Raw genomic sequence first — 72089 nt, forward strand, 5'->3', positions numbered from 1 at the left:
ATGACTAGATAGTAGCGTTCCCTTTTATTTATCTACTTTCAAATTTTAATGAATACTTCTGGCTATAATTACCTAATTTCTATATTTAAAACGACTAGACAGGTACAGTTTGAAGCCGATTGTATCTCAATATGACGGTGTCATAGGGTATCAAATGCTGTGTAGGTGTGGAGTAATCAATAAGGGAATTCAGTTCTTATGAACTGCAGTTAGCTCTTTATATCAAAGGGACATTGACAAAAAGAGGAATAGGGTTTATTGCTACTTTCCTAGGACAAAAATCTACTATGAGTTGGTTCATTTCTCCTGTGGTTTCTTTATCATCCAGGGAAATGGCTTAATCCTGTTCAGAGTGGCCATTGCAAGCAGGCTCGCTCCTCTTTCAACAGATTTCGTCTTCTCTACACAGCGAATATTTAACGTGAGGAAAAATAATTTCTTAGTGCTCACTCAAGCCACTTAATTCTGGAAAGTTCACAGAAGATAAATACCAGGGGACACCACTTCTAACACTTGTGGAAAATAGGATCCTCCCCTCTCATGGGTGTGGGTTTCTAATAAGAGTGTGAACCTCAATTTCTAAAGTTACTGTGCTATTTAGTATGATGACAATAACTGTTGCTCTAGGTACTATTTTTAGGTGCTTCATCCACGTCCATTCTGACCCTCACAGCATTGCTGCAAGGTGTGGGCCAAGTACACGCATTCCGCACCAGCCTGAGGAAACTCAAGTTATGACAGATCACATCACTTGTGACAGTCTATAGCTAATCAAGACCCTAAGCCCCAAATATCTGATACTTAAGCTTATTTTTTCCCCCACTTTATTACACCACTTGTATAATTGTGTATTTATTTCTTTCCTTTTGGACTAGTTGCACCAAATCCTCTTCATGTTCTGTTAGAGGCAAAGCTCATTGGATTAAGAAAGGCAATTACTTGAACCTCTCCATCTATTGCTGGAGCTGAGAGCAAGGCACGCATGGACCTCTGGAGACCAAGAGGCCCAGGCACAGATGATAAGTGTCCAGGTGAGACCAGAAAGGGCAGAAAGTGAGGTGGCTAATGGAGTCCCACCATCCGCCCTCGGGGAACCCAAGGGGCCTGGAGGCTCGAAATTGTTAGCTAGGCTAAAAGAGCATTTTCAGTCATCCCAGGGGAGAGCCATTTAGCCAGGACAATTAGGCCATTTAAACTGACCATATGATGTGTTAAAACCAAGGGAATTCCTGGTTCAGCCTACTCGAGCTTTCTTCTCCTCCCTGGGTAAAAAAGCTGATGAGGGAACACAGGAGTCTTCACTTTGGCCGTGGTGATTAGAAAAGGTGCCTGTAGGGGTTCCCCAAGAGTACCGGGGAGGGTCTATATTCATAGGAGGAGGGGGGTGTGGGAAGGAGTGCACGGGGCAGGTAAAAGTCGCTGAATGCACAATGATAGTTTTAATAAAGTTGAAGAAGGAAAGAGGAGGGTCACAGGGTGAGAAAAAATCATCAACCACAGGATGATGTAAAGGTTGCTTTGATGAGGCAAGTTCAGGCCACTCGGGGTGACCCACCTGGCTGGGATGCCAAGGGGTTGGGTGAGGATGCTGGACCCTCACAGAGGCTGGAGGGGTACCAAGGAATTAGGGCAATGATGCCAGGGGAGAGTTTTCCAGGAAGAGGCATAAGTCCTGGTATGGCAATCTCTTTAAATTTAAATTCAAATTTAATTTAAAATTTGAATTTAAATTTAAAGAAGCATGCCTTTGTGCATTTTCAAGGTGACCTCTTTCCACCTTCCAATCTTCCCCATCCCTCCATTCCTCTAACATATCAAATTCAAGCTGCTGCAGTATATGACTTTCAAATCCCAACCAATCTTACTACTTGTTAGTATGTTAATCAGTCTCTCCGTAAAGACCTTTCCCCAATCCCCCAGTTCCCTCTGGGGTCTCATGCAGAAATGCCCTCTGCTATTCTCTCTGCCTGCCCTATGTACCCTTCATGACCCAGATAGAACCACACCTCCTCTAGGAAGTCTTCCTTCCTGTGTGATGTGTGATACTCCCACATCCCTCTCCTTTCCATCTCTCAGCATTCTCTGGACACTAAAAAAGTTATATTCTGATTTCCATCTAGACCCCCTTGTTTGATGTGAGTATGATAAACCCAGCTTCACTGTGAACTCTTGGGGGACAGCATTCTTGCTGTAGAATTCCTTTGGTTCTACAACAGAACCTGAACTCATTGTATCTGCTCATAACACTCACCAGCTACAGGTATGGTTCCTCGTGAACCACACATTCCTTTTTAGATTTCTGAAGGTAATCTGATTTGTTTACATAGCACTTATGAGTTAGTAGAAAACTTCTGGAGTCATTTTTGCTTTTTCCTTCATGACAGACTAGAGGTGTATTTTCTACCCATTTGACAGATGAAGAAGTTGAGGCATAAGAGAATGGCCAAGAGTGAGCTCAATGAGTCACAAGAAAATATGTGGACCTAAGCCTACCTAACATCAAATTTCAAGCTCATTTTGCATTAATACACAAGCCCTTATTTTGTCAAATTTTACTTTAAAAGTGCATACAACTGCATTTATCTAAGAACATTAACTGGAAACCCAGTGCAGTGTGGAAGGACAGGCAACCATTGGGGATGAGTGAGGGATGGAAATGATGTGTGGTCTTGGTGGAGTGAGGCAGAGATGCATTTCTCATCCTTTCTTTCCATTTAAGAAGTAAAATTGTGTAGCAAGTTATTGTGCTTCCCTCAAGTCAAGTTCAAGGCGTTGCAAAGAGCTATTCAGGAAAGAGCAGGGATTGTAGAGCTCCCAGTAATTTTTAAATCCAAAGGTGTTGGCTAAAACAAAAAACAACAAATGTTGGAGAGGATGTGGAGAAACAGGGACCCTCATACACAGCTGGTAGGAATGTAAACTGGTGAGGCCTCTATAGAAAACAGTATGGAGATTCCTCAAAAAATTAAAAATAGAAACATCCTATGATCCAGCCATCCCACTACTGGGAATCTATCCAACGAACCTGAAATCAACAATCCAAAGAGGCTTATGCACCCCTATGTTCATTGCAGCATTATTCGCTATGGACAAGAAGTGGAAGCAACACAAGTGTCCTTCGACTGATGATTGGATCAAGAAGATGTGGTATATATATACAATGGAATACTACTCAGCCATAAAAAAAGACAAAATCGTCCCATTTGCAACAACATGGATGGACCCAGAGGGTATTATGTTAAGTGAAATAAGCCAGAAAGAGAAAGACAAACACCATATGATCTCACTCATGTGTGGAATATAAACCGACACATGGACAGAGAAAACTGTATTGTGGTTATCAGGGGCAATGGGGGTAGGGGGTGGGCACAAGTGGTGAAGGGAGACATGTACATGGTGATCGACAAACAAAAATGTACAACCAAAATTTCACGATGTTATAAACTATTAAGACATCAATAAAAAATAATAAATAAATAAAAAGGTGTTGACTATAAAATGTTCAAATGTGAAGACCAAAATAATTGTTGGGAACACAATGCTTTCAAGTAAAGCAGAAACATGGCAAGAATACTCAAGAGGAGAGTGACCAACAGTTGGCGCTCAAGTTTCAATGTAATTTACCAGCTCAAAAGGACAATGGGATTTGAGTTGAACAGGCTGAGCTGGGGGTGACAGCATTTTTGGAGTTATTGTGCCTTTGTCAGGCAGGGAGAAAGGCTGTAAGTTCCTGAGCCGAAAGGGATCCTTTCTAGCTTTGTAGTTCTGTGGAGACTGCACCTGGATGAAGTTGTGCAGATTTGGGCTGAGTGGTATGAGAAGGATGCATGCAGATTGGAAGGCATTCAGCCAAAGGATCCAGAAATAATTAAAAGAAGAGTGAGAGTACCTTTCATGGATAGATACAAAGACCGACTGCATGTACTTACCCTAAATGACAACAGAAGGAGACCAGAAAGATAATTGAAGGATCGTGAAGATCAAAGGGCTAGAGGATTTGCTCTCTCTGGCACAACAGTTTAGAATTGCAAAAACCAGAACAAATGTAGGATGCTGAAAGGCAGGTTGCTTGGCAGAAACACTGTTTAAAAAAAATTTAAATGAACAGGGAAATTATTTTCCTAGGAAGAGCTCAGAGTTGGGGGATGATTTAAAAATCTACTCTTAGAAACTGTCAAAAATGCATTTGGAAAGGAGGAACCGTGTATGGTCAATGAAAGAATGGGTTAGAGGATCTGCTGGGATAGTTTGTCATTGCTTACTATGATAATGTAAGAGAAAATAAAAAGCTATATTTATGTTGATCAATCCTGTGTGCATTCTACAAGCAGAGCTTTGGGAATAGAAACAGGATCCCTAAGATTTTTACAGCCATGATAGGATATAGAATATCTCTTTGGAAGAAGTTCTGGCATAAGCCTCAAAGAGAACATGAGTACATTTCTGAAAGTAAGAACTCAGAGATATCTAAGGAAAGAGGCAAGAAATCAGATTGGTGGGGAAGAAGACTGTTTTTTGAATCAAAATCTTGCCAAGTTAATTCTGCAGTTGGTTGATCTCAAGAAAAAGGAGGGGCCAGCCCGGTGGTATAGTGGTTAAGCTTGTGCACTCCACTTTGGCAGCCCGGGGTTCACGGGTTCAGAACCTGGATGCGGACCTACACACTGCTCACTAAGCCATGCTACGGCAGCATCCCACATACAAAAAATAGAGGAAGATTGGCAATGGATGTTAGCTCAGGGCCAATCTTCCTTACCAAAAAAGAAAAAAGGAGACCATTAATAATTTGTGCAAAAATGCATATTTCCATTTATTTCACACATCTATATGTGGCACCGGAAATTTAATGGTGGACAAGGGAGAAGACTCTCTTTAAGAAGTAAACTGCATACTGACATCTGAAGGTTGACTAGGAGTTAAATAAGATTGGGAAGAGAGCAGCATATGAGAAGGCTGAGACCCAGCGAGAACAGAGCCCAGTGCAGGGATTAAGAGGAGTCCAACATGGCTGCAAGGCCCAGAGGTGCAAGACACGCAAACCCAGAGTTATTTAGAACCCAGGCCAAGATCTCTGTGAACCATCCAGAGTCCTTTGAACTTTACCCCAAACAACCAGCAAAGGAACCATTGGAAAATCTCAAATAGAAAAATGACATGATAAAATTTATGTTTTAGAGCCATCCTCCTGGCTATTGGGTGGAGAATGGATGGGAAGGATGAAATTTTGGAGGCATGGCGATGAATTAGGAGTTTGTTGCAGAAATTCAGAAAAGAGACAATGGTGGCCTAGACTAAAACAGTGATGAAGAATGGTGGTGGGTTGCAGAGACTGAACAAATTTGAAAACTATTGAAAAGGAAGCATCCAGAGTCCTTGTTGCTTAATTGAATAAGCAAGCTGATGTTCAGAGAGGGGTCAGTAAAGATGTCTAGGTTTCTCATTTGGACATTGAGCATGTGGTGATACCATTAATTAGAGAAAATCGAAATGGAATAAGGATTTGGGGGTGTGTTGCGAGATGAAAGTGAAATCAGTTCAAAGCTATTGTGTTTGAAGGCTCTGTGAAATAGCCAGGTCTCAAGACAACCATCGCATATATGAATGGAAAGATCTGGAGTGTAAGAAGCAGGACCAGAGATGCAGCTCTGGGAGGCAACAGCATATGAGCGGTTAGTGCAGTCCGGGGAGGAGATGGAGTACTAAGTCACAAGGAAAGAATTATTATCATGATATTTTTATTTTTATTATTATTATTATTATTATTTTAATTTTTTGTTTATTGCAGTAACATTGGTTTATAACACTGTAAAAGTTTCAGGTGATGGGTTGTAATTAGTATTTTGGTGGTGAACATGATGTAATCTATCATGATATTTTTAAATGACATATGGCCAACCTCAAGGATCATCAACAGCTAATGTCTGGTAGACGAAGACAATCCTGGAAAGGTGACTGAGAAGAATATTTGGAGAGGGAAGAAGGAAGAACATTTGGAGAGGGAAGAAGGAAACCAAGATCCAGGGGCGGAGGGTGTTAGGACTCTATCACAGATCAGGCTTCGTTGATACAGAGATGAATAAGACAAACGTGGCTTATTTAACTGCCCAGAGAAGTCAGGAAGACTTCTGTGAGAAAGCGACATTTGGGTTGTGTCTTGAAGGCTGAATAGGAATTTGCTGGGAAAGGAGAAGTCACAACATTCATGAGGGACTGAATGTGTAAAGTCAGAGAGTTGTGGCCCAGAATGACATGCTTAAAGAACGAGGAGCAATTGCATGATGCACGACCAAAGGATTTGTGGTGAAAAGATGCCTGAGAGGATACCGGACACATGGGGATTTGGAGCAGGAGCCTGTGCTACAGAGCTTTCATTTTTTCTTTCTAAAGGTGGGGACCTTTGGAGCCTTCTAAGAAGCTGAGGAACATGTGTCATCCTGGTTTAGAATCACATTAGTAACTGCCTTGAAGACGACAGAACTGTACGGAGAGGAAACTTATTTAGGAATGAGAATCAATAGGCTTTAGATGTTAATGTAGAAGATGCATTAATCCCAGGCAAGGGGCTTCCTGGAGCTGGGAATCACCAAGGATGTCTTGGTGCGTGTCTTGGGCATCTGGGTGGAGGATTCTGTTATTCTGGGCAGATAAGATGGGGACAGTTTTAGAAGTGGGCAGGAAATAGTTCAGTTAGGGCAGTTCTGACAATTGCCACCTATTTAGCTATTTCCATAAACAAACAAAAAATAAACTAATAAAAAACCACTGGGTGGTAGTTTTGGCTAGATGCCAGGAATTTAGAAGAGCTAGATAAAGGGCTAATCAAGTTCTGGTGATGACTTTCTATTTGATTCCCTGAAGTTGAGTCAGAGATCCTAGACCATGGCCCCACCTCCATCAGCGTCATCCGTCTTTCACGATCTTTGGAAGGGAAGGTGGTTGCCTTCTGCTGATCATCTCCTGTGTTTTAGGAGCTTTACCCATGTGATAAATCAATGTTAATGCCAACACAATGAAGTTACCCTCAGAAAGGTTAAGTAACTTGCCAGTGGTCAGAGTTTAAAAATGTCTGAGTTGAATTTCTAGCCCAACTTTATGGTTTCCAAGGGGCTTTTTCCTCCTTACATCAGCCCTCTCTTCACTCATTGATCACATTTAGAATTGAGAAAATTATCCTGGCAAAATAGTTGGCTGACCCTACTACTTCCTGACTTTTTAGCTTGCTGAATTGCTATGGACCAAAAGAGAGGGTATTCGTTAGCGGAGTGGGGCAGAGGGAATCACTATATGCATTACCAGTATGATGCTTCCTGTTGACATTGATGAAAACACTGTTTAGGTGGCTGGTGAGGCTACGCTCTAATCAACTTTTATTTTTATCAATAAATAAATGCTTCTCCTTCTAGAAGCCCCCATAAAAATCCAGGGGAGAGGTATCAGTTGGGATGATAGGCACTCCTCATCTCCCATCCCTCCATATTTATTGAGCAGCTCCTGAGTGACAGATGGCATATGGCATCCTTCTCTCCACTCTCAAGGTGACAAGGCAGTTATATCCCTGTTACAGATAAGTAAAATGAGGCTTAAAGACTTCACATTTTCCAAGGTCATATCTCAGTCTGGGTCTCCAGAGAAGCAGGCGTATACCTCTGAATAATCATTTACACATTTGTCTCCTCCACTATGCCCTGGACAATTGACAGGAGAAAGCTCAGTCTTCCATCTCTGGATCCCCAATGCTTAGTGGTGTTGGTGCAGTTTTTGGTTTCAATAATGATGTTTGTCATTTTTGTATAGTTTCCTCCCCCAGTTTTGTGTTGTATCCATTGTTTAATTTTAATCGTCTCTTCTTTGTGAAGAAGATGGTATTATCATGGCTATTTTTGCAAACGTAGAAACTAGGAATCTAAGACTTTAAAAGAACTGCCTCAGTTCACAACGCTTGTAAGTGGTAGACAGGGAATTAAACCCACAACTTCTGATCCTTAATCCTAAGTGACAGGCATATGTATCATGCTGCTACCAAGATGATTAGTACCCCATTTGTGCCCTCAGGAAGGTTCCAGTCTCAGATAAGTGATCTCAGAAAATAAACTGAGGGATCTGCACACCTTTTTCTGTTGCTGGGAGTGTATTTGTGGGTTCCAGTCAATGCATCTGCACTTTTGAATGGAACTAACTCCCTGCTTGGGGATGAAAAGCAAATAGAGAGGTCTGAGATACGGTTAAGTCATCAAGAGGCTGACTGCTTCTTTGACAGTCAATGGTTTCCAGTTTGTTTAATCTCTTTCCACCATGGAAGTAAAAAGAGGCTGCCAAGCCAACCAGAGATGGTCCAGGAGATCCTTGCACAGTGTGATGTCCTTGCCATAACACCACCAGGGAGTGAGCAGGAATTTAACAGTAAAAATGGATTATTGCCATAATTACTTTCTGGAAAACAGCAAATCTAATTCCCAGTAAAATGTCATTAGAATTTGCCAGGTCCTCTGACAGGGAAAATAAAATGCCCTTCCTAGAAATTTCTCATGCTCTGTGGTTACTAGAGAGCTTCCGACGTCTCTGAAGAGAAAGATAATGCAGTGATATGATTTTGGAACCTATGTTAATTTCCCTGTTCCATCAAACGTGGACTCAAACTGAAAATAAACTGCAAAGCCCAGGCTGATTTTATTTTTTTAATTTCTATGAGAATAATGGCTCTAGGGTCACTCAGCCTAGATTCAGTCCTCCCATTTACTTAAAGTCACAAAGCCCTGATATTGTTGTCTCCAAAATTGGGCTAATCCTAGGATTTTCCTCACACGTTAGTCACGAGCTTCATATAAGATACTCCAGGTTAAGCAGTTAGCCTTCTGCCTGGGACAAAAAATGTTAGTGATGATCCTAATTATAACATGTATACCACTTCTCTTCTTTGAGCTGATGTGTTGCAACTGAGCTGTTTTCCTTAAATGACTCTCTTTTCTTCTGTCATCAGTTCCTTACTGAATTGATTGACTCTCTGTGAGTTGAGAACACTCTCCAAAGGCGGTTTTGTTTACCCACAAAGCCCGACAATGGCTTGGGAATAATTTCTAGCGCTGGTTAAATGTCCATGGCCCTGAACTTTGTGGGGAGAAGATTGGTGAGTTGAACTATCGGATGCTGAAGTGTACAGCAAGAAGACTCAACTCCTTTCTTGTGATAATTGAAATCATTTCAATTCATTTCCTTCTTGTTTGGACAGAAACATGTTTTCAATTGTGAGCAAATCTTGAGGGAATCCATTGACCTGAGCAGTCATATAATGTGTGAAGTTAATGGACAAAAAATGATATTCATCTTCAGTTTATAATAGCATTTTCTTCTGCAGCACCTAAACTTAGGGGCGGCCAGGGACGCTATCAGAGCAACAACGGCACCACCGGCAGATGGGTGACCTTTGTTGTACCTAACAATTATTGGATCTATGGTGAAATAAAATAAAAACCAACACAAGTTTTGACACTAAGATAATAAATTATATATTATGGAAGTCTACGCCACTGAGGATCTTGTAAACAACAGGCTGGTCTCTTAGCAACAGACCAAGGAGAACAGGTTGTTGATAGGAATGGAGCAGACAGGATTGTTTTGCAATGATTACTATGGAGGACCAGGAACAACATTTTAACACCTGTCCGAGGCCCCTTCTCTACCCAGCCCTTCTTTCTCCAGTGGCCATCCCAGACCATGGGGCAAAAAGTTTCCTAGGGTTTAAGGGCCTCTTTACCACCAACCCAGGTGCCCAGGACCCATGGAGAGGACAAAAGAGATGGGCAATAGAAGTCAGCGTGTGGAGTGAGGATGCTCCACACGCAAGAGAGAAAATTAGGAAAGGAGAAGGGAAATAAATAAATACATTCTCATTTGACATAGTCTGAAATTATAACTCTAAACAGGGGACTCCTTTTTCCCCTGCCCCTCAACTCCCTTTGGCTTTTAAAATCTCACTTGGGTGGTTGTTATGAAGGAATTTAGACAAGACTTTGACAATGTGCCAAGATGGTTTATTTTTAAATGTTGTTCTTGAAAGCACCAGAATATTAAGTTGGAGCAAATGTTACTTGGAAGAGTGGAGGGGTTGTGGTCACGCAGACATTGGAGGAAGGGTGGTGGGGTTTAAGGTTTGTAGACTTTAATTAACAGAGGCAGTTGGGTTAGAGGATTCGGTCGCCTAGAAGCATTTTTAAAAGTGTGTGTGTGTGTGTGTGTGTGTGTGTGTGTTTCTCAATTGCAGGGCATTTTCAGGGTTGGGGTGGAGAGAGAGGTTTTCTTTAATTAATTAGATGTTTACCTTGAGCACCTCCCCTCAATGGTTAGACAATCACCTGGCACATGTTAGGAATGAGATTCGATACAGTCTCTTGGAGTGGAATCTTCCTAGAAAAATCCTAGTGTTCTTAGTAGCAAATGGCCTCTCTCTCTGTGATGGAAACAGCCAGTTCTGCATTCTCCAAACCACAAAGTGGGTGACGTGCCACACCGACTTAGGATAGTGAGAAAATATCAGCCTCCTAATTGTACAGGGGCCACATGACCTGAGTCCCCCTCCATCGTACTGACTTCCTGCATTTTATTGTTTCCTAATAAAAGTGGCTGGCTAAATTATGATGACTTTGGATTTATTTGGCGTGTCATTTTAAACTTTTCATATGTATAAATTTGCCATTCACAAAGGAAAAGAAAATTCTCTACCATTCCCCAGGGCCTCATTTCTTTTCAGGCTCCTCTGATATCACCATGAAAGGTGGCTTTGGTGACTTCCAAAGTGATTAACTCCCATCCAGAGGTTTTAGAATGTCTTTGTGCTTAGGAGCTGTCTGCTGGGATGAAATTCTATCTGGGATAGTGCCCTGGCCCCAGGGAGGGGGTGGGCGGGGGACTCTGGGTTTGTAAGTCACCTGTCGAGGCCCCCTGGGTATGAGTCCCTTCACACACTTTATCTGGAGTCCCCGCAGCAGCTCCTACAATGAAGGCACCATCACCCTATTCTGCAGATGGAGCCACAGAGGCCACCAATGTTAGCTGACGTTCCCAAGCTTAGTGCCACAGCCCAGATTCCATTCCAGGACTGAGTGACTTTAAACTCCATGCTCTGTCTACCACAGTGGCCTGTGCTGGGGACAGGTCATTAGCAGGCTTCCTACGTGCTATAGTTTTGCTTTTTGTTCCTTTTTTTTAATTATAAAAGAAATATATCATCATACATTATCATGAAAAGTCAACAATACGCAAGATAAAAAGTTAAAGGGCAAAATCTCCCCCATCCCCTATCCTAGCCCCGAAAAACGTATTACTCACCCCAAGTATCTTAGCAGATCTTTTTAGAGCTGAATTTCCACTCTCTGTGGGGGAGTGTTTCTGTATAGAAAGAATAAACTCCTTTACCTGTTTAGCTTGCTTATAACCGGCACATTTTGAAGAAATAAAAAGTCACCCATGTCTTTGCTGGGTTTTGGTTTCGCTGATCTTGTCAACATATTGTGGAAAAGGCTGAACTCTTTGCATTGCTCCCCCATCACGTTCTCTCTGACTCTGAATCACCCAGATGTACTTTTCCAGAACCCACCAACCTTAAATCCATGAAAGTTGGAGTCTGGATTCATAACTGAGCACGTAGGCAATTCTAATAAGTTCTGATCTTGGTGAAATGAATTCTGCCCTTTCCCTGCTGGATCAGAAGCCTGCATTTTCACAAAATTCCCCAAGTGATGTGTGTGCCCAATAGGGTGTGAGGACCCTTGCGCTGGACTCAGCTTCTTCAGAGAGAAGACTTGGAACCATTGACTCCTGGAACTCAACAGAAATGCACCACTAGACAGCTGTCAGCTCAGCCCTCAGCTGCTGAAAGAAAGTGGAGAACTGTGTCTCCTCCAAAGAGGCCCGATTTCAACTAATTTTTAGCAGAAGCTGTTGGGACCATTTCCTACCCAGCCCCTGAAGCCCTGACTACCTCCGAGATGGCCCAATTGATGCCGCCTTGCATTGGGAGAGAGCCCGGGCTCGGGCACAGCAGAGAGCAAGACAGAGCCGGTTTCCTCTCCAGCCTCCTTTGGAGCGACAGGGTCTCGGGTCCTGCTCACTGCCTTGCCCTGAGCAAGCTCATTTTAATGCAGTACCTCCAGGCTCCCTGGACCCACAATGCAGCGCTCTGGCTGGCAGCAGTTCAGCTGCTCACTAAACACTTGGCTCCTTTTCAACACGGCTGCCAAGATTTGGCAACCGGAGAGTTGCAGGGAAGCAGCAGGCTGCTAAACCCTTTCACATTTTTAATTAGATCCACACACCCATGTCTTTGAGCTATCATAAATATACAGATGACATAGAGAGTATTATTCGGGGTTAAAAAAAAAAAAAAACAAGCCAACTCTATACAATAGTATATCTTACCTTATTAAAATAAATTTACCTCTTGCTAGTTTAGGGGCTGAAGAGGAAAAGAGAGGGGAGAGATATTTGCTTAAGTAAAACTATGTCTGATAGAGAGTCTACCCAGGATCTGGGAAACACAAGTCTCAGGCCGCCTTGCTGTCATCCTGGGCTTCGAGAACATTACCAGAAGAGGGCATTCTTGGCAGCTGCTCAGCCTCGTGCAGCCCGGAGCTCGCAGGGCGGAGTGTCTTAGGAGCTGTTGTGAAAACCACCCTGTTTTCTTGATATTAGCCTTACCAGCCCACAGAGCCAGGAGGTTAGCTCCTCTGCCCTAAAAAGCTATCACTTTTACATTCAACATTGTTTTAGTATTTTTGTCACTTTATCTCCTCCCCTGTTTTGTCTTTGGGTATCCTTCATTGTAAAATAATTACTGCTGCTTCTTATTTCTTCTAAATCTGTTACCACAACCCAAACACTCAGCCTTCCACTCAGAATCATCCTTCCCCCAGTGCTCAGCTCCTGGGTGATTCTGCAGTGGAGGGGACGAGAAATTCAAATCTTGATCCAATTGTCCTGGGCTCCAACTCTGGCTCTGCCATGTGGCTTTGGACAGATGATGTCAAATATCTTGGTTTGGGTTCCTTCATCTGAAAGATTCTGAAACAGTTCTCATAGATTGTCTCTGGGGGCCAAATGACGTCATATATGCGAGGCTCCTAACACAGGCACCCCCAGCACTTAATTTTCATTATTATTGGGAATATGCAGGACAGCACATGTGCCTTTCAGAGGGTCAGCTGACCAACACCAACACAGCGACGATGGTCGGTTCTTCTTAGACTTCTTCGTTCCTGCTCTGTCTCTCGTCTCTTCTGTGACAAAGACCACCCGAGCTTCCCAGACAACCAACTCTAGCTAGATTAACTTGCTGTAAACTGAAGGTGAGCAGTGTTTGACTGGGGCCTCTGCATTGGTATGTAGGCCCTTAATTTTAAAGATATGTTCAGAAGGAAATGAAACACGTGAAATGCCAGGAAAGAGGTCTCTCTGGTTGTCCCATCTGAGAACACAAAGTTTATAAATAGAACCATCGTGAGCATCAAACACGTAAGACATCAAATGCACAGGCATATTTGCACCGTCTGTGTATCTCAAACTCTTTGCACACCATCCAGTCGCGCCTGGAGAAAACCAGAGCCAGTTGTGGATGCTCGACAGCATTTGGTCTTTTCTCTTGTCTTTCTTTGATTTAGCTTTTTCCATGCGGCTTGAAAATAGACTCTATTTACTGCAGCAACGTTGTCTTTGTACTTTTTCTGCTAACAGGACAGCGAGACAAACTGGGATGACCAGGTCCAGTGACGAGGGCTGGAGAGAATTTGCGGCCTAATGTGTGCCCCTTGGCGGATGCAAAGGCTGAGAACAGACAGAGGCTGAGGACTTGGCGTTCTCCTTTTTCTCCGTAATCCCTTGTACTCTCCCATTACCTCACCTCCTTGTCCCTCCACCCCGCCAGCTACAGGGAACTTCCTTTAATTAGGGGAAGAGAAAGGATACAAGCTGCTCACACACACACACACACACACACACACACACACACACGCACGCACGGACACACATAATGAAATCAGATCCACCGCATGAGGAATGTTTCACCTGGAAATGAAGAGAGGGGTGACGGCTGCCACAGCCTCAGAAGGCAGCACAATATGGATCCCAAGTTGAGTCTCAGGTATATCTCCAAGGTCCTAATCAGGCTCTGATGGGGAGAGTACCCTGCTGATTATTAGTTATTTATACAAAAAGAAGCAGCTAATAACCATGAGTGTAAACCACATAATCTTGATAATGCCTTTCCTGGAGCAAAAGGTGTCAGGCTGAAGTCAGTCCTGTTTTCCGAGATGTCACTGGCTGCCATTCACATGTTGCCCCCACTCTTGTATTGAGGGCACTGCAACACCCTGACCCCTCCTGTGCCCTTTGTGCAGTGGGAGAGGTGTGGCATATGAATGAATGCGTGCATTTAATGTTTGTAAGGCTGTTTTAGTCCGTTCGGGCTGCTGTAACAAAGTACCACAGACTGGGTCGCTCAGACAACAGACATTGGTTTTCTAACAGTTCTGGAGTCTAGAAGGCCAAGATCAAGGTTCTGGCTGATTTCTTTCCTGTTGAGAACTCCCTTCCTGGCTCATAGATGACCACTATCTTGCTATGTCCTTACATGGCCTATCCTTGGGTGTATGCACAAGGAGGGGGAGAGAGAGAGAGAGAGACTGACAGGGAGAGAGAACAAGCTCTCTGGAGTCTCCTCTTACAAGGACACTGATTCTATAGGATCACAGCCCCACCCTTATGGCCTTATTTAACCTTAATTATTTCCTTGGAGGCCCCATCTCAAATTATAGCCACAATGGGGGCTAGAGCTTCAACATATGAATTCTGGTGGGATACAACCAGCCCATAACAGGAAAGGAGAGGGAATTAGATTGGGATTCTACTCTCACTATGCTGCCTACCATCTGTGTGGCCTTGTGCAAACCAACTAACCTCTCTGAGCCTTGTTTTCCACATTTGAAAAATGGAGAGTAAAAAATCCTTCACCAGAGTGCGATTGTGAAGACTAGACAACATGACGCACACACAGTGCCTGGCCCAGGGACATACTCAAAAAACGGAAGCAGCTGAGGTGGTTACTGATATTCTTATTTATTTGATATTATTACTTATTAACATTACGCAACCAGCCTTGTCCAAAACACTTGCTTAGAGCTTGACATCACAAATGTTCTCTGTACCACCGTTTGCATCCCTCAGCCTTTATCACCAACGCTCACTGGAGTCACGGGGCAAATAGGAAGTGTAATAGTATGTAACAGTGTCTTCCATGGGGTCCAGAGGAAATAGGAGTGCTCAGTTCCGGGAAGTGACTATACATATCTACCGTCACTTTGTTATTAGAGCATTTTGCATTAGTTGTTGACACTCTTATGTATTAACAATCATTACCACCTTGTTTGAAACTCTCGCTTGAAGCAAGTGTTCTGCAGGAAAAAGGAAACGTAACCGTTTTCTAGAAGGGGCGTCTAAAGTTAAGGGATACAAGATCACACTGCCAAGATGTACAGAACCTGGGTTCAAACAAAGAACTATGCAATTCTAAAGGCCAGGCTCTAAATTTTACAGTCCTGCCTCAGTCAGCAATTGCAACCACAATGCTGGACACAAACCATCCCAGCTTAGTGCCTGCAACACTCAGTCTTTGTTCCCATGCTCACTGGTCTCCAGTTCACTGTGGTTCTGTTGAGCTAGACTTGGTTCATCAGGACAGCGCTGCTCCGTGCTGAGTGATGGCTGGATGTGGTTTTAGGCTGCAGTCTGGACTCATGTCCACCCAACGTGTGTCTGTTCTGGGTCCCAAACTAAAGGGGTGGTGTCCACCTCAGCCACGTTAGGACACAAATCCAGAGAAGAACAAGCATATCGAAGGCTTCTGATTGTATCACATCCACTGGCATTCCAGTGGCTAAGCCAGGTCATGGCCAAGCCCCATATCAGGGAGTGAGGAAGTAAGCTACCTGCACAGTGGTATGGGTGGGGTAGGGAGAGGGTGACATTTAGCTTAACAATAATCCAAACTATTTAGAGCAAACCATGACAAACAGAAAACCGGAATTGCAACAACTGCTACCCCTGTGTTATCAGCAGCATCGCACACCCCCTGTAAGGCCTTTCTAGTGGTTTACAGCCAGCATCCATTCCGACCACTTGAGTGTCAGCTCTGATTGATCAGTGCCCAAGCCTTATGGACTTCAAAATATTTTGAGTATCACCTTTGATTATTAGTATCCAAAGTGATACCAGAAAACACTAACTTCCTAGAGACTGTGACCACCAGCACCAGTGAACCTCCACTCTGAGCCCTCATGATTCTAAAAGTAGAGCCTAGCCCTGCTACAACTGTGAAGTGAGCACAGGTTTTAGAGTCAAGGAAATGAGGATGAGAATCATGGCTGTGACGCTTCCTACAGGTGCGACCTTGGGCAAGTGACACGACCTCTCCGAATCTCAGGTCTTTAGCAGAGATGCTTATGGGCTGTTGTGGAATAAAAACTAATTGATGAGTCTTAAGTCAGCTAGCACAGGGCCTAATTTAGAGTACATGCTCACTAAATGATTACTCTCTTCCTTTTGTTTTACTATCAGAATGAACTTTATGGAATTGTCAAAAATAATCAAATGTTGGCAATTTCACGTAGCTCAGCCTAATAGCTCATAAAACTGTTATGGGCAAAGTGATGTTTCCTTTAACTCTATCCCTGCCATCCTGAGAACTGAGTAAATGTTGAGGCTGTAGCAGAACACACATTCTCAGTCTTAGTTTCCTTCCAGCTGTCAGGTTGGAACGGTGGGATTGTAGGGAGGTGCAGACTGAGGGAGGGTAGACATATGAATCAACTATATACCTGCTTCCTTCCACCCATGACGGAAAGTGCCAGAGGGAAGCAATGGTGTAAGGATGGGATGGCATTCTGCAGAGAGGCATGGGGCTAGGGGCCACAGGAGAAAATCTGTGCCCATTTCATGGTGTGGGAAGAAGATCCTATGTTGTGAAATCAAGCAAATATGGAGATTTTAATCCCAGCTCTTCCAAAAACAAGTAGGAAATCTTGGGCAAGTCACTAATTTCTCTGAGCTTCTCATCTGTAAAAATGGGATAGTTCTTCTAGGAATATTGCAGACCTCATAGAGACTGTCTAGATAACAACATCTAATACAGAGCCCACATCCTAGGAGGGGCTCAGCCATCTCGGTGACCCATCATGGCTCTATTTTGGCCCAGGCCAATCTTGAGACTAGAACTGAGAAGAGAAAATACTAAGTGAATGCTGAGCAACAGAACTCCAGGATGTCTAGACCCTCCCAGTGCAGACTTTAAAACCGCACCAGAGGGATTTACCATGAAGCAAGCCTGCATTCCCAGAGCAAGCCGTTTCAACTCCCCACACTGGTGCAATAGCGGCCAGGAAGTTAGCTGCAGTCCTGCCCCTTGCGCACCACGTAAATAGCACAAGCAAGGTGTAAGCATGGGCAGTATCTGGGAAGATCCTGGAGAAAGTCAGATATCCAATGATGACTATTATTAGACGTGAAAGTTAATTTGTGTTTTTAATCAAAGAATGAAAGGTCTCCAACAAAACTCAGGATCAAAAATAGATCCTCTAACATAGGCAGAAGGTGGCAGGATTCTCATTATCTTCACCTTTAGACAGAACAAAGCCTTCAAAAAATATTTATTGAGACCTACTTGGTGCCAAGCAATAAGCCAAGCACAAGGGCCAACAAGGTGAAACAGGCGAGGTCTCTTCCTCCTAAGAGCTTTATTCATTGTCTGCTCCTGAACCAAGAGGAAGGAAGGACCGATTCTATTGGGGTATTGTCTTCACCTGAGGGCAAAGGCGGGATAGTGTGGTAAAGTAGGAATGCCGATGCCCAATGAAAATATGGCCAAAGCATGATGCCAACTAGGTGTCTGTTAAATGTTCAGCAATTAATAACGTTCATTAAACTTCTACTGTGAGCCCAGCATTGTTCTAGAAATTGCAGGCAGGAGAAAAAAAATATAAAGTCCTCCTCTCTCCAAAGTTTAGAGTCTAGCTCAAAAGAATGGATTAGCACATATGCAAAAACCACAAAGAACACAGGACAATATTGTCTTTATTTTCATTTTAAACATAACCCACCTCTATGGGCATCCATTGGGGAAAGAGTGAGCGGCTCTCATGCCATAAGTTAAACAGCGAATGGCCAAGAATGGAAGCTCAATATCTCAAAAGAAGGAGGGAACCCAGAGTCAGCTCAGCACCAGGGCTGATTATTCTCTTTATAGAATTACTCCACCTGAGCGCCAATTTGCCCCTGCGTTTCCTGGCAGGCAAGGTAAAGGGAAAATATGGTTGATTGTAAACTTGTGTTTTTATTTTCATTTTGTTTTTAAGAAAAGAGGGCACTCACCAAATCCTCTGGGGACAGCTAGTTAGCATCATGGACTAAGTCCAAAACACTAGTTTTGAGAATAAATGCATCCCGAATTTCATATGACTGTTTTCCATAATGACTCTCAATAAAACTCAAAGACATAACAAAACACAACTCAACGGAGGTGATTTGGCAAGGGGTTAGATAAAGTGGTCCAAGTCGATAGCTTTCCAGGGATCTAACTTGATGAAAGACCTTAACTCAACATAGCAACTTCTACAAGTGGATAAATAACATGTGCTTCACACAGCCTTCCTTAAGTATGGTTTCTCTAAGTATGGGTTTTAGTAAGAGTTGGACAGCAGACAATCTTGAGATTGTGCTCTCTTAGGAGGGCCTAGAGAAATGGCAAGCTGTGTTGCTAATTAATGGAAAGTCTACACAATTTGGAAAGCAGGTAAGTGGGTGGTGTCTGTAAAAGTATATTACAAACCAATAAATTAGGCAATCAATCAATTAGTTAACCCAATAGCTATTTACAGACTACCATCTTAGTCACTCCAATATTTAGGGCATGGCCCTTGGTTTTAGTAAGTGCTCAACAAGGCCTTTTGAAATAATTTTCTGTGAAAAGGGACATGCTCAGTAGGCAAACCCCTAAAGAACTTTACGTGCCTTTGGAGGCCTCTGGTGGCTGCCACTGGCCCCGCTTCACCCTCCTCAAGGCTGTCTCCCACAATTCTGGCTAGACTGTGGCACCTGGTTAGGGTGCTTAGGATGGGAGCAAGGATTTGACAGACCAAAGAAGTTCATGAGGGATAAGGAAGTTTCTTAGCGAAGAAACTTAGCGAAGAAAGCCTAGTGATGGAAGTCAGGTAAATCCTAGAAATTATTGGGCCGCTTGTAGCTCGAGTTGGGGAAAAAAAAAAGGCAGATCAATCTCCTCCTTTCTCTGTGCCATCCTGAGAGGTTTCTTTACATACTTACATCTTCTCTCTGAGGATGGCCCCTTTCCCTCACCGTCCCTACTTGCAAAGTCTCTAGAACTTTTGACCATTATGAGCTAGAGCAGGCAATGGCCAGCTGATTCCCTGAAGCTAGTTGGGCCGCGAAGGATTCTGTTTAAGCACCTTCTATATCTTGACAAGAAACCAACCGATCATGCCCTTTGTGCAATACTTTTTTGGGGCATCCGAACCTTCAGAATGTGGCTCTACGGTCACGTGACCTTTGCTCTCACTCTAACATAAGCTTTTTGCAAGGCTGAGCCCCTCTCCTCACCCTCCTACACACACCCTGGAATGTCCTGCTTACCCCACACCAGGCAGCCGGCTCACCCCGTGTCTGATCTGTTGCCCGACCCTGGACCAGGGCTCAGCATGGCCTTTCCAGGCCTCAAAAGAGCATCCCCTTGGTCTTCTTTCTCTATCCTTCTGATGAATACTCTAGTGGTGCTTTTAACATTGAAAGCTGACCGTGTTACTGCACCAGCACCCACTGATGGTCATCCAGTCAACTCTAAGGCAAAGATCTTCTGTAATCCGCCCCACTGACCTCTCTCTGCATGCCCTGGGAACTGTTACTTGTTTTGAATTGTTATTATGAATTTTGAATTGTTATACAATTTCACCTCTCCAAACAGACCTTTCCTGACCCCTTACCTAAAGCAGCAAACCACACTCCACCCCCCTTCACACATTTTATTTTTCTCCGTAGCTGTTGTCTTTACTTGAAATCACACCGTCTGTTTGTTAGTTGTCTGTCTTCTTTACTACGATGTGAGCTCCCAGGGGTCAGGCACTTTGTTTTGTCCTATCTCGTGTTCTCAGAGCCTAGGACCGGGCCTGGTACATTGTGAATTCCCAGTGAAACGTGTGAATGAATGAATGAACACGTCGCTACGTATGCTATGCTATATTTTGTCTCTTTGCTTTTGTTATTTGTTGTTGCTGCTGTTTTCTTGCTTTTGTTTAAGTCTTACACTCTGCAAGAAAAAGCTCCTTTCTACCACATCATTGAAACCATCTCATGTTAAATTTTTAGTTAGAGCTCAGGCACAGGCTCCTTCAGAAAGCTCTCCTAACCACCTGTCCAGGTGTCCCTTCTCTGGGAGTCCACAGTCCCCTGTGCTTATCTCTGTCAGTGACTTGCTCCATGGGGCTCTGACCACCCATCCGTATCATTATTCCTCTTAAGAGACATTCACTCCCTGAGGGCTTGTCTCTTTGGTCCTTGTGTGGAGTATAGCACCCACCACATTGGTTTCTCAAATTTTCCATAGATTATGTAGTCAATACCTCTGTGTCCAGATCTTGACAATCTATTATACATCATCCATTCAAACCACCATCATCACCTCCTGAGACCCAGAGATGAGAAATGGCTTGCTTGTCGCCATGGTGCTAAGTGTTGGTGGCTCATCCACTGGAATCCAGAGCACTAACCTCCCAGTCAAATATTCTCTCCCTGGTACCATATATGCCTTTGGTTATTCCCTAGTTGTTTGGCATTTAAATCCTATCACCCCCTCTGGAGAGTAAGCTCCTCAAAGACAGAGATTGTCTTTTACCTTTTTTGTATCCAGATAGGGAATAGATTAGTGCTTTATACATATTAAATACTTAATAAGTATATGTTGGCTGAATTATTAATTCAATAACAAACTGCCAGAGAGTTTTCCACTTGAATGTATGAACATAAATATACACACAGGAGTATATTTAGCCATTTCCTTGCCACTTTAATTTTATACACATTACATGTGTATTCCTACCAGCTTTACTGGCCTCCTCTTAGAGGGAGAAAGGGTAGAAATCAACCCATCTATCAATTAAATCAATCAAGTTATATTAATTACTATCCTTTATGATGGAAACTCTTTTTTGTTTTGTTTTTATTTTTTTCTTCCCAATACAGCAAAATAGCTCCTCCCCTCTGTTTTACAAATAAGAAAGGGAGATCCCTAAAATGTTGCCCACAAAGCTAGTCAACTGAAAAGGTAGGAGAATAATGGGTCACCAACATTGGTCCCAACAAGGAGCTTTGGGTTACCATCATTTTAAAGCTGAAACAAGATTCAGGATGATCTTCGTGAGAGGTCAGCAAACTTTTTCTTCTCGTGGGGCGGATAGTATTTTAGACTTTGTGGGCCACACGGTCTTCATCGCGACTACTCAGGCCTACTGTCCCAGAGTGTAAGCAGCCATAGACAACACACACGTGAGTGACCATACCTGTGTTCCAATAAAACTTTATTTATGGGCACTGGAATTTAAATTTCATATAATTTTCACCATATCTCATAAAATATCATTCTTCCTTTGATTTTTTTAAACATTTATGTAAAAAACATTGTCAGCTCACACATGTATGGGCCGGATTTGACCCACAGGCTGTAGTTTGCTGCTCACTGATCCAGGAGTACTCCCATCTCACCTCTAGACAACTGAGGAAATGGAGGAGAAAAGTCATACAGTGAAATCATGGCAGTGCTCCATCAACTCACATCTGCTGATTCCATCTCCAGGTTTCTGTCTAGCACATGGGGCCTCTGTCAGTTCTCTATCCTCCCACTGCACACAGACGCACAGCTAGTAAATAGAAAATATATTTTTCTGGAATAAGTGATGACAAAAATACCTGTGCAAGCCAGAGCAGATTGCCAGATTGTTCTTTGGGATAAGCAAGATCCCCAAAGTGTTCTGGGCACACAGCTTCCACATCTTGCTAAGAAATCAAATGAGAAATCCTCCATCCTACACTGAGGTAAGACCCTGCATTGGAGAGGGCTGTGAAACTCAGGCCAGAGCCCCAAGGATCTGATTGTCAGAAATATCTGATCCACACGGTTCTTTTAATGTGATGCAGCAAACTTTGAACTCGAGGAGAAAGCGGATATGAGGCTTCAATTACATCACAACTTGCGTCCTTGAGTAGGGTAACCTTAAAAGGCATGTCCACAAAGTAGGGACTAGGACAAGTAGAGTGAAGTATTCTCCAAAGGTGCACAATAGAAGGGGTGACAGAAAACTTGATTACCAGACTAGGTGGTATTTTAGTATAATACTTAAAACATCAAAATTAATGCTACAGAGCCACAATGAAAAAAATATCAAAATTTTAATTGAAGTCAGATTCTAATCCTGTACAGGCATGACTCATCTCTCTTATCTTACCCTAATTTACCCTGTGGATCCTGTCTTTATTGAAAAATTTAGACATTTTGTTCATTGTGGTTTATGTTTATAATAGTTTTGATTTTTGATCATATTAGACTGTCCAGGAAATATTGTACAGAATTTAAAGCTGGCAAAAGGAACCTTCCACAGTTTCTCATCTTTTAAGAAGACACAAAAAGTATACTTATTTGACACAATTCTATGGAATCCAATTACGATCCATGAGCGTTGGTATCTGTTTTGCTGTCATTCTGTTCGAGTTTTTCAGCATCTTGCAGGGAAAAATATAGAAATGTCTACTTGAATTTAACACCAGGCTAGTTATTTCTGTAAATTATAAAATGTTTGATTGTTAATATCTCTTTCATGAAGATTTGGTACTTATGCTCATCCGCTGCCTTGAAATAACTCATGCTGAGGCAAAGCCAATACTATACTAAGTGTATGATTACAGACTTTGTCATAAGTTCCAACACCATGTCTGTTAAGATAGTGAAAGCTCCTTGAAACACCAACTGAGGCTAAAATGCAGGAGCTGATGTATTTCACCACCAGCAATGCTTGTTACCTACTCTGTAAAAATAGAGCTTTTAAAAAATCATAAACCCAACTTTTCCTTAGAATCTCCAAATATACACTCAAAGTGACACTAATATTTTCTCCCCTCCCTGCTGATAGAAAGTTCATTTACTTATCAGAGTGTCCCACACAAGTGACTGGAAGTAAGTTGAGAAATTCCTAGAGAAGTTTAATTCTGATCTTGCTTCTGAAAAGTCATTAAGTGTAAATCCTTGATGCTACATTCATCCTTGTCCGTTCTGGGGCCCCTCCTTAGCTTGCCGTTGGCCAAATATCTCTACCATTACAGACCCCTTAGCCTGAAACAAAGAAGACATCTGAAATAACAAACCAATTTTCTTCCCAGATCAACTGTTGACAGCCACAAACCTCTCTTTGATGTTCCTAGAGAAGAAGATGGAAGAGGGCATAATTAGTTGGTGTTTTAAAATGTGTGGTGTTTTCTACTTTCTCTAATTCCTTTTGAGCTAAGGTTTGAATTGTTGAGTCAAAGAAGCCTTTGGCAGGAGGAGCCATTATATGTTTCAGAGGTCAGAAGCCTGACCTTTTGCTGTGAAAGTGCCTGAAGGTGAAATTGAGCCAAGTTCAAAGAGAAGTCTAATTGATTGCTCTTGGTCTAACTTCCTTGAGAACTGCTGCCCTTGGGATATCAAACTGCTGCCTCAGGATGTCAAGAGTGGCCCTCAAGAGATGTTCCTTAAATGCCAAGGGATGGTACCACTCTTTTGGGACAAGATGCTTCTAGGGTCCTCCCTGAGCCCAGCTCTTTTATTCATTCAACAACATGTATTTATTGAGCATCTACTTATTGAGTGCCAGGCACTGTTCTTCCATGGGAGGTGTGTTCAAGTTCTTTATTCATAGGGCCAGTGCTACCTCACATTAGAAGAAGCCATTTATTTTTCCCGCCATGTTAATGCCAACCAAAAAATTTGTTTTTGCAGAAACAGTGGCAGATCATCTATATAATTCATTATTAGGTCCCCACCAAACAACAAAATTCCCCCTTTATTCTACTCCCATTGAGTTTTACTAAGTAGCCCCACCCTTACAAATGCTAAAATTTCCCTGTTTTCCTTTCTCCTCTCCTCTTACTTCTGTTTCTGTGTTGAACATTCTGTGCTGTTTGCTCCCTTTCGAGGGCCCAGGAGAGTGCATAGAGTGTTCATTTCTTCTTCCCTTCAAAAAGTCCTAAAAGTAGACCAAAGAAATCCACCAAGTGCTACAAGCCACATTTCTCATTTTAATTTCATTTTTCTTCCATTATGTAGATAATCAGAGATCTGGAAAAAACAAATTTGATTAGGGTTTCCCTGCTTGACTAATAAAGATGAGGGGGCTATCATGACTGCAAGATTGGAAGGTCCCTGTGAGTCCACAGTCTGCCACCTGCTGTTCCAGGTAGACATCCATGCAAACCCCCTAAAGAGGGAGGTGGGAAGTCTAGTGACACTGGTTTTTACTGTTGTTGTTCTTTCAAACAACTCTGAGAAATTAAACTCTTGAGACATAGGACCTGTGGACATTCTGGGTAGACATTTGCAAAGCCTATTGGAGTCGACTTTTCGTTGTAATAACTAAATGGACTATTTGGCTACCAATGCACAGAACTGTCGTCATTGAGCCCTACCTGTTCTTTACTCTTGGGTACCACATCCAGGCTGTCCTCTACGTAGCTCATGAAATCACCTTCTTGAACCACAAACCAGATCAGTGTCACCCTCTCTCCAACCACAGAAGCCTTCAGTAGCTTTCCACTGAATATCAAATGAAGTTCACGGTAATTAGCATAGCATGCAAGACTCTCCATCATCTCCCTGTTCACCTGGATGTCGTGGCACAGAGAGAGATGGGCTTTGGGGCCCCTGAGACTGGGGTTCAAATCTTAGTTATGTCATCTTATGACTCTTCCACTTCAGGACTAAGCCTCAGTTTCTTCACCTCTGGGTGAAATGGGTATTAGAACCTCCATCTCCCAGTGCTTTTGTGAGGATAGGAAGACATGTAAAGTACTCAGGACAATGCCTAGCACAAAGCAGACACTCACTAAACGTTGCTATCTCAAGTCAAAATTACACTAAGAATCATTCTCTTCTCTCTGAGTTTCTCTCTGATTTACAAACATATTTCCTATCACAGTCTTCCTCTCAATCTGTGCTCTCAATCCATTTGAGACAGTTCTCTCTCCAATTCCAGGACACACTCTGCTAAATGCAGCCTTCTCACATGAGCTCCTACTGTGCCTATACCCTGAAACTTACCTCCTCTACCCCAACCTCACCCATTCTCTCAGTTTCCACTGCACGAGGAAGTGATTTATCTGCGTAGGTCTATTTTTTCTTGCCTCTTGACTTGATCCCCATGATACTTCTTGAGCATCAGAAGTGGTACTTATAGCCTTGAGCTTATTTTTAATCGTCTACTTTTAGCTTACCACTAAATTGCAGGTTCCTAGAGGGTTGGAATTCTATTTTTGTATCTCTGTATTCTCCCAAGGTGCTGATAAAGCGTATCAGTCAGCTTTTACTAGGTCATGCTGAAGTAACAAACAACCCCCAGATCTCAGGAGCTTATTACAACAAAGTTTTTTGTTGTTGTTGTTCACATTTATGTTAATTGTGGGTCAATAACAGGACTCCTCCTTCTGTCTTCTTTGTACTGAGATCCAGGCTGAATGTGCAGTCCATCCATCTCTGACCTTCTTGAGACAGAGGGAGAAAAGTGATGGTGGAACCATGCAATTGTTCTCAAAATCTCTGCTGAGAAGTGCAGATGTCACTCCCACTTTCATTTTATTGGCCAAAGCACATCATGTGGTCAAACTTGATATCAATGAGATTGGGGAGCATATGTTCTCATGGGATGGGGCATTGAGCACTCCACGGCAACAGGCAGGGACAGAGACGGATGGCAAATATTTGAGCACATTTTGAGTTACAGTTTACCACATTTATACATCGGAGGTGCTCAGAGGATGCTATTCAAATAAAGGAAAGTTATATCATTTTAAATAATCTTCTGAAACTCGTAATCTGATGGTGGTCAGGATATTACTAAAGACATTGCTAGCTTAATTACAAAATGTACCCTTTATGCATAACCACCAATGTGATTTCTCTTAGCTCTAAGCACCAGAAGTAAGTGTTCTTCTACCTCACCCTCTCCTTATGAAACCCTGTCCCTTTTCTCATTGGCTACTAGGAAGCTCAAGCCTAACTGATGGCTCCCCTTACTGAATTATTTAGAAATTTATGACACCCTTTTCCAGAATTGACCTCATGTTTGGCATAATCTTATTTACTTTCATCCTTATTCACTCAGCTGTAATTTTCTCATGCTGTATTTTCCATAAGCTACTTGAAAATGTGGATTATAAACAAATAAGCTTATCTTAGATATGCTCTTTGAGACTGTTTGAAGCTTGTCTGCCCACTGGACTTCATTGTATTCTCACTTAATGTTTTAGCTCTGCCTTTAAGGAATAAATGGAAACACATGTGCCAGACAAATCACTCCTTGTCCTTCTAAATATGCCATGAACTGCGAGATCAAAGGGAGATGAGAAAAGCCACTTTTCAGACAGGAGGCCAGGGGTCCTGGAACCAAACCAGTCTCTCTGGGGCCGGGAAGGACATATTCCCCAAGTCTGCTCTGGTTCCTCAGGCGCCTGCTGGACCCAGCACCTTTGCCCTCCTCATTAAGGAGAGGAAACATAGACACAATCCTTTATCCCTGGTGGGACTGTGGGAAATTACACCACAGACAAACCCTGCACCCCCAGGAGGTGCCTCCTTCAGACAACAGGGAAGTAGATGAGTTGCAAATGCCCAGTAGGTGTGTCTCTAAGATGAGCCAGTTTGACTCTGTGGACACGTGGCTGGTCTGCTCTCCATACGTCGGGTAAGAGCAATTTCACTCCTTGTCTGCAGCTCCAAAAGTGATCAGTCCATAATGCTAGGCTGATCACTTCACACACCCTTCAGAGCTGCAGGTGTGGCACTTACTGTGTTTAGGATTAATCCCTAGGCTTGGTTTATGAACCTCCATGAGCTGGCTCATGCTGCTCCTCCTTCTGCATCTCTTGCTGTTCTCCCCCATGCCCATTGTCAGCCAGCACCACCAAAGTGGTTTTAGTTCTCTAAATTTTGCAAGCTCTTGCTCAAGCTCGAACCTTTCAGTTGTGGTTTCCTTGCCCCGGAATGTCTTTCCTCTACCTTTAAAATAATGATGATGATGATGGTGATGATGATAATGATGATGATAGTAATAATAATGATTATAATAAGCCCTAGTTAAGTCCTATTCATCCTTCATACTCAACACATCATTAGGGAGCTTTCCCTTTTACCTCTTAGGGTGGGTTTGGTGCCCCCTCCCTTCGTGAACCCAAATGATGCCTCCATTTATTATTATATTCTGTCCGTACGTCTGTTTTCTCAACCACTCTGTGGTTCCTTGAGGCCAAAGGTCATATCAAACTTGTCTTTTCATCCCCAGTCACTAGCTCAGAAGCTGGTATTTATGAGATGCAGAATAAGTGTTCGCCAAATGAGTGAGTGGATAAGTTAATCAGCCCGCAGCCAGTTATCATGGTTAAGTGAGTCACAGAGAACAAAACAGCGTGGAGACGGTCAGAGGGAACAGGAAGAGGAAACCGCTCTTTGAACTGACAGTGTTTACACTACCTCGGGTCCAAGGTGAGGGAGACATTTCACTTAGCAAAATGTCCTCCAGCTTCATCCATGTTGTTGCAAATGGCAGAATTTCCTTCTTTTTAAGGCTGAAGAATATTCCATTGTAGGTATATACCAGATTTTCTTTATCCATTCATCTGTTGATGGATATTTAGATCGCTTCCAAGTCCTGGCTATTGTGCATGATGCTGCCACGAACTTGAGAGTGCAGATATCTCTTCAGGATTCTAATTTTAATTCCTTTGGATATATACCCAGAAGTAGGATTGCTGGATCGTATGGTGGTTCTATTTTTAGTTTTTTGAGGAAACTCCATACTGTTTTCCATAAGAGCAAATACTACATGATGTTACTTATACAATGAATCTAAAATAGTCAAATTCATACAAGCAAAGAGTGGACTGGTGGTTGACAGGGCTTGGGGGGAGGAGGAAACCGGGAGATATTAGTCAAAGGGTACAGAGTTTCAGTTATATAAGATAAATAAGTCCTAGAGATCTATTGTAGATCATGATATCTATAGTTAACAATACGGTGTTATATGCTCAAAAATCTGCAAAGAAGGTAGATCTTATGTTAAATGTTCTTGTCATAAATGATGGTAATAACAATAAATGAGAGGGCAGGTGGAAACTTTTGGAGGTGATGGATAAGTTTATGGGATAGATTGTGGTAATGGTTTCACACGTGTATACTTATCTCCAAACTCATCAAGTTGCATGCATTAATGATGTACAGCTTTTTCTATGTTTAAGAAAAGATGGTAAGGGAAAGAGACAGGGTACCGCCTTCTTCAGGAGAATTGCAGAGAGCACAATGTGTCTGGCTTTAGAGTGTGACCTTTCACCCCACTGAATTTGGTCTTGGGATGGCTGCTCACCCAGGAGAATCTCCTGTCTGCCCCACCAATGGACAGGGGTGGTGAGACAGCCTGACTCGGCCAGCAAAGATATGATGGAGCAAGGAACTGCGTGGGCATGTTTTGTATGGGAGAGAACCAATGAAAACGGAGTTTCACAAACAGCCTTAATCATTACGTGAACTATTATTAATATTACTACAGAAACCGTGTGGGGAGTAAAGCGGGGGCAGTGAGGGCAGTGGCGGAAGGAAAAAGCAGAGATGTAGTATTTTTCCTAATATAGAGCAAAACCAGAGAGAAAAGACATGGGCTACAGCAGTGCTATCTAATATAAATATAGTGAGAGACTCGTCTGTAATTTTAAATTTTCTATTTGCCACGTTTTGAAAGAACATAAAATGCAGCAAGTGAAATTGTCTAATAATGTATTTTATTTAACCCAATTTATCCAAAACATTATTTCAATCTGTAAACCATATAAAATTATTCATGGGATATTTTCCTTTCCTGTCTGTGTGCTAAGTATTCAAACTCCAGTGTATAGCTGGAGTGCTGTGTGCTAAGTACTCAAACTCCACTTACAGCACATCTCAATTCAGACTGGCCACGTGTCAAAGGATCCACAGCCACATGCGGCTCGCGACCACAGTGTTGGAGAGTGCAGGGTTCAGAGGTGCAGTTTTTGTGTTGTCCTATGTCTACTCTGTAACTGACTTTGAGGAAATGTGGAGAAGTGCCCTTGATGGCAAGACTCAGATCTTGAGGAGGCTATAGGTTAGAGGGTGGGACTTCTGTTTTGGTGGTCCTGGGGCCAGCTTGAGAGTGCTGTGTGACCTCAGAGGAGCCCCATCCCCTCTCAGTGTGAGGCCTAAATCATTACCTGGAAAATGAGAGTTGGACCAGGTTCTGATGGTCTCTTATAAGCTCCTCCATGCATCTCTCATAACCCTGACAACCACTCCTGAGTTGAAACTAAGAGTCCTCATGGATAGATGGAGACCCTGAGGCTCAGGTATGTCAGATATGGTAACAGGGCCACATTTACAGCAGGCCCCCGAGTCAAGGGGTCAGGCCAGGTCTGTGACCAAACCCAACGGCTTGTGAGCTATGGTTAAGGGCCGCCCTTCACTTGTTATTCTATGACAAGATGCTGGAATTCTGAAGTGTGTCTATACTTAACAGATTTTATTTGCTAAATTGTTACAAATGGCTACATTACCAGGTAGCTAACTTCTGTTCTGTGCTACTTCCTGCCTTCTCGAGTGAAAACTTTACAGGTTGCCTTTCATCCTATTTAGGTTAGAACAAAAACACTTTTCAAACACAGCTTCTTCCCTCCACCTCTCTCTTTCACTTAGGCTGATTCGGGCTTTTGGACATTCACAGAGAAGGCTCCTCGTCAATTTCCCCATGCTTTCTGAAAAGAGGAAACAGGGAAAAAATAGCAAAACACTAGGCAGGTTGTTATTGCAGCATCAGAAATCTCAACAGGAGCTTGGTTAAGTCCCTGCTTCTGCGGGATGTGGGAACACACCTCTAACACATCCTGAAGCTAGCCAGACTCTCTGCTCCACCCCCAGACAGCCCGTAATCACTTCCCCTGCCATCCTCAGACTACTGATGTTAAGAAAGCCCATGTACCAGGACCCTGTTCCAAGGCAGGACCTAGGAGAACAGCTTAACAGCATGATTTTTACTCTCATACTGACCAGGGTTCAAGTTCCAGTTTCCCACTTAGCATATGACTTGGGAACATCTTTTATTCTGTTTTCATTTCAGTTTTCTCCCCGTAAGAGGTATATTAATAATAATACTTCTTCCCAGGGAGGCTGTGAGTATTAAGGGGAACTGTGCAAGGCAAGAGTCTAGCAGATACTGGCACGTGAGGAAAGCTCACTAAAGCTGAGTATATTACGGCCGTTAAGGTAAGAGTAATACACATGTGGTGGGTGCCCAAAGATACACCTTAAAGTCGTATGAAAATGCTTGTCACATCCTCTCCAGAAGTGCCAACTTAACATAGGTTAAAAAGCAAGGGCTATTTTATTGAAAATGTCCTGGGAAGATACAGAAATGTTTTTCATTGAACATCATGTGGCAATGTCATAAAACCTACATTTGAACCTTCTGTTCTCACCCAAGATTTCCTTGCCTAGTGTCTACTTCTCTTTGCTATCCTCTCCTTTTCAATGGCCTCTGCAGGCTCCATTTCTGCTGTGACTCTCAGCTCTGTCCCCATTGAGGATAACAGAATGCCAGCCAGAATCACTCCACCTTGGAAAGTTGTTGGGCACCATTCAGGATGACACACCAACCTGCTTATCATGATTATTCATAAATGGTTCCTGACCTCAAGGAGTTGAGAGTCTAGAGGCAAAGACAGACATGCAAAGAGATGAGTGTCCAGGAGCAAGGAAAGGGCTTTATGAAGTATACAGCAGGAGCCCAAATAAGGCACGGCTTTTGGAGCCTGAAGATGTCAAAGAAGCTTGATAGAGAAGGTAATGTGTGAGCCATCAAATGATGGACGTCAAGGAATATTTCCAACTGAAAAAGAAGGGCATTCTAAACAAAGCAGAATATACCAGGGCATAGACTTGTGGAAGAGTGTGGAACATTTGGGAAAATACCAATTGTTCCATACTGTTTATGAGCACTGTGTCCTACCTGGGAGGGGAGGACTAGAGATGGTGGGGGTGGGAGATGCAACTTAAAGGAAGACTTAGTTGGGCATGTTAATGAATTTGAACTCGATCTTGAAGGTAAGGGGATGCTACTGAAGAATTTCAGGTTGAAATATGGCATTGTGCTCTTTATTTAAAAAAGGTAAATCTGGTTACTATCTCGGGGAAGAAATGGTGACACTAGAGGAAGAGACATGAGTTTGTAAACTATTTTGGTGATACAGGTAAGATACTGATGGAATGTCATTCATCTCAAAAGCCCAGTAAGTAAGATAAGTGAGCTTGTGCAACTTCACTCATAAGCGGAGAGATGAAGCTTAGCCAAAAGAAGTTTCCTTCCCAGTATCACAGCTGTGAGACACCAAGTGTGTTACCAAATTCCAGGGCAATGTGTCACCCCACAGACAAGGGTTTCTGTGATGGCTTGGATATGGTCATCCCTCATGGGCATCCTTAGGGAAAAAACAAATGACATCCTGGATTCCATTTAGACACCAAATTTTCATTCTCTCCCATGTAACCCTGACTCCCAGGACTCAAAATTCTCAACATAGCCCAGTGATGTTGCTAATCATTCTTTCTCTGGGTTTCTTACTTCTGTTCTCCCATTCTCTCCCAACTCTCCACTGGGTGGGGGTGGGGGAAGAAATGCTGAACTTGACTTCTTTTGTGATTAGCAGCACTGGGTTCAAATTTATTAGTCCCAGGAGCAGAAGGCTAATGAGTTAAATGCCCTGATTTAATTAAGCCACCTAATGGTTTCGGCTTACATAAATTCTCACCTGATGAGTCCAGCTTCTCTTAAATACATTAGCATTGGCACTCTGTAGGAAAAGAGCAAGCTAAATCCCAGAAACATGAAGCAGTGCCTTGTCTCCAAGCACTCAGCTCAGAGGTAGGGAAGAAAACAAATCTGTCCTGTCTCAATACCTGAATCTTTGATAGCCTCAGATGGGAAAGTCTGCCATAGAAGACCAATGTCTCAAGGAGTTGGGTGCCTTCCGGGGTTGACGGAGTTATACCTCGAGGATCCCTTACTCTGCTGTCTGCAAACCTGTCTTATTCTCACAGAGGAAGTCCAGTGCCGTGAGCTGATTCACGGTTTGGGTGTCAGAAACACGGGATTGAATTGCTTATTATGTGATCTCAGCAAGTCATTTAACCTCCTGAGATCCTGTGCTCTTATCTGCAAAATAAACATTTCAGTGCCAGCATCACCACACTGCTGTGAGGGTTAGAGAAGGTAATGGACGTGAAATGCATGGCTTCAGTAACTCATCCCTTTTATTACTATTATCCAAGCTACAGAGAGCAAAATATGCACCTGGACATCCAAGACGCATGCCACGATGTACTCAGGGGGGGAAGGATCCTGTGCACTCCAACGGTTGCGGCATTTTGGCCACTGAGCTTTGTAAGCAGTGTGGCTAATCTTTACAACGATGCTAAAAGGTGGAGTTGAATTTCCCAATTTAAAGCAAGGACTATGAAGGTCGGAGAGTTGAGATTACTTGCCTAGTGGCATAATTAGTCGATGTCCAAATAAGAATTCCAACTCTAGTCCATTGATGTTTTTGACTACACGCATAACTCTTCTTTTCTTGGTTTTCTCACTCCCAAGCTCAGGGCAAGAACAAAATAGAAAAATAGAAAAGATATTACAGGTAGACGAGCAGGTGGGAACACTGGAGGTCATAGCCATGGTCAGAAGGCAGAGAAGGCAGAAAGCTATGCAAAGCAGATTTAAAAAGGATGCGGTGTGGTGCCATTCAGGCAACAGGGAAAACAGAGGTCCTCGTTGCATTCTCTTTTACAAGGGCTTTTACTGTGTTCATAAGGACAGCCCTGAATTATGATAAAGATGGGATTATGTTCAGGGACCTTATTTTCAAAAGACAGAAGACAGAATGGATGTAGCTCATTCTAGGAAGTTGTTGTTGATTTTATCAAAAATTATGACAAAATATTTGAGACTTCAAGGGAGAAAGCTCTGTGGCACACTGTGTGGCACACAGCAGGTACACCAGAGAAGAATGTTATTTGAATTGATGAAGAATGCAAAAAAGAATGAGCAATGCAATAGCCATAACACAGGAACTACAGAGAAAGGGGCTCTGGGTAATTTTGACTCTGGAGGCTCTTTATTTGTCACTGCCCATGTGGGTGACTAGCAGGTCATGTCTCTCTAAACTTGTTCTGAGGTCTATATACTTGATTTTCTTGGAGCCACAAGATCCAAGAGCATACTCACTACGCATGATGAGGTAGAGAGAAAGCACTGCTGAGGAGGAATTCTCTTATTCATTGAGTGCCTAAGAAAACCTTCTAGAGACGACACTGCGTTTGGAAACGTTTTAACTATCTTTTAGAGAAGTCTCCAGGAAGACTTTGAGATGTGTCAATAATGAATGGAGACCCTCAGCCCAAGCAAAACTCTTGGGAGATCAAATGTCAGTAAGTAGGGCCTTTCTGGAAGTCCATGGATAGAATTCAAAGGCAGAATTCCATTCAAGCGGCATGTAATGAGCATACACCGAGTGTTTAATATGTGTGAGGCACGGTACTTGCACCTCTGTCACCAAAGGCAGGGCCACTGCAGGCAAGAGGCTATGAGAGGTGTTGAGAGCCTGGCAAGTAAGCTGGTAATGCATCGAGTGGCCCCAAGAGGCAGGTGCGGTACATTCTGTCACTTTGATACTCGCAACACCTCTGCAAGTGAGGCCATCATCTCAATTATATAGAGAAGGAAACTGAGGCTAGGAGAGGTTACATACAACTTTCTCCTGCATTCCAACAGCTAGGAAACAACTGTCAATGATGGAAATAATAATGATGGAAGAAATATCATACATATGTACATATATCTACATATATCTATATCTACATCTGTATCTGTATATGTATCTGTAACCAAAACCATTTGCAAAGAGACTTTGATTCCTTATCTCCCTTAAAAAAATGATAAGAGCATTATGAGCATTTATATTCATTAAGATATTCTTGTCTCTGCTGCTGTACTATACCTTCTGTCTGAAAATATGATTGTTTTACTCAAATAATATGCCAATGACAAGAAAATACGTAGGTCACCTCAAATTTGAGCCCATTCCTCAAGCCAGATAATTTTGGAAGGCTAGGAAGCCACCCTAATTTACCGTAAGGTCAGGATATGTTACCCTGTCCAGATTCCTAGACACCCCGCAGGCAAATTCTCTGTCAAATGCTGACACCTAAAACTCTGATAGATTTTTTTCCTCCAGATACCATCTGTTCATTAAAGTCAACATTTCATCTTCTTGTCCCAGAGAGCTCCAGGAGATCCCCAAATTTCCCTGGATGGGAGAAAAAGCAGTCATAAACTTAGAGACCAAAGACTGTTCATCTTCTAGAAAGGCAGGAGGGAGAGAGGGAAGAAAGGAAGATGGAAGGAAGGAAGGAAGGAAGGAAGGAAGGAAGGAAGATGCCAAAGCAGGAGTTCTCTGACTGCACACGTGGTATGAATTCAGATTCAAGATGGATTTTGTAGAAACTCTACCCCGTGTTTGTTCTTTTGCGTGTGTCTGTGTTGGGGGTAGGTTATTAACTTCTGTTCCATGATAAGGTAGTCTCCATTATGGAGCTGTAGAGAGGAGTTGTGATACTATTTGGTATGATTCTTGTCTCTTCTTCTTTCTATCATTTTTTGGTGTGAACATTCAGAAATAGAGCATTGGCTTCTGTCAGCATCTCTACATGTATATTTCTTAGAGCAGCTTTATTTAGTTGGAAAAGTGAGTAATGCATTTTTATCCTTTGTAGAGGAAAGCTAGGCGAGGGGAATCACAGATAAACACATATATTTAGTTACTGCTAAAATCTGTGGCCCTCACAAAGTCTTCTCTCCTCCCTCCCTCTCCACATTGAAATATACAAACTACCATCCTGCAACATATATAACTGAAAATGTAACTGATCCTCTTGTTGTTTCCAGGGACCATTTTCCCAGTGGGGGACTGACATACCTAAGGGACACAAGGTCGGGGCACAGAGCTGTATGAAGAAAGGGAAGACAAGTAGGTTTGGGGATTAATCATCATTGAGTCAGGTTGTCATCCGACTGCCATGATTATTGTTTTTCACATTCACCACGTGCTTTCCTGGAAGGAGATAAGAACAAAACTTAAATAGCAAGGTAGGAAAACAGCAAGAGCAGATTTTTTTTTTTTAATCTAAGTGACATTTCAATAATGACAGAGTGTACAACACTCAGGATATTAAAGTCTTATTTCCCAGGCAAATCAGAGTAACGTGTCTCATCTACAGAAATCCAAGCTGAGGAGCTAAGAGAGATGGATTTCTATCTATCTATCTATCTATCTATCTATCTATCTATCTATCTATCTATCTATCTGTCTGTCTGTCTGTCTGTCTGTCTGTCTGTCTATCTATCTATCTATATACCTATCTATCTATCTATCCATCCATCCATCCATTTATTTAGGCCGTGGCATAATAGCAGTCTGAGGAGAGATATCTAGAAGTGTCCATGAATGAAAGGGGACAGAAATCGATGGCCTATAGGCTAGGTAGGTAACATAGAGGAAGCTTTGGTTCAGGTGGGACTTGGGGCAAAACTTTGAATCCATTCCAGGTCAAAAGGAAGCAGCCACTAGATACTCAGCTCTTGTCAATAGTAATATTAGGGATTCGTGGGATTCTAGGCTGCACAGCTCTTTCAATTCTTTAAGAAATTTTAAATGTAGGCTCCTATAAAAGCCAAAAACAACATTTTGGAGGTCAACCAAAATTTTTATGTGTGCCCAGCAGTACTCACAGCCAGCCATTTAGGGAACTCTGCTCAGATAATAATAACCATTTTTATCAATGAATATATAGAGCTAAACACTTTATGATGCGTTGTCGTGTCTCTTACTCCTCTTGGGAGGCAGCATAGAATGCTGTGTGGATATTTAGACTTGAGAGTAAGGCAGACCCCATGTGACATTAAGGCCTTTACATCTCACTGAGTAACTTTTACTTATTTCTTTGTGCCTCTCTGCTGAAGACACCACCTACTTCCTCAGGTTGTGCTGGGGACTACAGACGATGATATGGGCAGAGTGCTTGGAAGAAGATGTAAGACAGAATGTGCCCTCAGTGGATGTTAGCTGTTGCCATTATTATTGTGGTGGTGGCCATTCAGATAGAAGGAGGAATTATCCATTCTACCTTCTAGGAAAATGAGACGTGGCTGTAAATCTCCACAGGCTACTTCAATAATATGATATAACTTCTCTGTTAGTCATGAATGCACAGCACAAAACACTCTCACATACACACACATTGATACCATCGCACTTTTTGGAAATTAGTTCTAATTCATTCAGAACTCTGTTGAGTGTGGTTTTTATATTGCCATGTGATTATTTCCTCTGTTAAATTATTAGTCCAAATAAATCAAGACCATAATATTTTGGAAATAAGAATTCTTCCATAGTCATCACCTTTTTCTTCAGCACTTGCTATTAAGTGGCCATGGATTTTAGCATTTTTTAAACAGAAAGAATTTTGTATATTGCTTTGCCCAATCTCCAATTCTTACAAATAGGGAGACTGAGATCCATAGAGGCCAAAATTCCTAAAGCAAATAGTGAAATCAAATTCCTTCCGTTATTAACAGATATTTTTATGCTGCTTTTTAAATTCCTAAGTATTATCTGAAAACTTTTTAATCATCTATAATGGAATTACTGAGATTGCCAGACTCTTATCACAACAGCCTGGCCTAATTGCTCTATGACCGAGAGGAAGTCCATTCATGTCTCTGAGTTTCTTATCTGGAAATTAAGGTCTATGGTCAAAACTTCTCCCAGTTCTAAACCACCTTGGGTTTCACCACTATCAACTGTATTTTCATAGTAACATGTGAGCTACAATTCCTTTGACCATGAGGACCCAAGTGACTTATCAGAGTAGGCTGCCCATCAAACTACTGTCAAGATTGATCACCCACGTGAGCAGGCCAGAGATGTTTTCATCTTGTAAAGTCATCTGTGTTTCCTTCCAACCCTGCTCATCTTAGCAGCTATTTTTTCCTAAACGATTTCCCATCTCTCCAAGAAGATGAAGTTCATCTAGAATGTCAGGAAAAGCTCCAGGAGGGTTCTATATAGTGTGATTAAAAGCCTAGGAGCCGAGAATGATGTTTTCTATGGAAGGGGACACATATTGGTCCGGTTTTTCGTAACAAAGGATTCAGTCATACATGTAAACAAACAGCACACGCTTGCGTTGGCAGGCACACACGTATGCACACACGCCCATCCCAATCCACCATCTTTAAGGCCCAACTCAGACACCAGTGTCGTCTCCTCCATGCCGCCTTCCCTGCTGGTCCAACTAGAAGCTGTTTCTCCCCCTAAACTTTCCCAGTTCTTTACTTTTGTTTTGAACATTTATCAGTTAGAAAGTAGTGCGGCATAATTAATAGATTGTGGATGTTGCATCACACTGACCTGGTTTAAATCATGGTTTTGTCACTTAGTGTGACGTTGGATACTTAATGAACCTAAGTAAACTCAGAGTTCTCACCATAAAAATGGTTATGATAATTTTTGTCTTTTAGAGTTCTTGTAAAGATTAAATGTTAAAAGTGCCCAACACATTGCAGTCTCCAAATAAAGTTATTTGACATCCACATTCACCTTTTATATATGTTCCATCATCCCTACCAAATTGTAGGCTCTCTGGTGAAGTCTACGCCATATTCATTTCTAATCCCCACGATACCATGTTGTGGAGGATAAGAGAAATATTCCATAAATGTTTGTTGAATGAATATGTAACTATATTGCTATTCATTTCTAATTTTATGTTGGCTACCTTTAGAATCAAATTGAGTTTTCAAGATTCTATCCGCCACTGTCTGTGATGTGGATAGTAAAATAAGTTGAATGTAAAAATATGGGAAAATTAAGCAGAAGGCCTTATGTTACTCGGGAATGAAATGAATCATATTGAATTTTCAAGACTGTATCCATGAATTATCTGTGATGTGGGTAGTAAAATAAATTGAATGTTAAATTATGGGAAAATTAGGAAAAGGACCTGATATAACTTAGTAATGAAAATTGATCCTTTTGTATGTGAGCATATAAATGATGGCTACACCTGAATAACGCACATTGCCTTTTTAGCCGTTATTCTTAACCTCTCTCCAAACATTTTATTGTATTCTTGAAAGTCATTCTTTGTGCATTTACACTATTTCAAAACATCTGCTGCTTTGGGGCTCAAGCTGTGCATCAGGGTTCCGAGAATTTGCAGAGAAATTTCAAAGCAGATCTCCCATCTGAATAACCCGGTAGGAAAAGCAGTAGAAGCCTGCTCTTTTATGAGAGTGCTTATAGCTGTCTTGAAATGTTTGAAACCCAATTCCTTTACAATTGTCTTGTCTTGCTATTTCCTTCAAAACTACATTTTTGCTATTTACATATCTTTAAGGGACACTATGGTCCAGCTGACCCAAGACACCCAATGTAGACAATTTAGATCCCTTAATTTTAAACTTAGATGCTTACTTTCTAGCTGTGGATCACCTACTGCAGTGGTTGAATTTGTCTGACTGTTTATGAAGTCACCATGTCCATCCTCAACTCATATCCCACCCACCCGGAGACAGGAATGGACCCATCTTCACGACACATAACCCTGAGCCTCTTGGCCCAATCCAATCCACTCATCCTTTTTGTGATGTGTGCCCACTTGGCTCTTGATCTCTGTGCCCCTCCTGATTACAAATGCCCCAATAAACCTCAACACCACCTCAGCTCCCTTCCTTGTCTTCAACGCAAATCCACTATCAATTTATAGCTGCCTCAGTCTGACCTGGAAAACCTCCTCCCCTACTCCCCTAGCCAAACTTCCAACTTCACCCAGAGCCTCTCGACCTTGTCCTCATGGCTTATCCCAAGTTTTCGATGGCGTGAACCAGAGAGAAATTAAGAGCTTACTTTAAATAATATTATTAATGGTGCATATAAAATAGCACAACTTGAATTATAAATTATAAATCTCAGGGTTGATTTGAAATAGTTTATGGGCATTAGCAAGTGCTAAAGGTTAGAGAAATTTCCTTTCTTCAGTATCAGGGTGATACTGCTCAATCAGACGTAGACAGCAGCGCAATGCAAGGTGTCTTTGTGGAGGAAAGCACAAAACAAACAAATAGTCATGACCAGATGAGGGGTTTGGCTGCTTGGTTCTAATGCCAGCCTTTTCACCGTGCAATTCTAGCTTTGGGCGACGCATAATATTGAGGAGTTCTTGTCCTCAGTAGATGATTAAGACATTCTAGTCTTTCGTCTCATCTAACTCCCCGCTAAGGCATGAGGGCTTTTAAGTATGACCCTCCTTGATAATATTTGCATGTCAAAGCAGAAAAATGGATACCAAGCGAACTTCAGAGACTCGAAAGAGCAACTGTAATAGTGGAAACAACCCCACCATCTTGGCGCTGTTCTGAGGCTGCCGGAAGCAGGAGTGAACCCTCAGATGAAATGCAGCAGCTGGCTACTATTGGGGTTGTCAGGGGCTCCTTCAGGACAGCAAGAACCCCCTGTATTTCACGTCTGAATCTAGCTCATTCCTTGGAACAATGCAAGTTGTTCAGTAAAGTTGGTGAATCATTATTAACCATAACCAATTTACGTTCTCCATGCTTCTACCTAAATTCAGCCAAACAGATAATGGGCAAAAGATGAAAAGGGACACGTGGAGTGTCCAGTTATATGACCAGAGGCCAATCTTTGCTTCTTGGACTACAGTTTCATTAGCCACCAAACAAGAGTATCAGACCAAATGTGCTGCCCACTGTGAAATGACTCATTTCTATGATCCTGCGATGCTCTGTAGAATCGATTCCCCAATCCAAACTGGGATTAGCTTTTCCCAGCTAGCAGAAAGCTAGGCAAGTGCAACAAACATGGAAGGTTTTTTTTTTTTTTCCTTCCAGGAAGCAGACAAACTTTTGAAAGTCTTGTTTTGCACGCACCTCTGCCGGGTGCTGTCTATTCCACTGTTTTCCTCAAAACCAGGAGGAAAAGTCTCTCTATTGAAATGCTAATGGAGGAGCAAGCTGTGTAATAAGCCGGCATCCCTTTCGGGTCTACATATAATTTACACATAAAATAAAATTGCACATGGCCTTGTTTCACAGCATATTTGTTTAATTATCCACTTTTTAGAATGCTTTTTTCTTCAATTAATTTTCAATATTTAAAAGAGGAATAAAAACGTCAGTTTATCTGCACACCTGATAATTAAATATAGTGTGGGGAATAATTACACTATCTAATAGTGGAAATTTGTCCAGCTCTAATAACTAACATTTAGCAAGGATTTTTCTCATTTCCTTCTCTTGCAAGGATGGTCTTTGAATTGCTCTCTCTCCCTTTCTCTCTAAGGAAAGAATGTCAAGTTGAGAGAATGTCAAGTGGCGGCCTCCACCCTTTTATTTTTTTGGTGAGGAAGATCAGCCCTGAACTAACATCCGTTGCCAATCCCCCTCTTTTTGCTGAGGAAGATTAACCCTGAGCTAACATCTGTGTCCATCTTCCTCTATTTTGTATACGGGATGCCACCACAGCATGGCTTGATGAGGGGTGTGTAGGTTCGTGCCGAGGATCCGAACCTGGGAACCCTGGACCACCCAAGCAGAGTGCATGAATTTAACCACTACACCACCGGGCCAGCCCCAGTGCCCCCTTTTTTATGGATTAACTTTACCATAAAAAAGCGCTACAGGAACTTCTGCTGGGGGAGAATCCAGGTTTCCAATTTCTACTCAAATTCACATTTTTTCCAAAAACTGAGCAGTTGGCTAATATAAGAAACAATGAAAATACCTAGCAATTCATTGACTTTTTGCTCTACTATTTTTAAAGCTAGTCACTTATTCTGGGTAGGTTGTGTCAGCATAATTCACATCCACATCACCTTCAGTCAATAATAATAACAACCACAAACAGAAACTGAGTGCTTACTCTGTGCAAGGCACTGAAATGCCATTTTCTGTAGCTTTGGTCATTTATTCATGATTGCAAAGCATGGGCTCACAACCACTCACTCATCCTGAAAATATTGTTCAACTCCTCCCGCTGTTTTCACACTGGGAACCTGGGTAAGGCCAGTATGTTTATGCATTAATCTCAGGTAGAGAGGGAAAAAAAAATCCTTTTTAATAAAAATAACCAAAAAGATTTAAAACTAGAAGAGCAAAAGAGAAACATTTGGTAAATGCACATCCTTTTTTTAGATATCAGAGTGTTTCAAACTTTAACATACATGCACATACACTGATATTTTTCTGCTCTCATTTTCTGGACACTAATGAGTTAAATCTGCACTGTTATCAACCATTCTTTATTATGTTATATTCTGAAATATTAATAGCATCTCATATTTAAACAGTGATTTTGCAATTCTCTTGTTTCAATTACACAGAAGTCACAGGACATAGATTTTAGGCAAAGACAATATACATTAAAATGTTTTTTCTAGGAAGTGACAGCTTCTGTAAAGTCTTCTTAGATTGGGCCCTTCCGATAGATGAGGAAACCGAGCCAGGAAGGTGAGACAGGTGATGAAAGGTCTCCCTTTTTAATTTTTTGTCACAGCATCTGTTATGAACATTAACGTTTATAAGTTAGGTTTGTATATAATTTTCCCCCACATACTAATTTAGTTCTCAGACAAATTCTGTCAAGTACGTACTGTTTTCCTTATTTTAAAGATGATGAAATTATGGTATTTAGAAGTTAAGCTAATTTTAAATATGACCAGACTAGGTCTTCTTGTATTTTCCATTTCAAAGGTGGTGAACACAAAACTTAGAGAGGACTATACCACTCTCCCCTGGCTGCTGCTTTGCCCCTATTTTATGACTCTATATCCCCTCTATCCCAGTGTCACAGGCTATAGTGTATCTCGATTTCCCCATTTTGTCTTTGGGGCAAGTAAACCAGAGAGGGCTTGTCAGCCTAAATGAAACAGCCAAGAAATACCAATGATGGAGCTGAAACGTCAGCTGTGCCAGTTGTCTAGGAAGTGGGGGACATTCAGAGGATATCTTCAAGTGTTAAAGGAAAATCCAATAATGTCCATCTCTCGAGTTGTCCAGAAAAGCTGTGCTGGACAAGGCCATGGCCAGAGTGCTGTAGTTTCCCTTGCAGGGACCGCGAGACTCTGCCCACCACCGCAACACGGCTGTTCTTCTCTGCCTTGTTCTGCAGCCTGGGAAGTCAAGGGTGTGCTGTCCTGTCCACACTGCAGCTTAGGCTCTGCAGGTGACTGATCCCTGTAGTGCCACCTCAATGTCAGAGGATCAAGGAGAAGTGAGCATAAAAGAGGGAGAGAGCCCAAGCTAATAGAAGCTTATATGTCAAGGATTTATGTTTCTCTTGTAACAAGAATTTTCTCATCTAACAAGAAACCTGGAAGTAGGCAGTTCCAGGGCTGATTCAGCTGCTCATCATGGTCATGAAGGACCCTGGTTGTTCCCACCTTTCTGCTTTGCCATACACAGCACGTAGATGGATGACCCCTCATCCTCCCAAGGTGGCTACAGCAGCTCCAAATATCACACCCTCTTGCGGCAAGGTACAAAAGCTGCAAGAGACAGATTCTCTCTCTTTCTCTCTCTCTCCTTATTTTCTTTCTTCCTAAATATGTGACAGGTATTAATTTAGAGGCCTTACCCATAGCATTTCATCAGTTCTCTTGATAACCTGCCAATTTTTTTCCTAAAGAAAAGATGAATGAATCTATCCATCCTCCCATTCACCATTCCATCCACCCATTCATCTGTCTATCCATCTGTCCATCCACCCATCCACCCATCCACCCAACCCATCCATCCTGTCAAGAACCCACTTCTACTAGACTCTGAGTTAGACCTTGAGGATCCAGAGATGACTCAGTCAGGTTTCCTCCTGCTGCACTGGACCTCACATTCTTCTTGATTAGATGTACATGGAAAGATCACCTAATGCAGTATGATACATGTCGCGGTATGTTTGTGTCCACTGAGCAGCCGGAAGCCAGAAGAGACAGTTCTGGGTCTCTGAGATCCAAGGACAATGTCTTTGAGAGAGTGACCCCTTGCTAGAGCAGGGTGGGTTACTGCTCCAGTATCAGACAACACTACCCTTCATTCAAATCCAGTCTTAAAGAAGCATGGCTTTGAGCAAGGTTTGAATTCCCTTATAGGTGTCTAAAGCCTACGTTCAAGCCGTTATCCCAAGGTATCATCACAAACTCAAGAGAGGAGCTTGCCATTGTCAACTCACCTTACTTTCAGAGATATGCAATTTTTTGTTGAGTCCTAGCTTTTTTCCAACGGTGCACTTTAAAGAGAAAGGTGATGTTTTGGACCCAAGGAATTAGGTGTTCTCTTCCTACCTTTGGGGACGTTGGATGTCACTTATCTAAAAATAAAGAGAGACACCGGGGCCTCTCTGTTTGAAGCTGGCTGGAGACTTGGCTTTGGGGGAGAGAGGCATTTGGAGAAAGTCTTCAGAGAAACCAGATTCATGGCTGTTTCACTGTGTGACTCACAGCGTTTGCTAATTTCACCCTCCGATGTGTAACTCCCTCCACTAGACTGTCTCCAACAAATTAAAGAGTTAACCTTTAAATAACTACTTCCAGTTGATTTGGTCTTAGCAACATATAAGTGAAAATTGTATTTTAATTTTGACTTTTCTTAAGAATAAATAGTCAGGAACGTTTTACCTCTTCAGGCTCCTCCATTAAAAGTCCATCTAACTGCAATTAGCTTTTTTAGCTCACCTGAACATTAAATTTCATCCAAAGGTGAGTTATAATTATACAATTCCATGGTCTAGCATTTGCCTTAGATTCAAAACGCCTGAAAGTTTTAGCTTAGCAATACTGTCTCAACTGTTCTAAGGCTGGTCTGAGTTTTAATCTTTTTGTTGTTGTTTTTTTCTGATCAAGCGTCTTCTAGCATAGGACTTCATTCTTCTTGTTAATTCCTTAATTCATTCATTAATTTATTTCTCCGTTTGTTTATTCTGCAGACATTTACTTACTCTGTATCTTGTAACCCACCCACATAAGGGCAGACATTTGAATAAAAAATGCTCACAGGCCACCTGTAGCTCATAGGCTGGGAGCAGAGAGCAGACTAGCCATTATCATACAGTGAAATGAGTAACGTGGAGAGAACGCTGTCTTGGGCTCAGAGATTTCTTCCTGGGCACTTGAAGCTGTATCAAGCTGTTGTATTCAAACTGTATGTTGATGAACAGGGCATTCTAGAAAGAGGGTCAGTATATGAAAAGTGGAGTTATAGCTTACTCTTCAAAATGTGCAATTAACCTCTAGTATTTTATAATCTAAAGGAACCGCATGTGTTCATCAAAATCCAAACTTTGAGGAACATTAGAGAATGAACACAATGTGCAGTGGAATTATCTGGGATTGGCAGAAGTTTCCAATTCTCTGACTTCAGGTAATTCATTTGCCCTTTCAGGGCCTCATTCTTGCTCTGAAACATCAAGACCAGCTGGAACTGGGCGATCTCTAAAATCTTCTCCTCATCTAAGTGTCTACTCCTCTAGACATGCTCTAGACCATATCTGTCAGGACTGTAGAGTCCAAGGCACAAATGGAAACTCACCGTCTGAACCAGGGCCACACTACCATCAGGACTGCATTCGTTGTTTAAAACATCCAGTTTATTTTTGCTTTATATGCTTGTTTATTTAAGCCTCTCCTCTCCTAACCCAACCATACCATGGACCAGGAAACTATTTAAATTCTCTACTCCTGATCCCAGGAGAGATGAAAAACAGGATGGAGAAGAGATCCGGTTCACGAGTAGTCTCAGACAGCAGGGGCTAGGGATGAATTCTCCATGCTTCCGAAGCTACCTCTGCTTCCAGCCGGCTTAGCCCTCCCACTGCCCAGCATCCTTGAAAGGCTGTGGACTGCTTGAAGGTAAAGATCATCGTCTGGGGCTCTATGAGCCTAGTGGTTAACTCATGCAGGTGGTTCATATATATGATTTGAATCAATTAATTTAAAAATTGACACAATTATAATAAGACCTCAGTCCTGAGTTCTATCTAGATTTTCCAAGCCCATGGATGGGATGAGCCTCTTTTTTTTTTTTTTTCCCTGAGTGGAAGAATAATTGGAAGGGGAAGAAAGGGAGAGAAGGAAGAAAAGTAATCACTGGAGAATGAAGAGAATGCAAAGAGGATGAGAGAGAAGAAGTGGTTGGGGATGAAAAGGGAAGGGAGGAGCTACAGACAGCACAACGGAGGGGGTAAAGCTCTAGAGTGTTAGATTATTTACACCGATTTATCATTGTGATTGAGAATGTTCACAGTGGTCCTTGGAGAGGAGAAATAAGTGCACCATGAAAGGAAAACACGAAAAGGGACGCAGCATTAGAGAGAATCGCAGTCAAGATGTTTGCTAGCACATGTGTTCACACACTTTGGGATAAAGAGGAGAAGTGTTATTAAAAGCTGTTCTGGGCCGGTCCAGTGGCATAGAGGTAAATTTCATGCACTCCACTTCGGTGGCCTGGGGTTCGCAGGCTTGGATCCTGGTTGCACACTGACTCACTGCTCATCAAGCCACGCTGTGGCGGCATCTCACATACAAAATAAAGGAAGATGGGCACGGATGTTAGCTCAAGGCCAACCTTCCTCACTAGTAATAATAAGAGTAATAACCTGTTCTATTTTACTTTAAAGGCGATCATTGAATTTTAGAGGAAAAATCAAGATGGGGTGGTCCTTAAAGATTTCCCCACTGAAAATATTTCCTGTTTAGGTAATAGCCGAGGTTAAACGAGGAATTATCATGTGCTGGGTGAAAAGAAAGTCCTTTGAATTGATTTTGACTTTAGGTAAAACTCTCTAATAAAATTTCCCATTTTGCTTTAGACTGGGGAAAACTTCATCACAGACTGACATCGTTTCTCGGACTCGCGTTTGAGAACTACTGAACTAAGGGGAAACATCCAATACTTGTGTAGAACTCCATGAAACTCTTTAACAAAATTATTTTATTGACTCTTCACAATAAATTCTCTGCTATTTCATTCCTTCTTGCTAGATAAAGTAAATTAGGCTTAGAGAGGCATAATCATTGAAGATCTCCTTCAATTTGCAAATAATGGAGCCATTTCTGGAACTCAAGATTTGGTGCCATGTCTCCAATTCTTCCCATTTTACCAGGAATACCATCATTTCTTGCCATGGCTCACATTGGAATCACTTGGGACGCGGTAAAAATATGTGTATTGGTCACATTCTTAGATTTTTTTTTAATGGATCTGCACTGAGGCTAGGGAGATGTGTGTTTAATAAACTCCCCTGTGACTGGTATACAATTTAAATTGTGAAAACTCATCTGCAGTGTGTGACCACCTGCTTGATACAAACCAGTGCTTGCAGAGACGTTGCTCTGGGTGGACACTCTGCTGTGCCACCCAGATGGCCCTTGTAGAACTGAAGGACTTATTCTCCCATTGTCTGCAAAGGCGGTCAGCTTATAGCCCTTACTGGTCAGCTTTCTTGGGGAATTACTTCCTTCTGAGAGGAGCCCCAAACAAGAACTGATCACTGCAGAGGATATAGATGGCCACTCCCATGCCCCAATTTGGGCAATTTGGAGGGGTCACCTCAGGTTCAGAATTCCTCATGGGTCAGCTGAGTCTTTGTTGTCAATGCTCCAAAACTCATTCTCACCCTCTGCTCACTTCTGTGCCCTGCCCTCTGCCAGTGCTGATCCCAGGAACATCCCTGATAAGCTCTACAGGGGAGTCCCTGCCTCAGAGTCTGCTCCCTGGGGCTTCTACCTCTGGCATTCATTCCTTTTGTACAAGCTCCTCTCCACCAAATAGGGTACTAGACTTTCAACATTAAGAGTCACTTCTTCAATTCAAACAGACTCTTCACAAGGCCCCTATGAGATTGCACCTCTGTCATGTAACTGACAGGGGAAGGCAAAGCTCCCAGTGAGGTCATTCATACACCTCTGGACACATCTGCAAATATATGTCTTACTTATAGAGGACTATGTTCTATTGCTATCATTTCTGGGCCACAGAGGTCTTCCAAAGATCAATAGATGGATTCAATAGGACTTTAAGGCATCTTACAGCATCTCAGACAATGCTTTCCATTTACAGTTGAGGTGCTGACATCCATAGCAGGAAAGGGAAGTGACTTCCCTCAGATCAGGGTCAGGGCCAGGGCTAGAACCGGGGCCTCTAACTCCCAGCCCTCTATCCTCTTTCCCACTTGCCCAAACTTGCCCAGGCTCCCACCAGTCACTGCTTTTCCTTGGACAGTTCAATTAGCCTCCAATTTCTTCCCTCCTTCCACATTTTTGTCTATCTGGCTTTGAAGTGTCTAAGAACAGTTTCATATGGATTCAGTAAGGGATGTCCATATAATCTTTTCCCTGGTCCTGGAATCCCAACAAGTCATTGTGTTACACTAAAGGGAGGAAAGCTCACCAGACACAGTGGTCCCAGATTCTTTCTCAGTAGGCTTCCTAGGGATGTGGGAAAGCAGTGTGCACACAGCTGGTCCAAGCCTGGCTGGATTAAGTCCAGCCCTCCTTAAAAATCAACAACAACAAAAAAACCCAGAATGTGAAAGTCATGTCGCAGCAGGATCCAGCTGTAGATCACCCAGACCTGTGATTTACACAGGAAGCCAGACTCTACCGGGCGCTGAGAATTTATAGGCGGATGGGCAGCCACGGCCCTCGGCCATGTCTTGCTGATGCTAAGTGTCCTGGGAACAGCAGGTGCTGTAACTCTGAGAGCAGTGTGTCTCCTCTGGATACCCCCTCCCACTCTCCAAGCCCAGATGGAGATGGAGAGAGTACCCCAGCCTGTGATCTCCCTGTTTCCAATTGCAGGATTTCTGTCTAGGGCTCAGCACTGGAGCATCTCTTCAAAGCCTTATGTCCTTACAAGTCATTCTTCCCCTCTTAATTCGCCTGGAGCCAGGCTTTCGTCTTGACTTTTAGCCAAGAGGCACCTGCTGAAATATTCATCAGCAGAAATTGTGCCATGAGTGCTTTTCCTATTGGTCCAGTTGCATGTCATTAGGACAAGGGTAAGGTAAGTGGAAATGCAGTTTGACACCAGAGAGTGGAATTCACTCCCAACTCCAGGTAAGAGGCTCTTAACCCTTTTAAGCATAGGAAGTTAAGTACTAAGAACAGGCCTTTGCGGACATTATCCACGCATCCATGGATCAGTTATTCCTGGCTCCTCTTCACTGTCTCAGTACACTTCAATGAGCGTCCACTGTGCTTGAATCCCATGGCTGGACCCTGGGCATACCCAGATGAATATGATTTAGTCACTGCTAACCAGGTCTCACAATCTAATGAGGGGGAGCAGACAAAGATACAGATAACTGCAAGATAGGTCAAGTGTAGTTATGAAGTTAGACACAAAGGAGCACAGAGCCTAACTCAGATTTAGGGAAGGGGAAGGGGTGATGAACACAGTATCCTGGAATAAAAGAACCTTGAGTTGATTCTTGAAAGCTAATAGGAGTTTTTCAGTTGATGATAAAGTGGGTGCCAGGGTGGAAGTTTAGGAAATGCCACGAGGAGGAAGTGGACCTCCAGATAGAACCAACAGCAGAAGCCAAGACAGAGATGCCATGAGAGATGACGTGATTCATGCAACTAGGAGCAGTCCTGAGATGATGAAGAATAAGATGCTGTTAGGGGTTGAGACATCTGGCAAAAGAAGTAGCCAGGGTCTGGTCAGAGGCCTCGTTTGTGTGTTAAGGAGCTTAAACATTGCCCTTTATTTTGGGGGCAGGGGCAGAGTTGAAGAGTTGTAAGCAGAGAGAATAGGATAGTTAGATTTGTGCTTTGGAAATATCATTCAATGGGAGCATAAATTGGCAACAAAAGATAAGCTAAGAGGCCATGAAAATGGGCAGGAGATAACAAGGTTGTGAATTATAGTACAGGCAGTAGAGATGGATCAGAGGATAGAAATTCAATAAAAATGAACAGAACTTTTCCAATTCAGCACAACATCTGTTCGCTGAGCACCTACTATTAACCAGGTACTACTCTAGATAAAGTGGGAAGATACCAAATCAGTGTCAGAGTCCATTTTCTTTTGTACAATTTAACTTCTAAAGTGGATTCAGTGATCTCACCTAGTTTTGCAGAAGAATCAAATGATCATCATTGGATTCAAAACAAATTTTTAAAAGAACAATATGGATCATTCACCAAAGGCAAGAGGGTTAGAGAGCAGAGAATCAATCTCTTTGTGTTTTATAGAGTTGGTCCCCTGTTTCTGAAGGAGGATTCAGTCTGCACCTAGCCCTCCAACGACATCTCTGGTTTGGCCTGGGCTGGTAAGAATTGCACAGGCTTTTCAAATCTCCAGTGACGAAAGCATAACTGAATCAACTCAGACCACAGCAAAGGGGCAGAGGATCCAACGCAGAGCTGGTTGTCTTTTTTTTTATCCGTGGCCCCACTGAAGAATGCCAGCTACCATCCCAGGCAACATTTAAACAAAGCAAATCACTGCTTGCTAACAGCTCCACAATGTTGGTATTTATAGAGGAGTCATGATTTTTTTTTTTTTTTTAACATTTTGTCTCTGAAGTGGAATGATATAGGGCCCGATTGCCAGTGTGCCCCATAGGAAGTCTCAGCTTTTGTGCCTGTGCCCACATAGATAGAAAAGCACATCTGAATTTTACTTGGAGTTAAATCACTGTGAATGTTCCTGGCTGGATGCAGTAGGATAGAAATATTGTACCAGGAAAACCTGGCATGGTAAACAAGAGTTTGGAAGTTACTTCTGCAAAATTGAACTATCTGTATATGTACATATATGTGTGTATGTGCATGTATGTATACGATCCCTGCCTACACACAGTAATAACTGAGAAGGAAAAATAAGTCACTTGCATTTTAAGGCAAGTTTTGCTTCTGTTGCTGTTATTAATTCACAGTGTTCACATCTCTATGACCCAATTTCCTCATCTGTAAAATGAGGATAATTATATTTATGAATAAAACACTAGGAGCTCTTTGGATGAAAGAGAATACATGATGGAGAAGGAGCAATTTTATGACAAACTACAAAAACTGTGCATTCACTGGGCACCCAGGCACACGCTCTTCCTGCAGCCAGACAGTTTCATTGGTAGCTGATGGATGAAAAATACCGATATACACTCTAAAGTACTACTGAAATATAAGTTGAAGTTGCTGTTTGTGTAAAAGCACAGATTTTAGGATACGTTGACCAGGCTGATTGCTGGCAGAATTCTTACCAGCCCAATCCCAGTTGGAAATCTCATGATATAACATGGTTGGTTGAAAAATTGTTCCTGACCTGTGCCACTCGTGGAAGCCCTACAATTTCTGACAGTCTGGTCGTGATGGGTAGTGTCTGAACTAGGTCAGTGTCCTACCTACCACTTCTCCCCCAGGGTGGAGGCTGTAGGTTTTCTATCAAAAGCTTTCATGACCAGGGCTCTGGGGCCTCCAGGAATCTCTACAGTCTCTTGTCTGTATTTTCAATATTCATCCCCCTTGTTGCATTAGTTATCTATTGATGTGTTGCAAATTATCACAAACTTAGTGTCTTCAAACAACACAGACTTATAATCTCACAGTTTCTGTGGGCGAGGAGTCTAGACGCAGCTTAGCTGGGTGCTCTGCTCAGACACTCAGCAGGTGGAACTCAACATGTCAGCGAGCATTAGAATTTCTCTCTTGAGTCTTGTATAATGTACCCTAATCAAGAGAGTGACTATCCTACCCATCCTCAAAGGCAAGTGATTACAAGGTTTGTAACCAGGAGGCAAGAATCTTGGGGGCCATACTGGAATTCTCCCTGCCACACTTATCATTCCTGGTGTCTCTTATGTGCACATCAGGAGACAATGGTCCTCATCTGTCAGGTCAGGAGTCTGAACACATTTCAGAGCAGAGATGATTTTAAGTTGGGTTTTGAAGCATAAGTAGGAGTTAGAGTTAAAAAGGGAAAGAAGACCATCCTGGGCATAGTGCGTGATAGGATATAATCCAGGTTTAATATTCACAACTCCTGCTTTTCTATTTTTTGGGTCATTTCTTCTGCTGGGAACATAGAAAGTGGTTATGAGATTCTTCACTTTATATATGTCATGTATGTGGGACTAATTGCTCTAAAAGACCTGAATCTTGCAACATAGGTAGGAAGAGACAATTGTAGGAAAAAGTAAAATCACTTTCCACCACTACTCTGACACATTAAAAATAAACATGTATTTTGAGGTACATTTCCTGTGATTTAATGTATATACAAATTACCTAATATTCTTGGGGAAAAGGAAAACGAGTATTCTTGAGTCCTATCTCTAAAAATACTGATTTAGCAAACCAATGTGATGGCCAGGAATCAGAATTTTAACAAGCTTCAGGGATAATTTCCAAGGCAGGTGGTCCAAGGGCAATGCTTTGAGAAGCCCTGGTCTAGTGTTTTAGCAAGTCCTTTCACAGGCATTTCCACGTCCCTGTTCAAGGGTCTGCTCAGTGCCGTATGATGTTCATTTTACAGATGAATCGACTGAGGCTTAGAAAGTCGTTTGCTAAAATCTCTAAACTAACATATGACAAGAGCTGGGGACCAACTCAGACGTTCTCTTTCAAAGCTCAGTATCTTTTTTGTTTTAATGTCTCTTAAGACATAATTTATAGATGTGGCTATTGATTTGATCTACTTCCAACTGGTGTTTGGGCTTTTTTTTTTCATTACTCCATCCCCTTAATATTTATGCAACCTGGACCAGAAAGTCTGCCTTTACTTCGATTCCTATAAAAAGCCCAGCGGAATTCACGTTACCACTTCCATAAAAGCCATAAAGCCTGGGCGAACTACTCAGAGTTTAAATATGGAAGTCAAAACCCTAATCACAATTTAATATAACTAAATATGTACATACTTTATGGTCAATCATCCAGACCATTTACAGGGTCCCTTGGCTTTGAAATTACTAAATCTCAAATGGTGCCGTAGATGAGCCTTGCTTGACATGACATATATTGAAACAGACTGTGGAGCGATCACTTAGGGATGAAAACCTCGCTTCAGTCTTAGTGAACCAAAGCTAAGAGGCAAATTATTCAATTACAGTAAATTTACAGTAGCTTAATATTTGATAAAAGTGGTTCTTCCATCATCAGAACATCTTATTGAAAACCCTTGAGCAGCAAAATAGCGCCGGAAACTCTTAAGATGTTTTAACCACTTATTAACAAAATTCATCTGGCTTGATCTTTTATGAGCAGTCTGGTTGGAATATCTTTTCATTTACTTATTTATTTATTTATTTATTTATTTGTAATTGTCAAGTACTTTGTGCATGCACTAGTGACCTTGAAATTAACCTGCTAATTGTTCTACTGCAAATCAGGGTGGGGGTGTGTGGGATACACAGCTACAGCCGCTAAAGACAAAGTGTCTTGGGGTTGAGAGTCTGGCCTTGTGGGAGGGACACTGTGTTGGTCCTTCTGACTTTGAGTTGAGGATCGATTCTTGAGTACTGGCCCTATGGAGATGTGAGATGTGCCTAGCCAGGGAACAGAGTGCTCTATGAGAAGGTCACTTGCACATCACGTGACATGTTCAAGGAGAATCCAGTTGTCTGCCCAAGAAAACTCTAAAGCAGGGCTTCTCATATTTTAATGAAAATGAATTACCTGGGGATTTGGTTAAAATGCAGTTCGTAATTAAGCCTGGGATTCTGCATTTCTGACAAGCTCTGGGGTGCTGGAAGGCCCTGAACCCGGCCTGTAGACTGCTTTGTGAGTCACAAGGAGATAGAGGACGCTCCTGGCCCCAGCTGGATCACGCACATTTATAATGGCGGAGTCTCCAATGTGACACCTGGATTACAGAACAACAGATCACAGCGGACACAGCCCTGGTGGAGTTTGAACCGATGCTCTATCAATCTCTAGAGGTGTGGTTTGGGTTAAGCGGTTTAACCCAATTGAGAAAATGCCATGGCACTGGATTTGTGGGAGGACACAGAGGTCCCCTACCTCTCTGGCATGCTAGATTGAGGGACACTTGAAGAGGTTCAGCCTGCCCTCTAGGCTCCTCCAATGGGTGCATTTATATACACATGTGTGCACTGCAGCCTGCTCTGGAGTCACTGCCGTGTAAATAAATATTCCCTCTGCCCAAACCTCTTCCTTGTCAAGTAGCACCCGCTGGGGATGTTGATTTTTCTAACTTGCAGAACCAGAGTGTGGCTTCTTAATCTGGGTTTAGTTAAACTTCCCCTATTGCTCAGACACTGTCGTCAAATATAAAAGAGGCAAAGAGAGGGGGTGGAAATGCTAATGAGGCCCTGTCACAATTCCAGCTACTGTTGTGAGAATTCACAGTATGCAAATCAGATTAAACCTACTCTAAGCTTCTCAGGGCTGCGAGGACAGGGGTGGGGGATTGGATTGACAATTCCAGGGTGAAAAGGTAAGAACTGGTCCTCAGCCCCCTCCCTGGCCTCTCCCTCCATTTGTTCATCCCCACGGCAGTGTCTCTGAAGGCTGAGACACACCTATGAAGACAAGCAGAGTCAGATGGGATGTATGTGGAGTGTGTGTGTTTAAATAAAAGACTTTCTGCTCCCCAATGTTGCAGCTGTATTCAGAGTAAAAGTGAGCTAAATGGCTTTAAACGCACACACACACATACACACTCAGCCACCATTCAGCTCCGTATAAATGTCACAGCGTCAAATACCAAATACAGAGAATTATTAACGTAAGTGGCCTCCTATAATAAAGCTCATTATTAATAGGCCTATTAGCTCAGCATTCATTTGAACTGACAGCAACTTCTTTCTACGGCAGCTGCTCGCTCCCTTTTTACATCCAAGACCCCTTCTGACATCTCAATGTATATTAAGAGGCAGAGAATGGGCGGGGGGTGGCAGGGAGGCAGTGATGAAAGTAATGGAGATTATTTTAAAAGGAGAAGAGAGACTGGGAGTTACTATTTATCTAGCACACAGTATAAAATCAGGGTGAACACTGTTGAGCATATATTGCATGCAAGCATATTACATATATTGTTTTATCTGATTGCAGAAAACACAGGATACCCTGTGCATTTGAATTTAAAAAAAAAACATTTTTTGGTGTAAGTATGTCCTGAGTATTGCATGGGACATACTTTTATTAAAAATTATTTGTTGTTTATATGAAATTCAGATTAAACTGGGAGTCCTGTGTCTTTATTGTCTATAAAAATAGGGCAAGTTCTATTATTATACACATTTTACCAGAAAGGGTACTGAAGCTTAAAGGGGTGAAGTGCAAGGTTAGACCCCAAATTGGGTTGAATCTCTGATTTTGTACCTTGTTTATTCCAGAACCCACTCTCTCACCACTATTCACATGAGGCTTTCTACCCACGCGCTTATCATGCGTGCACAGCTCACACACGCCCACGGGTTCTCTCATTCATATCCCCAGAGTTCCCTTGTGTACCCATTTTGCAGATGAAATTGAAGTTCCCAGCTGTTAAGTGACAGCCGAGAGCCATTTCCGTCATTTGTCGAGCACTTATTGAGCATCTACTCCACACCAGATTCTCTACTGGACACTGGGGACATAAAGCTCAGACACAGGCTCCGTCCTCAAGACTTAAAACTACAGTGAATAGAATTAGGCGGGTACACAAATGCACAATGGTATCATTGCTGTAACTACTCCCCAAAACAGTTAAATCAGTACGTCGGTTTCCCTTTTGAAAAAGGTTTCACCTGGTGAAGACCTTTTAGGGGGCAGATATCACAGCCTGATTATTAAATACAATCTTAAAGGAAACCGTGGATTGCCATCTGAGAAAACAATGTCATCTTTTCAGCTTAAAAATATTGTAAAAGTCCTACAGGAATGAATCATAAGTGAAAAATATGAGAAATTTAATAAATGGGAATTTGCGGAGACCCGTTTAATATCACACAGAGAATGACATGAAAAGATGGTTTCCCCTTCATTCATCAATTTCAGCTTAGGATCAAATGATGGAGATGAAATTATTTGACATTTGTTTAATCAATATGTATTAAACACCCAGTATGTGCCAAGCACTATAAAGAATTAGCATATACCTGCTCTCAGGGAATCACAGTGGCTACATACCCTCTTTGATCCTCATTTTCCTCATCTGGAAAATGGGAATAACAATATATTTGCATCATAGGATGGTTGTGAGTATAAAATGAATTAATAAACTTGAGCTCCTAAAAGAGGGACTGGCGCATTCTAGGTACTCACTAAACATTAGCTCTCATTATGACTCGTTGAGGGCTGAGAGAATCACAGGGGACATAATTACATCACAGTGCTAGAAGGAAGCAGTTGGGGCAGATGCGTGGTGATGTGAGACCACTGACGTCAGCCCCCCAACAAGGCCTTAGAGACATAAAGAAGGCTTTACACCCAACAGGATGGGCCTTTCCCCAAAAGGTAGGAGGAAAGATATTCCAGGCTTAAAATGAGTTAACATTTATTGAGGTAGGTACTATTTCCACATACTGATAAAGAAACAGGCTGTATATGGCAGATCTGGGATATGGACCAGATGATGTAGTCTTGACTCCTCATCAGTCTCTCTTAACTAGAATGGCAGGTGGTCTGGGGGGCAGTTGGTGCCCAGAGAGAGTCGAAGGAAGACGGACATTTGTTTAATCAATATGTATCAAACACCGGGGGGGGGGGGCGAAGAGGTGGGTATCAGACCAAGAACTGCCTCAAAATTCTTGTTGGCTGCTGACTTTGTCCTATGGGTGATGGAGGACCATTGAAGACTAGATAACAGGAAAACAGAGGAATGTCCTGATCAGAGTCAAGTTGTAAAAAGACGACTCTAGTGGAAATGACACAAATGATTTGGAGAGAGACAGATTGAGATAGAGATTGAGAAAGAGACAGAGGAAGAGAGGGGGAGACAGATAAAATAAAGGTATAGTTTTCAAGTTAAGTCTCCTTTGTGCAGCTTTGAACTCCAATGCTTTGCCAAATATCTCTAAATTTTGTTAAAATATCTGTGGGCTTATGGTTCAAAGGGAGAGATATTTCCAAACAATTTCTCTATCTTCTAAAGGTAGTTGAAGTTCTGTAAACCATCTCATTTTATTTAATTGCTGAGGTTCTCTACTTTCTACCACTAAATTAAATATGTAACAGCTTTTTTTTTTTTCACCAATGAGATCCTCTGTGGAGATAACTATTCGAGGAGTAATAAGTTGAGAATCCTAGGCTCACTCATTCGTTAATCATTTATTTTATTATTCATCCATTAAACTAGCATCCCATTTATTGATATTTCCATCTTTTTGTCTCCCCAATCATTCCACCTACATGTGTTTCCATCCATCCATCTATCTACTCACCACCCACTCGCTCCTCCCTCCATTTACCCACCCATCCACCTACTCACCCCTCCTTCCACTCACCCATCCACCCACTCAGCCGTTCACCCACTCACTCATCCATCCATCCATCCATCCATCCATCCATCCATCCATCCATCCACCCATTTCATTTCATTTATTAAATACTTACTGAGCATCAGTTGTTTGCAAGCACATTATTAGGATTATCTAAGCACAGTCCATTTCCTGAAGGGATCTCACAACTCACTAAAGGCAACAGGCATGTAGGAAGCCGTGTTACGGTATCTTAAGAGGGTTCAGCCACAAAGATACTTCCGAAGTCCAGAGACAGAACAAGGCAAGGAGCGATCAACTCTGGGCTGTGAAGAAGACATTAGCCTCCTTTAGGAGGTGACTTGGTTGCCCGGCAAGCTTTAGAACTTGATCAGCAGGTGAAAGATGACGGAGGACGTGTTTGTTTTCCTTGGCATCCATCGCTGCTTTCCAAATCTCAGGTGTTTTCAGAGGGCAGATGCCTTTACTCCGCAAAATGACTACAAAGAGTTATCAATACAGCAGGTTCTTATGAAAAGGAATCATTTCCTCCACTCTTTCTCTTCTACCATTTTTTGAGAGAATAATTTATTTTCCTTAGGGCTCTATTTGCAAACATTCTGCCTATTCAGCAGTGATGTGCTAAAGAAACAGTTGACTTGAGACTTTCCTTCAGACTTGGAGAAGAAGAAGTTTGGGGAAGGAGCTGGAGAGCTGGGCTCTCGCTAACTGGTGCCTGCATAGACAATTTATTGTCCAGGTCAGTACATTCTAACCAGAAGTAAGGGAGACATTCCATTTAGCTTGTGGTGAAAAATGCAGGCTATGACTGAAAACTTGAGACTTGGAGCTGGAGCCAAAATGGGTAGAAATAATTGCAGGTGAGAATAAAATATACCTATCAAATATCTAAAATTAACCTTCTTTTTTATGAAGTTAAAACTCTTGTAGCAAGTTTAATGAATTAAGACCCCTAGGAAAATGGCAGAACCCAGATAGATTGGCTTTTGGAGGCAGCAAATGCCCCAGATCCCTGGATCCTTCGAATGCTTAAAAAAGACATCCAGACTCCTTCTCTACTTGTATTCTCTTACGGACTTGGGGATCATCTCAGGTTTCCTGGACCAGTGAGCGAAACTTTTGTGCCTAGAGGGTATCTCCATAATGTATCTGTACAGTTATTTGTACATTGTATTGGATTCCAGTGATTAACTAGCTAATTTTCTGAGTAGGAGGTGGGCATGGTACCCTTGCTTATGAATGTGGATGCTTTGAATTTATTTGGGAGCCTGTAGGATTTGAGAGCCATCCTCCCATCCCTGTGTGGGTATATGCAGAGCACCTCAAATCAAGTAAGAAAATGAAGACAGTAAAACAAGGGAGAAAGAGGAAAGGAGCAGGAAGTGAAACAATAAAACTTTGTCACACCTTTCCCAAGTGGCCTTCCCTCTGCCACGGCACTCAAACTATTGCCAGGCTACACTGCTGCTGCTGTCCTCTGATCCATACCCGGCAACTCCTCATCCATCCACTTGACCTTGAGATCTTTGAGGATTATAATAGTATTTTAAGTGTACTTGAAATCTAAGCACCTAATAGCACCTGGCAAAGACTAGACAGTCCATAAACGTTTGTTGTGTGAGTGGAAAATGAATGAGAAGATTCTAAGTGGCTGATAATGTTACAAAGATCAAAATTATATCAACAGTGAAGAGGAGCACTGTAAAAGTGAGTCCGTGTGATTCAGTAAGTTTTAAGAGTTATCATAGAAAGGTATCATCAAACCTATATACATAGGACCTACTCAAAGTGGGCACCTAGACCATTAGCATCAGCATCTTGATCCTGGGAAGTTGTTGGAAATGCAAATTCTCAGTGCCTATCCTAGGTCTACTGAATCACAATATGTGGGTATGGGGCTCAGAAGTCTTTGTTCTAATAATCTCTCCAAGAGGTCTTTATGCACTCTCAAGTTTGAGAAGCACTGAAGTAAAATATATCATCTTTAATCAGTGAAATATTCAATTAAGTGGTTCAAGCTAACACGTAAACACCAAAACATGAGGAAAATGTCTTTTCTACTAGTCTTCTAGAATTGGTGCTGTCCACAGTTTTCCTGATTAAAATTTGGTAAATTTCTCAATGGAAAGAAGAAAGAGAAGGAAGAGGAAGACTAGAAGAAGGGGTTTTATTATGTGAATCAACTGTATATTATTTGCCGTGATTGTCACTTCTCATATGTTAGAGTTGAAATTGACATGGAAGCTTCTCCAGCTCTGGCTCCCACAGGCAGGGGCTTTTCTGACCAGAGGAGCCTGGAGGATTTTGCCTTTGATCATGGAGATGCTTGTGTTCAAGGCAGGGTTTGCTTTGATGGTCCAGCTGAGACATAAAATAGATTAAATTGGCCTCTCATTATGGTCTGATATGATTATTTTAATGATCTTATATATAATGCCCAAGCCCATATACTCCATATACTCCATATACTACCCAAGCTCCACATACTAGCTGTGAGACATGGGTAACTTAACTAATATTTCTGAGGCTCAGTTTCCTCATCTTTAAAAATGGAATAAGACTCACTCGACAAAGTTGTTCTCAGAATTAAATGAGTTGGAATTTATGAAAGTCCCTAGGATTATGCCCAACATTTAGTAGAAACTTAATGATAGCTGAATATGGGTGAATTAATGGCTGAATCTATAGTACCTAGGATATGCACCAGGGTAACTAATGCTAGTTGCCACAACAGGCCAGTCCTTAAATCTCAGTGGCTTATCACAGCAAAGGTTTTTATTCTCACTCATGTTGCAAGTTCAGCATCAATTGTGGGAGATGGGGGATGAAGGAGATTATTCCACAATCATTCGAGTATCCAAGTTGGTAAATTCATCATCACACAGTTGATCCACCTCAAACGTGGCTCAGTGGTCACCACAGTGATGGGAGAGAAGAGGCGGTAAAAGCAAGCCTTAGCCTGAGTTGTCCAAGTTACTTTCTCTCGTAGTTAATTGGTCAGAACTTGGCACACAGTTCACCATATTGGTGCCCTGTTCACATCTTCTTGGCATTCATCTCTATGCTCTCAATGTTGCTTACTCTGATCTGCCATGGGAGCAGATCTTTGTGAGCAGCCATCAGCCAAAAATGGAAGGAAAAGTGGCAGATAAATACGCTAGCTTCTTCACTCCTCTGTCAGGGTAATTCTGAGGCTCCTTGTACACTGATTTCCAGAGTTCTTCAGTACCGTTAAGTTCCAGTTGACCACAGTGGAAGCCAGCTCAATACCACACTCTTTATTGCCTTCACTTCCTTCCACTTATCTCAAGATACTAGTGGCCTGTCAATCCTTGTCTTGAGGTCTGCTTCTAGGGGAATTCACATCACAAAACCATCCAACTGCAAGGGAGGCGAGAAATATAGAGGAGCACGTGGGACATTTGGTATCCACTGTCTCTGCCACACCCAGCCTGTTCAACAAAGTGCTCCTACTCAAAATCCTAAACACAGGGAGAGATGCCTACCTATTTGCAATCTATTTCTAGATTTCCAGAGCTGAAAAGCCTGTGGTTTCAATGAATTGCTTCTCAGCATTGCATATGTGAATTAGCCACATAATGAGGCTTTGCGATCACACCCACGCTCTTTACACTAATGCTAAGCTTTGATTAATGAAGCGATACCCATTGTATGGATAGGAAAAATGATTCAGGGCTAGTCATTTCCACTCAATTGAACACAGTTAGTGTGATACTTGATATAGCATTCCAACAATTCCCTATTCAGAGTCCAGTGCTTTTTTTTTTTTTTTCTTGTCTCTTCATACTACGACTAAGTCCAAAGTTATTCACCCTGGTATTGGGCTGTTAATTCCTGTCTACGCATAAAAGAGCAGGAAGAGCCACACCGCTCAAGGATTTAAGCTGTTACTTAACCTTGAATCTTCTTGGCCCTTGATTTAAAGCCTTTCAAACCCTTTTGAAGAGAGAAAGACATTTCTCATTCTAAGATTAATATCCTCACTCTCCAGTCCCAACTGAAGGATGTAATATGAGGCTTAAAGCATGTGTTTGGGTCAGAATCACCAAGAAAGAACTCAGCTTCATTCATCCATCCATTTATTTATTTATCAGACATTCATTGAGCATCTACAATATGCTAGACACTGAGATGCAAAGGGTGATTCTCTTATCCACGAGAATTGTGCAGCCAAGAAAAGCCAATACCAAATGCACCCACAGAGTTAATGCTAAATAAAGAGTGATAAGTTAACCAAAAATGTACAGTTGTAAGGGTTCAGAAAAAGGAAAGATCGCAGCTCTTTGAGTATACAAGTGTGTACGGAATCAAACAGGTATTCATTCATTCATTTATTCATTCGTTCATTTACAACATTGGTCATCTACCATGTGCTAAGGAATGTGCTTGCTCTAGGGATAGAATGGATGGATAAAAAGATCCAATTCCTGCTCCCCTGTGATGTCCGTAGTTTAGTAGGATAGAAACATGGGTAATATCTGGATATGTTGAAATGGATTGGATGGTTGTGGTTTGGGGACAGAAGTGTTTTCCAGGAAGAGGGAACAATGTGCACACAAGTCACAAAGTGGCTATGGGTAGAATAGCGAAAGTGGGAGAGAAAGCTCTGAGAACATGCATGAAAGAATATCAGGCTGAACTCAGATCTTTTCGTCAGACCTTGGAGGAACTTGACTGCCAGTCCCAAGGGCCTGGTGATTGTGTGATAGACAAATAAGAGCCTCTGACGTTGTTTCAGCAAGAAGACAGGAGATTACAGAGTTCACCTGGCAGGAAGGAGTAAGATGGAGAGTGGAGCTATGAATGCAGAGAGAATGCAGTTCCAACAACAGAGGTGAAAAACACTCGGACCTGAACCAGGGCAGTGGCAAAGTGCTGAGTGATATGGGAAGGATGTGAGAGGTATTTCAGAGGTAGAAACTGTGGGAGCTGTGACCGCCTGGTATAGTTGGTGGAGTCAAGAGAGAAAGGTGGGACAGAAACTGTGGGTGCTTGTAGATGTTGGTTTTCCTTCTTCCTGGGCACAAAGACAGACTCCATTTCTAGCATCCCCAAGAGATCAGTGTGGCCACGTGCCTGAGCTCTGGCTAATAGAATATGGGTGTAAGTCCTGCACATCACTTCCATGCCTAAACTGTAAAAAAAACTTCCCACAGGTGAGCTATGGTCTTTCTCATCATCTGCCAGCAGAATGGAGACATGTCAAGACCTAAGAGGTAAGAGGAGCCACAGACAAAGAAGACAGAGTCCCTGAATGCCTACCTAGAACAACAGTCAGCGGACTTTCTAGACACCATGCCAATGAATGGGCATGGCTGTGTCTCAATAAAACTTTATTTATGAAAACAGGTGACAGATTGGCTGGAGCACTTAGGTTGTAGTTTACCAAGCTCTGGCCCAGAGCAAAGTGCCCCCTCCCAATGACCTCACTGGACTATGATAAAGTGAAACAAGATGTTACGTTTTATTTGTTAAACTTCTGAGACCTGGGGTTGTTTGTTATAGTAGTTAGCTTTGGCCTCTGCAAGAGGAGAGAAAAAAAACTGAAATCTTCCCTCGTTCTTCTGAAAACGCAAGAACCTATGGGATATAAGATGTGAAATGCCACCACAGATTTTAAACAATCTCTTAAAAATGAGTGTGACTGAGAATGTATAGGGGAAAAGCCCTCAAATTCCTAGAAAATTCTGGGGAGATGTAACCTATGAATACCACAAGGATTCAGTATTTCGTTGCTTAGAAGTAGAATGAACTGGTGGCTAAGGGCCCCTTCTCGTGACACGGCGTGATAATTGGGGTTTAGACACATGCATTTAGGATGGAAAATTCTGCTGTCTGCATTTCAGAATTCAAAAGAAAGAAGGGAGAGAAGAAGCCTTGGATTTGCGCCAGGTGGAGGAGAACTGAAGAAGTCTGTCAGCAAGCCCTCAGGTAACAATATCATAATTTAAATTTTTTTCTAACAATGGGGGAGTAATTAATGATGCAGCTTTCTCTCTCCCTGTTTCCATTTCAGCCTGGCAGAATTCACAGTGTGCGTGTGTGTGTGTGTGTGTGTGTGTGTACGGTGAGTGTGGTGTGTGGAGTGTGTGAGGTGCATGTGTGGGGTGTGTGTGTGGGGTGTGTGGTGTGTGTGTGTCTGTGTGTGGTGTGTGTGCGTGTGCACTCACTTGGGGTCCTGAGAGACAAGAACAGGAGGAATCTGTCTCTGTAGCTTTGACAAAATGGACGCATTTACTTGAGAGCCCCATCAAATAGGGGCCACATTTTTGCCTCTGTAGCAACTTGCAGGTTCCTCAACGTGTTTTAATCGGCCTGTGAGCTGTGAGCCAAGTTGATAGACCACCCCAAACCATCCACAGCGACATTCTTGTAGGATGGATTTGAAGGCCTTCATGATTTATTTGGATTTGAAAAGAGAGAAGACAGAAGTATCATTCTTGCCGGCAACTCCATTACATTCTCTTAGAGAGACTTTCCCTTGTTCCTATGGGACAGGGGGATTTCAAGTCTCCCCAAATGCCCAGTAGGGAACATTCCAGGACAAGGTCACCTAAAATAGCTTACACTATTACACTATTACTCTCTCTGAGGTACTCAAAGATCTGTACTTCATGCACTGGCTCATTTGTATTGTGTATCTAAAATTAATTTAGAATTGGTCTGGAAACTATTCATGAGAGAGGTAAGAGCAAATTTTCAGATTACTTGGGCCAAAGTCCAGATCTACAGCTAAACAGCTGTGTTACCACTGATAAGTCACCTCTCTTCTCTCGGCTTTGGTTTCTTCCTGCCGATGTAGCTATTGAGATTTGAGTCAAATCCATGTTTTTCAAAATGTGTTCTAAAGTATGTTAATAGTAAGTTATGTGGAAAAGGGTTTCAATGATTAATCGAATCAGGAATTGTGTGTCAGTACAGTAGGCCCCCTTATCCATGGTGGGGTTTGTTCCCAGACCCCCCAGTGGATGCCTGAGACTGCAGATAGTACTGACTCCTATATAGACTATGTTTTTTTCCTATACACACATATCTACAATAAAGTTTAATTTATAAATTAGGTACAATAAGAGATCAACAATAATTAATAATAAAAGTGGCTTTGGGGCCGTTATTAAGTAAAATAAGGGTTACTTGAACACAAGCACTGCAATGCCATGACAGTGGATCTGATAACCAGGATAGCTACTAAGTGACTAGTGGGCAGGTAGCATATACAGCGTGGATCAGCTGGACAAAGGGATTATTCACATCCAGGGCAAGATGGAGTGAGAGTGCTAGAGATTCCATCATGCTACTCAGAACAGTATACAATTTAACACTTATGAATTGTTTATTTCTGGAATTTTCCTTTTTTTGACCATATGGTTCAAAAAAATGGTAGACTGCAGTAACAAACTGCAGAAAGCAAAACCACGGATGAAGGAGGACCACTGTACTAGTCAAAGGGACCAGAAATAACAGCAGCTTAAACAAGATAAAAGTTTATCTTTGTTTTAAGTGAAAGAAGTCCAGAGGTACGCAGTCCTGGGCTGGTATGATGAGGAGTCCAAATCCTTCTATCTTCTTCTCCACCATCCTTAGCAATGGCTACAATCTTCAGTCATTTTGTAGTTCGAGATGGTTGTTAGAGCCCCAGCCATTACATCTGCATTCTGTGTAGCAGGAATGAGGAAGTATGAAGCATGATGGACAGAGTGGTGCCTCTCCTAGATAAATCAGCTCACTTTAAACAGCCTCTCCTGAAGTCCTTCATGACACTTCTGCTTCTATCTCATGGCGAGAATGTAGTCACATGACCATATCCAGCTGCAAGAGATGTATTTTAGTCAGGGGTATTGCCAATGTGAATAAAATCAGGGTTCCATTACCAAAGAAGTTAAAGAGAATGGAAGTTCAATGGCAACCAGCAGTCCTTGCCATAGTCGCCAAGGAAGCATACAACAGACTGGATTACAGCTGAGTAGATTTCTTTTCTGTACATTTCAGAGATTTTTATATGCAAATGTACATTGTGACGCTTCCTGTATGAGACGTGTCCCATAATTATTTGATTATAGACTCCTTTCATTTCAGAACATCATGTGCAATTACTAGTCTAAGAAATAACTTTGAGGAAAACTGCATGCAATGATCGCAAGTGTTCTTGGTTATCGACAAAGTGTTAGATGATCTCCATCAGGGATTCCCCGCTTCCTCACCAGCTCCCTTGATGACAACCCTGATTCCCATTAATGTTTCCCTCCGGCCAACCCTCTGGGAACTCCCAATAAGCTGAGGCACGATCTGGAGCCCTTTGTGGGCACTGCCCTGCCTGCACTAGGGGGACACGTGAGGCTCTCTTCTCTTTCATTGTCATAGTTAGTCATGCATTGATGGGTTTTTATTGAGATGAGATCATGGGGGTGTTAGGCAGCAAAGTCTTGATTTGATTCACATCAAGTGAGAATGTAATTGGAAGCAATCAGAATGAAGTATCCCATTTTAGGAAAAGCCCTTTATGCAGCAAAACTTAGTGACAGTGCAGTCGTGATTTAAAGGAACAATTGTGAATTAAAAAACAAACAAAACAAAAGTAAAGAAAATAAGAAAATGACTCTGCCATGTGTTCCTTTCACGCAAGGCTCTGTATTTGTTGCATTCACACCACGATGTACACGATGATGTCCACATACAATTTTACATTTCAAAGTTTTCAAGGGCATTATTGCCCTATTCATAAAATTTTTTTAGAGTCCCTACTATGTGTGAAGCTCTTTGTCTTTGTTCTTTAGAAGCTGATGGTCAAGCTGAAGAGAAGAATGCTACACAAAAGTCAGAAAAGAGCTCTGGAGGTCTTCATAGAGTACCAGATTCCTGATGGAGATGCCGGTCGTGAAGAAGCTGAGCTCCAGAATAAGACATGAATGGCATTGAGCCTTGGCCACAACATTTTGTAGAGTTTGTGGAAGTTCTTTAGCTTCTCTCTGCCTCAGTTTCCTAATCTGTAAAATGAGTGAAGAAGAGTCTCCATCTCCTAAGATAGTTTTCACTATAAAGTGAAAAAATGCACCTAGCATTTCACCTGGCAGGTGAGCATTCAACAATGGCTTTACTGTTGTTATTGCTGTTGACTTTATTAATATTATTTACTCTTCTTCTTATTTTCATGGCAATATAACAATGAAGATCCACAGAGGAGAGAAGGACGGTTGTACCTTGGTGAGAGGGGCTGAGGGAAGACCAGCTTTATATGACAGGAATTTTGGACTGAGTTGCAGAAGAAAGAAAGAATGTCCTAGGAGATGAAGATATGGCTATGTTCATCCAGACCGGCCTGTCAAACAAAACATCAGATCTCATTTGTGGTCCATGGTGGTTTTCAGATTGGCTGCACGCAGCTAGTTCTAGCCAGTTTCAACCAGCAGACATATTGCTTTGGCCAGAATGGTCTACATATTTAAATTCGAATGATTCTCTCCCACCTTATGAGTGTCCTCCCAGGCCCTAAAGGATTTTTACCTAGCACACTTATGTGTTTATATGACTGACTCTCTTTCAGGAAAGATGCTGCTAAAAAGAGAGACAGTGGCCGAACCCTATGGAAGGAGTGAGACCTGGACCAAAAGACTCACAATGAGGTCAGAAGCCAGAAAGGTGGAGAACAGGATGAAATGTGGTGAGTGGACTGTGGCAGGATGTGTAGAAATAGAGTCTGGCCACAGCGTGCTACCTCCACAGAACCATTCAAAACTGATCAATGTCCTTAACCATTGTGTGACCTCGAGCAAGTGACACCCCCATCCCAGCAGCCTCCAATTTCCTCATTTGTAAAAAGGTGTGGGCTAATGGCGTCATTATAATCCTGTCCAGAGTTCTGATTCCAATTACACAGTTCTCTAGAGGCAGCATAGAAGGCCTTTGTCAGAAGGAAGAGTATTTCTTCATCTGTAGATCCACATATGCTATCCAGAAGCTTCTGGTGTTCTTGGAATTTCTTGTAAGAAGGCCCACTGTCCAAAGATTAATTCCCAACACCACAGTTTCTTTTAATAAGCAGTGACATCATCTTTCTAGGCACTACCACCCACAGCCTCAACACAGATGGGTTGCTTGTAAAAATGAAGTCTTTGGATGTCGAGGTCGCCCAGAGTAAGACAGCATATTCACGTTAGGTCGGGACCTCCTATCTCTCATCCCCCTTCCTTCTGCTCATGGAGCAAAGGAGCAGGGTGAGATGTGCTTCCAGTTTTAAAGGAGATGGATCCACACTCTTCAGCTTAATTTCCATGTTCACTGAAATAGGTTCAGAAACATTTCACAGCACTCCTGTTCACAAAACGTAAAAAAGCAAAAATTAAAGTTGAGATATTGTGATAAAAATTATTATTATTTTTTAATTATCAAAGCTTCTTGAGGATATTAAACTGGTTTGTCCTGTGCCTTGTTTGTCCCTTTTATACAACGGGAGTATTAATCTGTAACATTTTTCCGTGGGGCCTGGGAACAATGCAAATGAGGCATCCAGAACATACGTAAGCTATAAAGTCCCCACTTAGCAGAGGCACAGAAGATATAAAGTTGTACATTGAAAAGCACTCTTTTCCAGGCAACCTATTCAGAGGTCTTGAAAGCAAACGTCATCTGTGTTGTGTCTTCATGTGTGGGAGCCACCATGGTGGCTGGGAAGGGTTTCCCGGTGTTGGCTATACTCCTAGGACCACACTCCGTAGACATATAACTTAGCCAGTCTGGATTAAAGTCTAAATCTGTAATTTGAGGATTATCATATTTTTTATGAGATTGCTGTGAGGATTAAATGAAACATCAGTTGCCTGTCATATAAAAGGGCCAAAAATCTTTCTTCCTTCTCTCCTATTCACAGAATGGTTTCATTCATTCAAGTCTTTTTCCAAAATGTAGTTAGTTTATACTTAAGACCTTATACCATTAGATGAACTGAATTTTTTAATTAACAAATCTATATTGAACATCTATTAAGTTTATAAAACTGTGCTATGTACCATGGGATATACAGAGTTGGTCTCTTATTCTAAAGTAGCTTTGGAATGGCGAAGCAGAAACACAGGCATATTTGAATGACTGGAAAAGTCTTAAATGGGATATTAGGGGGGTGCTTTATGGTCAATTGGTATACGTGGATTGGTAGCAGAATGATTGGCATGTCCATGAGCTCCTCAGGGCAGGCCCCTTCAAGTCTTCATCTCTGCATCCCCCATACTTATAGTCTATGATGCACAGTGGATATCAGTGAATGTGACTTAGGTGGATGGGTGAGTAGATGGATGGATGAATGAATGAATAGTGTTCTATTTTTACTGCTCTGAGCAGCATTAGGCTCACAGATTGCATGGGTCAGCCATATGAACTAGACAAAGCAAGATAGTTGTCTCTGGTCCGGAATGTCTGAGGCCTCAGCTGGAATACTTGAGTGAGGAGTGGCTCAGTGGTTAGAACCATATGAAAGTTCATTCATTCATCTGTCTTGCATTTGATATTGGCTATTTGCTATCAACAATGGGGACACCTACATCCTGTCTCTTCGTGTGGCCTGGGCTTCCTCACCACATGGAGGTTCTAAGGGTTGCAACTCAAGAATGAGAGCCAGGCAAGAATGTATTCCCATTACCTACTTAGTGTCAGAGGTCATGTAATATCCCTTCCATTCTCTATTAGTCAAGACACCAGTCACAAATGCCGCCCAGGTATAAGGAAAGGGGGCAAAGACTCTACTTCTTGATGAGGAGGGACAAGGTTTTGGAAGAGCATATGGGACCAGAAACATTGTGGCCATTTTTGGAAAATCTTCCACAAATATAATAAATATGAATAGATGAGTGAATGAATGCTTCTGAGTTCAGACTCACTCGAGCTTGTGCAGAGCTGGGGTGATTGGAACAGATTTTTCAGGAGAGTTGGGTTTGGGAGGCCTGGGAAACAGAATTTGATCAGGAAGTTGAAGACTTAGCAGAATTTTGAAAGTCATGGGGGTTAAGAGCCTCTTGGGAACTTATGATCTGAAGATATGATTCGGGGGAGCACAAGTCCAAACAAGTTAAATTGGTTTGACTGGAGAACTGGACTCATGTGAGAAAAATATGGAGGGAGAAGAAGATGGAGGAAATTTCACAGCCAATGGCTGTGGCCTTGAAAGCTCCATGCCAAGCTCACCTTGCCACTTCCCATCTTCATGCCTTCAAGACCATGGAGGGACACAAGGGCCGTATTTCAGGTTAACGTGTAGTGAAGCAGCAAAATGCACTGGAGAGAGAATGGGACAAAAGGAACAGGAGTCTTATGACTCTGGGGGACGAGGGAGAACCTACCAAAAAGACAATTACTCAAGTGCTTCCATTTAAAATGACACTTAAACCTTTTCTTTCCAGAAGGAAACAGAAAAGGAAAAGAATGCATATATTCATTTTCTTTAACATCTGAGGCCAGCACAGAGATGGGAAGTGCTCTCCGAGGAGAGCAATGTAAGGTCACTGCATTTACCCAACTCTGTCTCTGGAGCTCCAAAAGCAGGCTCACATGTGAGGAACTTTTATTTTTCCCTCCAACGCTAATTGAATGTGCAGATAGAAAGGTACAAAAGTGGATACATTAAAATGAAATATGTCCCCTGAGTACCTGCTTCCGTCCATGCTCTTGCCCACTGCCCTCCACCCAGGCAGAATGACAACTTTTTCTGGCCGACAAAGCCCATCTTCAGTTATTATTTCTCTTTGTCTCTTTTCATGTCTCCTAATGGAAACATTCCAGTAGCTGCTGGCTAGAAAATTAGCCATCTGAACTCTGATTCTTCCTCTCTCTTGTTTTCTTTCTTTCCACGTCTCTCTCTTCTCATCAGACCAGTAAGAAAATTCAGCATTGAATCTCTTTCAAGCTCTTGGCTGTGCACAGCCTGGTTAACACATGGAAGGGGCTAAGATTAAACCTTAATTTAACTCTGTCTCTCACCCAAACGTCACCAGACTCCTGGCCCAGTTTAACTTTCAATCATTTTCTGAAAAGTCTGGGGGAGTGAAGCTCCACACTGCCCGTGTCTCCAATGTGACCTTCTTTGCCTGGTCAAATGCCTTGTGGTGAAATCCAAGACGGCATTAGGAAGGAGAAGGAGAGTGAGAAGAAATGAATATTTATTGAGTTCTTGGCATATTCCATGCACTTTAAATGCATTATCTCTTTTCAAAGAACAGCCAAAAGGAATAAATATATGTTTCTCTAGTTTTTTCAGAGAAACTGAGGCTTTAGAGGGTAACTATCTTGTCTAAGTTCCCACCAATAGTAAATGATATTGTCATGATTTTCCTGCACTGATTGTCAACATAGCAATTGTTGCTGAGGCTGGATTAGCCATTAGAGTGCTGGAGAGCCAGCACAGACCCAATGATCAAAAGTCCTCACCGTGACTCCTCCAGTAGGTATTGTCATCCTCCATTTTCAGACAGGAAACTGAAGCTCAAAGAGGTTCAATAAATTTATCATCATTCATGCGTTTAGTCAGTGGAAGAGTTGAGACTGGGGCTAGGCTCTACTGTGGCTCAAATCTCCTGCTTGTTTGACTAAAATTGTAATTTTGAATGTCTGCCCCATGGCCAACCCACCTAAAGTCAAGTCATATTCTTCCCACTTCACTTTAGGCCTGTTGGAGTACCTGAGATTTCCCATTTAAAATCACAGTAAAGAAAATAGGAGGGCCAAAATGTCTTCAAAAGATATCCTGATAGAAAGGAAAAAGTCGTAGGTTTTTGTTTGTTTCTGCTTTTGAAAAATTGAGAATAGTAATATTAACTCTATTAGGATCAGGCAATTAGAGATGAGACAGGAGCCCGGACCAGACCTGCCTCTGGAGTGAGAGATCTAGTGCTTGAGAGGAAGAACATGGTACCCAAAGAGATGAGGAGCCATGTAGTAGGGCAAGCCAGAAGCTGCTATCTAGCATTGATGAATTTCAGAAAATCAGAGGAGTGAAATCCAGGGATGGAATTTATGACATTCAGAAACCCAGAGGACAGACAAGAATTCAACATTAGGCAAGTCCATTGGGAAGCCCAAGTTATACGCAAGAGGATCTGCTCATCAAAGTGTTGTTCATTCAGATTAGCCAAAATTATATATATATATATATATAAGGAATCTTCCATACAGGAATCATTGAATACATATGTATACCACTCCCACAAAGGACTATTATGTTGCCATTATAAATTGTTAAAAAAATTTCATGACAAAGGAAAAGGCTTTTTAGCCCTATTACTCTTCTCCCCAATAAATGATAGGATACAAAATTCGTATCTCTCTGAATAAATTCACCTGTGTAAAAATGCGTAGAATGAACCCGGGGGAAATTGTGCCAAAATATTCCTAGCACATGACTCTAAACATAAAATTTGAGGGAAATATTTTTCCTTCTTATTTATACTTTTTTTCCTCATATTTTCCATAATAAAGATCTATTTTTAAAAATCAGAGTAGGGGCTGGCCCAGTGGCATAGTGGTTAAGTTCACGTGCTGCACTTTGGTAGCCCGGGGTTCTTGGGTGACGATCCCGGGCGCAGACCTACACACCACCCATCAAGCCATGCTGTGGCAGTGTCCTACATGCAAAATAGAGGAAGATTGGCACAGATGTTAGCTCAGCAACAATCTTCCTCAAGCAAAAAGAGGAAGATTGGCAACAGGTGTTAGGTCAGGGTCAATCTTCTTCACATACAAAAAATCAGAATATATTCTCAGATGAGAGACCTGGGCCAGGAGCCTGGGGCAGGGCAGTCTGTCAGTCGGGGACAGGAGGTCTCAGCCATGTGCTACTGGTAGATTTGGGAATGGAGAGGTTGGCCAGGCATGAAAGATAGTCAAGAGGCAGGGAGGAGAGGAACTAACAGATATTGATGCCTACTCTGTTCCAGACCTATGACACGTGCTTTCTCACCCAATCTTCTCAATGACTTTGCTAAGTAAATATGATTATCTCTGTTTTATAGATGTGAACCATATAAAGTTAAAGATTAAATTACATGTCCAGATTCAGTTAGTTCAAATAATAACAATAGGTAACATTTATTAAACACTCATGTGCCACAACAAATACTGAGAACTTTCCACACAAGTGTCAGATTAGTCTTTGCAACAAACTTATGCTGTAGGTACCACAA

Source organism: Diceros bicornis, chromosome 24 (genome assembly GCF_020826845.1).
Source record: "Diceros bicornis minor isolate mBicDic1 chromosome 24, mDicBic1.mat.cur, whole genome shotgun sequence".
In the NCBI taxonomy this organism is placed as follows: Eukaryota; Metazoa; Chordata; class Mammalia; order Perissodactyla; family Rhinocerotidae; genus Diceros; species Diceros bicornis.